The sequence below is a fragment of the Cornus florida genome, unplaced genomic scaffold, assembly GCF_030987335.1.
Source record: "Cornus florida cultivar Cherokee Brave unplaced genomic scaffold, ASM3098733v1 CherokeeBrave_3.0.0_Hap2_Chr01, whole genome shotgun sequence".
Classification (NCBI taxonomy): domain Eukaryota; kingdom Viridiplantae; phylum Streptophyta; class Magnoliopsida; order Cornales; family Cornaceae; genus Cornus; species Cornus florida.
In genome coordinates, this window is record NW_026775571.1 from 14,811,157 (window position 1) to 14,883,245 (window position 72,089).

At 37.1% G+C, this 72,089-nt stretch overlaps 1 long non-coding RNA gene across 1 annotated transcript; it reads left to right on the plus strand.

Annotated features, from left to right (window-relative positions):
* Positions 1-32,553: 32,553 nt before the first annotated feature.
* Positions 32,554-48,536, plus strand: LOC132292821 (uncharacterized). Its single transcript, XR_009477561.1, has 3 exons — positions 32,554-32,915; positions 43,492-46,234; positions 47,769-48,536. It is a non-coding gene; the product is annotated as an uncharacterized LOC132292821 (long non-coding RNA).
* Positions 48,537-72,089: the final 23,553 nt, after the last annotated feature.

Sequence of the window (72,089 nt, forward strand, 5' to 3'; positions counted from 1 at the left end):
CCCCTCCTCTATAAATCTCTCCTTTCCTCTTTGGCCTAGGAAAAGATAAGAGGATGCAAAATGTTCTCTTAGTTTCCCAATCTGTTGCTTCGACAGGCTGCCCTCCCTCGGCTGGATGATTTTTGTCACAACAGGTTTGGATCAGTAATGGAAATAAAGTAATTTGGTGTGATTTTGAACCAAATAACATATTGACAAGATTGAATTGAACACCTCCTATTAAGGCGTCAATCGGATTATGGAATCGGTTATCCATAACGAGAACAAGAATGGGTTGATTAGTTCCTTTACGGAATAACGAAGTGATTTTGATCCGAACCATTCCGATATGAATGTAACGAGCAAGAGGGTGTTGAGCTCGCCATCGATTGATTTTATCTTTATTGAGGATGTTGAAGGAAGACATGCCATTTGAGAGATAATCAATTGTGGTATTGCCGATGAATTGTTAAAGAATTCTTTGTGAAAAGATTTTGAACTTAGAAGTCTTATATAGATCATCTGTTTTTAATTTCTGAAGTTTAGCGAACTGAATGAGTTGTTCGTTCGTAAACTGGACTTCTTCTCCAATAACATTGCTGAGTTTAATGTTAGAGGATTCTTCTTCAGGATGAGAGGTGAAATTAAGCATATGGACTTCTTCATCGTCATCACTAGATTCTGATTCGCTAGATATTTCGTATAGGATATCGTCAGAATCAGAGAGATCTCTTCCATAGACAACGCAGAGGTTTTCGGCGGTGATCTTTTTAACCATTTTAGAGGCGCCTTTGCCTTTATTGGGGCAGTTAGGAGCAATATGGCTGGGTTCATTGTAGATATAGCAGTTGCAATCTTTCATTTTGGAAGATGTTGTGCCTTTTGCTTTCCCTTTGGATTTTGAAGTATTGGGCTTGATATACTTCTTTAATTCAAAGTTTGTCTCAAAAAGAGCTTTCTTTAATAAAGAAATTACAAAAGAATCAAGTTTTCATCTGGACTAAAAATGACAAAAAAGTAATTCAGCAGATCAAACGTGATCCTATCCACATCCCTGAAGTTTATTTTCCTCAAAATGGTGACAAACTTATTCTTCAAACTGATGCCTCTGAATTTTGTTAGGGTTGTGTTTTAAAAGCCATTCCACAAGAAAAATGGAATGAAACTATTTTCACAAATCACCAGATAAGAGCCCGAAAAACTCCTATCTCAAAAAAGCTTCAAAAAGAAGAATTAATTTGTGGATATAATTCTGGTAAATTTAAACCCAATGAACAGAATTATATTATTTATGAAAAAGAACTTCGGGTTATTAAATTAGCAATCAAAAGATTTCATATTTATCTTGCTCCAGAAGACTTTATTATCCGAACTGATAACCAAGCAGTAAAGGATTTCCTTATAAACAAGAAAAACTGTTTAGAAGGATGACGATTAAAATGGTATAATGTTATTGCTCAATACTCCTTTGCTATTGAACATATTAAAGGCACTAACAATTTTCTTGCAGATTTCTTAAGCAGAAATTATAGGGAAATATCTAACATAGATATTCCTTCCCCTATTTCTTCCTCCACAGATGGCTGATCAACCCCCAAAAGAAGGTTGGATTACAATAGCTAAAAAGGCTCAGCAATCTAAACCATCTCCATCGCAACCACAAAAATGGTTTGTTGTTTTTACAGGATTCCTACCCGGAATCTATTCAGACTGGCGCACCTACCAAGCCCAAATAAAACATTTTAATGGGGCATGTTTCAAAGCTTATGACACACTTGAAGAAGCCCAAACAGCTTTTTACAATGTGGGTAAAGCTTCTCAACACGCGTTTTTCTTACAACAAAAATCGGAAACAATAGAAGTAAAAACTTCTATAACCCTGGACTTCCATACCATATTTATAATGAAATCAATAATGTATGGAAAATGCATAAATTAGAATGCCTTAAGAAATTCAGGCAACATTTGAGTTCTCTCACTTCAATTATAGCTGAACAAACAGCCATGACTGAAGAGCTCAAAAAGATTTGCATTCAAATCTGTCTCACCATTGACTGGGTAAAAGATTTTTCTTTAGATCAAATAAATAGTTTTCTCAAAATTGCCCAGATTGTTGGTGAACAGAATTTTTCACAGAATACGTTTCCAAAAATCAATCGTATATGTCTTCTTGAAAAAGTAAGAAACATATTTCCAACAGAATTGTTTCGAATAGTCCTCTCCAAAACAGTGGACCATCCTATAACAATTAATTTTTTTTTTCTTGATAATCATGAAGAAGTCAACAATTTCGACATAATTTACAATGGGAAACACATCCCTAAAATGACACTTTTTATTGCTCCTGGCTTCGACTGGAGCATGGAACCCGCAGATTAGGGCGTAATCAACAAAATTACTTTCTCCCCCCATAATTGTCTATCATGGAAACATTTTCCGGCAATGATCAAACCCATGATTTAGAAAACAACATCTCACTGGAAATACAGTTGCAACATGACATTCTGGATCTCTAATTCTATTGGATGGCGTGAAAAGACAAAATTTTTCTAGCCCTACCAGATCTGGCTTCTTAATCTCACCGAGAATGAGGAATTCGAACACCATCAGCTTTTGAATTCCGAACAGATCGCAAAAGGGATAAATCCCTATGATCTCATAGTCCACAGTCTTATTCATCTACGAGACAAAGCTCATCAAGTTATGAACAATAATTCTGATGGCTCATCTGAACCTTTTTTCAAAAAAGTTTGCGATGGAAGACGAATCTTCGTCACTTCGCTTGCTATGGATTACCTATCCTATATAGTGGAACATCTTCGATACGCTAATGAAGTTCTAAAAGAAATTCAATGCAACACTTTAGATGTTCCGGAAGAAATCCATCTCGAAGCTAAACAAATCAACATTGATTGGGACATGGCCCATGCTCAAAGTCCAGTCAGCTCTTCTCCACTTGATGAATATGAACTCCATAATCTCATCAATGCAATGGAAGACTGAACAACACATACCCTTTACTAATCAACTGCACTCTATCCAGCACACGAAAAAGGCAGCGTCACATCTACTATTCATCAACAGTGAAAGTAGTCGACAAACTATTCATCAACAGTGAAAGTTGCCGACATCCACTTTTCGAAATAGTAGAAAGCAAGATTCAATCTTATCCAGATCTTCTATTTCTACTTTCTTTTTTTTTTATTTCTTTTTTTTTTATTTAAGGCAGAGCTAAACCAAGTCTAGGGGCATCTGAAGTTCTCATCTCTTTTGTATCTCTCTCTTTTCTCCCTTGTATTTCTGAATTTGTATTTCCGCATTCTATAAGATATTTCTCTGTAAGATATTTCGCTAAGTGGTATTAGAGCCTGCACACCAAGCTTGGCACCTATTGTAAGCCTTTGTGTTTACTACAGTTTTATATTGTGCTTTGTTTATTGTTATAAATCTTATACGTTTGATTACTGTTTAAAGCCCATATTTCCTGTTAGCTTACTTGTCTGTACGATTGTTTAAAAGCTTTTAAAGGAATCTCTAGTTTTAGGCACCATAACAGAAATCAAAATGTCTTAAGAACCATTAACTATTTCTCATGGCACAATCTACCTCTGTAGGATGTATAAGTAATACGGTTGGACGAGACCCTAATAATTATACTCATATTCCACACTTTTTAACTTCAGATCCACTTAGTCTTAACCAGATTGGCGCCGATAAACTTTTTAATTGATATGACTTATGAATGGAAAAATACATTCCAGATGAACCTGGAATCTACAAATTCTCAAATGGAAACCTCATTTGATGATTTGCAATAAGGAGTAATTTCCTTGAATGATAAGCTTGATACTCTCACATAGATTATCCAGCTATCTGATAATAAGGATTTGAATCAGGTCCTTAAAGAATAGATTCATCAGATGACTGTTGATTTAGAAAAACTCAAAAAAGTTAAGTTATCTGATCTTTATCCTCCTGATCCAAAACCACCAGATCCTCCTCATAAAGCAAATCAACACTCTGCCTCCACTACCAAACTAAAGGTAAAACCCCTTTATTATGGCACAGAGGAAATTAAAGTAATTCATGGTAAACCATCAATGAATTACAATAGACAGGAATTTGACAACATCGTCGACTATATAAATTGCCTACGACAGATGTATGTCAATCCTCAATTATCTATTGATGAAAGCAACCACATCGTCAATCAGATACAAGAAACTTCTTTACAAAATGAAGATCTCCTTACACATTTCGGATATCAACTAAATATCTTCGGTAGTGCCTTTGAATCAGACGAACAAATAAATGTTCTAACTGATCAATCTGATCAATTTGATGTCGAAGAATTTAACGGTTCTGACGCCTCAGAATCTCTTGATGAAGAAATTCAAGCTGATCCACAGCCAGAATCATCTTCTCAAAATCCACGAAAACGAGTATCTGACACTATTTTAGATGACTCCTTTTATGGTGAGTTCTCCATAACCGAAGAGATGCTCCAAGCAGAAGACACCAAAATTCCTGCCTCAAGTGGCACACCTGCCGAACCTTCTTCCAAAGCCGAAGGGAAACAACCCTCTACTTCTTATAATTATGATTACATGACATATCCTACTTTCGCTCGTAAGGATGATCTCAACAAGTATCCTATTTCACAAAATAGTACTCATCTTAACCTTACTGACGTCCTATATAAAGATCATTTCAAAATCATTGATGAATGGGCACAATCGCTAGCTATTCTTGTAAACAACCAGAAAGCTTCTTGGGAAAAAGATCATTTTCTCGATTACATCGCAACCACCCTGCAAGGAGACGCTCTTGACTGGCTTCGACAATCGGATCAAACCACCCAAGGCACACGCCAAAAAGGTGAGCTTCTTAATTACTTTAATCAGCTCGACGAAATCCTACGTGGATTTGTTAGGATTCTCAAGGAAGAACTCGTCGGACATACTGGCGAACAACTTCTTTCCGATGATGCAAATTTTGTTCTTTCAAAAATTGAATTATGCGATATTTTTCATTTTCTAGAATACGTCAAAATGTTTAGCAAATACTTTCGATGCCTTCCAATTGCTAGCATCAATCATTGGTTACCCCAATTCTTTGTTAAACTTCCTAGCCCTTGGGATGAATTAGCTATTAAAGGCTACCCCGACTTCCTGACAAGAATCAATCACACCGATAACCTCAGATTTTGTATCAATTATATTTATCGACTTATTAACGATAAATGTTTAGAAGCCAAAGCTAAAAAGCAGGTCAAAAAATTAGATCAGCAACACCCCCACTGGTCAATGCTGTTGTGAAAAAATTCTTCAAGAAACTTGGAAAATTGGTTGCGCTCCGGTTAGCTGTGCCACTCCTCAATGTAAACGACGCTTCAAGTGGCGTCGATGGAAAATGGTAAAAAGTTTATCCAAAAGAAAAAGAAGTATCTCAAGCCCAATACTTCAAAATCCAAAGGGAAAGCAAAAGGCATAGCATCTTCCAAAAAGAAAGATTGTAAGTGCTATATCTGCAATGAACCCGGCCATATTGCTCCTAACTGCCCCAACAAAGGCAAAGGCGCCTCTAAAATGGTTAAAAAGATCACCGCCGAAAACCTCTGCGCTGTTTATGGAAGCGATCTCTCTGATTCCGACGATATCCTATACGAAATATCTAACAAATCAAAATCCAGCGATGACGATGAAGAAGTGCATATGCTTAATTTCACCTCTCATCCTAAAGAAGAATCCTCTAACATTAAACTCAGCAATGTTATTGGAGAAAAAGTCCAGTTTACGAACGAACAACTCATTCAGTTCGCTAAACTTCAGAAATTAAAAACAGAAGATCTCTATAAGACTTTTAAGTTCAAAATCTTTTCAAAAAGAATTCTTGAACAATTTAGCGGCAATACCACAATTGATTATCTCTCAAATGGCATGTCTTCCTTCAACATCCTCAATAAGGATAAAATCAATCGATGGCGAGCTCAACACCCTCTTGCTCGTTACATTCATATCGGAATGGTTCAGATCAAAGTCACTTCATTATTTCTTAAAAGAATTGATCAACCCATTCTTGTTCTCGTTATGGATAACCGATTCCATAATCCGATTGACGCCTTAATAGGAGGTGTTCAATCCAATCTTATCAATAATGTTATTTGGTTCAAAATCACACCAAATTACTTTATTTCCATTACTGATCCAAATATAGAGAAAGTATTGAAGGTTAAAATCAAACTTTCTAATCTTAAGATGGATCAAGACTTTCTAGGTCTGGGAATCCAGTGGAAAGTCCTTTATGAACTTACTCATGAACCTGAAACCTCTACAATACCGGTTGACCCCAAAATGCTTACCCTATTTGAACCACGGCCTTTCGATTCCATAATTGAACCCAAATTATTGAAATGGACTGATCTCGAAATACCACGCAATTGGTTATTCGAAGGCATCAATGAAGAAAAAAGCTTGAGAATAGAAGAACCCACACTTACTACTATTCAAGCCTCTGGGTCAAATCTCTATATCACAAATATAGAAAAAGAATTCTCAGCTTCTACGCTCTGCCTCAGCACGACAACCTCGTGACCAGACTGGATAGGATAAACTCCTTCCACCACGACGATCAAATCCTCAATCGTCAAATCTTGTTCCTCCCAGAAAACGGTTTACTTGGGCCAAAAAAGGAAAAGATAAAATTGATGCACCATTTCTTCCCAATACACACTCAATGCAAGCCACACGATTTTTTCATTTCCAACACGGAAAAGACGAAATCCTTCTTGCACCTTCACAAGGTAAGAAACGCAAATATACCTACGTTAATGGTATCCTCAATTTTAAAGGTTATAAACCATATAGCCTTTGCGTCCTCATCGACACAGGAGCAACTACAAGTTGCTGCAGATACAACGCCATCCCAGCCGAAAAATGGCGTCCGACGAAACACCCCATTAGTGTACAAGGAATTGATGCTGAAGCTTCTCATACAGTAATTCAGTTCAAAGCCAAACACGTAGCCATTTAGCTTAATGATAAAAAAAAAATTATAATTCCAAAATTACTATGTTTTCCATTTATGCATGGATTTATTCTAGGATGTAATTTTATTTACTCCTATCTTCCTTTACAGTTAAAAGAAAAAACCATTTCTTTAACTTTAAAAGATAATACAGTAGTTGAAATTCTTATTCAAGAAAATTTAGCCTCTGTATGCAATAGTAATTTTTCTCCCCCAAAAAGAGAAAATACTGATATTTTTGTTCTAAACAAAAAACATTGGTTATACTCTATTTTAAGCCAAAACTTTTATGACAATCCTTTAAATCTCTGGAAACGAAACCCTCGTTTTTGCAGATTACAGCTGAAGGATTCTAACGTCATCATCCGGGTAAAACCTATGATATATCTCAGAAAAGATATAGATGAATTTGATGACTAACTTCAAGATCTTCTTGAGGAAAAACTCATTGAAAGAACAAAAAGCCCTCATAGTAATCTAACTTTTATGGTAAGAAACCATAGTGAGGTCAAACGCGGTAAAGCCTGCATGGTAATCAACTATAAATGGCTAAATAAACATTTAATTTTTGATGGTTATATTATTCCTCGAAAAGATGTTCTTATTAATCAAACTCGCGGAGCAAAAATCATCAGCAAGTTTGACTGTAAAGCAGGCTTTTGGTAGATAAAATTACGAAAAAATCTAAGCCATTAACTACTTTTAGCACACCACGAGGTCATTATCAGTGGACCGTAATGCCATTCGGTCTCAATACTGCACCTCAAATCTATCAACGAAGGATGGATAAAATCTTTAATGACCTTAAAGGTTTTGTTGTTGTCTACATCGATGATATACTGGTTTTCTCTAAAACAAAAGATGACCATAAACGACATCTCCAATGCCTTTCAGAAAAACTGAAACAACATGGAATTATTCTATCTCCAAAAAAGAGAGAAGTTGAACAAGAATCAATCGATTTTCTAGGCTTTGTTTTAACCCAAAAAGGGATAAAACTACAGGATCACATCATTATTAAAATTCGTGACTTTCCTGATGAAATTCAAGATAAAAAGCAACTTCAAAGTTTTCTCGGAATCCTGAATTATGGCAGCAACTTTATTCAAAGTTTATCTCAAAAAGAGCTTCCTTTAATAAAGAAATTACAAAAGAATCAAGTTTTCATCTGGACTGAAGACGACAAAAAAGTCATTCAGCAGATCAAACGTGATCTTATCCACATCCCTGAAGTTTATTTTCATCAAAATGGTGATAAACTTATTCTTGAAACTGATGCCTCCGAATTTTGTTGGGGTTGTGTTTTAAAAGCCATTTCATAAGAAAAATGGAATGAAACTGTTTTCACAAATCACCAGATAAGAGCCCGAAAAACTCCTATCTCAAAAAAGCTTTAAAAAGAAGAATTAGTTTGTGGATATAATTCGGGTAAATTTAAACCCAATGAACAGAATTATTTTATTTTATTATCCGAACTGATAACCAAGCAGTAAAGGATTTCCTTATAAACAAGAAAAACTGTTTAGAAGGACGACGATTAAAATGGTATAATGTTATTGCTCAATAATCCTTTGCTATTGAACATATTAAAGGCACTAACAATTTTCTTGCAGATTTCTTAAGCAGAAATTATAGGGAAATATCAAATATAGATATTCCTTCCCCTATTTCTTCCTCCACAGATGGCTGATCAACCCCCAAAAGAAGGTTGGATTACAATAGCGAAAAAGGCTCAGCAATCAAAACGATCTCCATCGCAACCACAAAAATGGTTTGTTGTTTTTGCAGGATTCCTACCCGGAATCTATTCAGACTGGCGCACCTGCCAAGCCCAAATAAAACATTTTAATGGGGCATGTTCCAAAGCTTATGACACACTTGAAGAAGCCTAAATAGCTTTTTACAATGTGGGTAAAGCTTCTCAACATGCGTTTTTCTTACAACAAAAACCAGAAATAATAGAAGTAAAAGACTTCTATAATCCTGGACTTCCATACCATATTTATAATGAAATCAATAATGTATGGAAAATGCATAGATTAGAATGCCATAAGAAATTCAGGCAACACCTGAGTTCTCTCACTTCAATTATAGTTGAACAAACAGCCATAACTGAAGAGCTCAAAAAACTTTGCATTCAAATCTGTCTCACCATTGACTGGGAAAAAGATTTTTCTTTAGATCAAATAAATAGTTTTCTCAAAATTGCCCAGATTGTTGGTGAACAGAATTTTCCACAGAATACGTTTGCAAAAATCAATCGTATATGTCTTCTTGAAAAAGCAAGAAACATTTTTCCAACAGAATTGTTTCGAATAGTCCTCTCCAAAACAGTGGACCATCCTATAACAATTAAAAAATTTTATCTTGATAATCATGAAGAAATGAACAATTTCGACATGATTTACAATGGGAAACACATCCCTAAAATGACACTTTTTATTGTTCCTGGCTTCAACTAGACCATGGAACCCGCAGATTGGGGAGTAATCAACAAAATTACTTTCTCCTCCCATGATTGTCTGTCATGGAAACATTTTTCGGCAATGATCAAAGCTATGATTTACAAAACAACATCTCACTGGAAATACAGTCGTAACATGGCATTCTGGATCTCCAGTTCTATTAGATGGCTTGAAAAGATAAAATTTTTTCAGCCCTACCAGATCTGGCTTCTTAATCTCACGGAGAATAAGGAATTCGAACACCATCAGCTTTTAAATTCCGAACAGATCGCAGAAGGGATAAATCCCTATGATCTCGCAGTCCACAGTCTTATTCATCTACAAGACAAAGCTCGTCAAGTTATGAACAATAATTCTGATGGCTCATCTGAACCATTTTTCAAAAAAGTTTGCGATGGAAGACGAATCTTCGTCACTTCGCTTGCTATGGATTACCCATCCTATATAGTGGAACATCTTCGATATGCTAATGAATTTCTAAAAGAAATTCAATGCAACACTTTAGATGTTCTAGAAGAAATCCGTCTCAGAGCTGAACAAATCAACATTGATTGGGACATGGCCCATGCACAAAGTCCAGTCAGCTCTCATCCACTTAATGAATATGAACTCCATAATCTCATCAATGCAATGGAAGAGTGAACAACACATGCCCTTTATTGATCGACTGCACTCTATCCAGCACACGAAAAAGGCAGCGTCACAAATACTATTCATCAACAGCGAAAGTAGTCGACAAACTATTCATCAATAGTGAAAGTTGCTGCCATCCACTTTTCGGAATAGTAGAAAGCAAGATTCAATCTTATCCAGATCTAATGTTTCTACTTTTATTTTTTATTTTTTATTTAAGGCAGAGCTGAACCAAGTCTAGGGGCATCTGAAGTTCTCATCTCTTTTGTATCCTCTCTTTTCTCCCTTGTATTTCTGAAATTTGTATTTATGCATTCTATAAGATATTTCTCTGTAAGATATTTCGCTAAGTGGTATAAGAGCTTGGCACCTATTGAAAGTCTTTGTGTTTACTACAGTTTTATATCAAGCCCAATAATTCAAAATCCAAAGGGAAAGCAAAAGGCACAGCATCTTCCAAAAAGAAAGATTACAAGTGCTATATCTGCAATGAACCCGGCCATATTGCTCATAACTGCCCCAATAAAGTCAAAGGCGCCTCTAAAATGGTGAAAAAGATCACCGCCGAAAACCTTTGTGTTGTCTATGGAAGCGATCTCTCTGATTCCGACGATATCCTATTCGAAATATCTAGCGAATCAGAATCCAGCGATGACGATGAAGAAGTGCATATGCTTAATTTCACCTCTCATCCTGAAGAAGAATCCTCTAGCATTAAACTCAGCAATGTTATTGGAGAAGAAGTCCAGTTTACGAACGAAAAACTCATTCAGTTCGCTAAGCTTCATAAATTAAAAACAGAAGATCTCTATAAGACTTCTAAGTTCAAAATCTTTTCAAAAAGAATTCTTGAACAATTTAGCGGCAATACCACAATTGATTATCTCTCAAATGGCATGTCTTCCTTCAACATCCTCAATAAGGATAAAATCAATCGATGGCGAGCTCAACACCCTTTTGCTCGTTACATTCATATCGGAATGGTTCAGATCAAAATCACTTCGTTATTTCGTAAAGGAACTAATCAACCCATTCTTGTTCTCGTTATGGATAACCGATTCCATAATCCGATTGACGCCCTAATAGGAGGTGTTTAATCCAATCTTGTCAATAATGTTATTTGGTTCAAAATCACACCAAATTACTTTATTTCCATTACTGATCCAAATATAGAGAAAGTATTGAAGGTTAAAATCAAACTTTCTAATCTTAAGATGGATCAAGACTCTCCAGGTCTGGGAATCCAGTGGATAGTCCTTTATGAACTTACTCGTGAACCCGAAACCTCTACAATACCGGTTGACCCCAAAATGGTTACCCTGTTTGAACCACAACCTTTCGATTCCATAATTGAACCAAAATTATTGAACTGGACTGATCTCGAAATACCACGCAATTGGTTATTGGAAGGCATCAATGAGGGAAAAAGCTTGACAATAGAAGAACCCACACTTACTACTATTCAAGCCTCTGGGTCAAATCTCTAAATCACAAATATAGAAAAGGAACCTCATATAAAGAGAGCATATATATTTTTTTGATAAATAAATAATTAATTAAAAAAAGCATTCAAGAGGGGAACGCATCCCTAACAAATCACAAAAACCTGGGAATCCTAAGGCCCCAAGGAAGCCAAAAACTCAATAGTCTCCTCAGCAGATAAAGAGAGCATATATTGCATTCATCGTTAATAGAATTGGTGAATGTGATTATATTTGTTGACATCTATTGTTGTATACTTAATCAAAGAGTTCAACATTACTTTCAATTCACCTTCAGAGCTATCTCCATTTTCATTTATCAAAAAAAAAAAAAAAAAAAAAATCCACCTTGAGAGATTGAGCCTGGATAATTTTTGCTGATGGAAAAACAGGTTGGGAAAGAGCAAAGTCTATTGTCGAGTAAAAGGATGACTTGAAGGCCTTTAGGAAAAAGTGTGGCGCCATCTATGTCAGGGAGTTGACTAGGGTTCCTAGGTTGTAAACTTCCTTTCTCTTATTTGATTTTGGTATTCTTAGACTAGGTCTGTAGTTTTTGCCTTGGAGTTCACATAAATATCTCCATGCCCATTGCTTTACCACTTTATTTGCCTATTGCTATATAGATTGAGTGATTTTTATTTTATGATATGAAATGAATTAAAAATTCAGGTAATCTAGTTAAGAATTCAAAAGCAATAATTTTGGTAATCTGTTTACAAGACCTATTCGCACCCCTCTTGGTCTGGATCATGAAGCCTAGCATCAAATTTTATCTTTCAAGAGGATAATGAAGCACTTTGCAGTCGTCTCTGGTCTCTCTGTAAACAAGGATAAGTCTGTGATTTTTTTGACATGATCTGTGAAAAGGAAGTCCATTATACTTCGGTCTCTAGGGTATAAATTGGGTAATCTACCTTTTACATACTTAGGGTTGCCTATCTCTGATAAGATTTTGAGGAGAGTTGGCTGTTTGTCTCTAATGGACAAGGTTGTAGCCACTACCTCTAGGTGGAATGGCTTGAATATTTCAATGTCTGGGAGGATGGAATTGGTGAGAGCTGTGATCATTTCCCTTGTTCACTACTGGACTTCGGTGTATTCCATTCCTGCTGCTGTGGTTAATTTTATTGAGAGAAGAATAAGGAACTTCATTTGGGGCCATGATAAGAACAATTTCAGAATGCATGGGTTGAGTTGGAAGAAGTTTGTTGCTACAAAAGAATAAGGGGGTTTTGGTTTCAGAAGGATTGTTGATGTCGACAGAGCCTCTAAGTGTGTTCGCGCCGGGGATTTTCTTTTATCTAAAGATAGGATTTGGGTAGCTTGGTTTCAACACGCTATTTAAAGAAGGCTTCTTTTTGGCATGTGCTGCTTAGGGATTCTTCTTCTTTAATTTGGAAAAGTATTATCTCCGCCAGAGGGATTATTAAACCAAATTTTAATTTGGAAAAGTATTATCTCTGCTACAAATTAGCTCTTAAGTTGATCCTATGGATCCAGGTCGTGACATAACGTTAACGTTGAGAATGCATTTTTTGCTAAATTTCCAAAACTACCCTTAATTACTTAAACTACCCTGGTTAAGTTTTTAGTCGACACAAATTTGTTTTATGTTTTCACCCCTTCTAGCAAAGGGGAAGTTTTCCGGCCATATGGATAAAAAAATTAATTGATTTGCAACAAAAGAAACGTGAAACACTTTTGCCCTTCCGCATGTAAAATTTCTTCTATGAATGTTGTTCTCTTAGATTGAGTTTAGGTTTTAATTTATGTTTTTAAAGATCGGTTGAATTTTCCTTTTGCCCTTCCACATGTAAACTTTTGCACCTCATAGAACTTGAAAAATGGATTCTCCATGAATTCTTAAGAAGAGCCACACCATATAAAACACGGTCTTTCATGAAAGAATGATTTTTTTTTTTTTTTTTTTCAATCCAGCTTATGAGTGAAAATTCAATTTAGGCCCAATTTACGGTGTTTTTCATAAACTTCGAATCCAATTTCTCTTTGACTCTTTATAAATATATTAACTATCAAGTTTTTTATATAACCATTTAACGGTGATATAAATATATTAACAGAGACCAATAAGCAATAAAGGTTTGTAACTCTCCTTACCAAAATAATAATAATAATAAAGGTTTTTTTTTCCCTTTCAAGTTTATTTATCAATTAAAAAAAAAAAATTTATTCATCAATTTATTTAATAACCTTTATCATCTTGCCCAGCCAAAGCAATCACTTTACGAAAACACAAAAGTTATAATTTAACTGACTTTTACCAGGGCTAGTGAAAGGAGAGTGATAATTATATTTGATCACGTCCATTGTTGTTGAACTAATAATCTAAATTTCTGAAACAAAATAAATTTAAAATGTGATGCTTCTAATTTTTTCCATTTTTCAATTTTTGGAATTTTTTTATTTTTTGAGGGCATTTGTAACGCCCCGAATTTTTGAATAAATTCCTCCATTTATTCAAATCCAAATCCAACATTATACACCTAGGATCTCAAAAAGAAATGTCATTAAATCTCTTTATTGATACATAATCAATTTCCTCAATATTAAAATACAATATTCTCTAAATAAATAAAATAAAATCCTGCAACGCCGACTCTTCGGCCTAAGCCCGAAACTAGCAATCCAAACTTATCACTAGCAATCCAAACTTATCCTCGGTACCTGAAACTGGAAAGGGGTGAGACGGGGAAAGTCCCGAAAAAACCATAGCAAGGATTTCAAAGAGTTTCATGATAAATTTACTTCACAAAAATATATATATACTTTTAAACAAAATACATATATGCAATTTTAGCAAAATAACAATCAATAAAATATTTGAAATAAAATCATCCAAGCCATTCAAGATATGAAGAACCCTACACTGTATAAAAATTCATCATTGTACTATCAACTTTCTGTCCGAGATGTGTGAGCTCTCGGCTCACTCTCTGTGTGCATCTCAGTTCTCTTAGTTACCTCTGTCTTTCCTCAATATTTCTTTCTCGGAATACAAACTTAGTGCATACCATCCCTTAATATATATAAGTGCATTCTTTTTTTCCTTTTTTTTTTTCACCAAACCAAAACAAACGATATATTAAGAAGGAACAGAAATACAATTAAGGAGTAGAGCGTCTAACAGCCACTGGGGCCATATCCTCCACTCCAAATCACCACACTTGGCTACTAGAGCCTTTTTACCAATCAAATGAGCCACCCCATTGCCTTCACGAGGCTCCCAAGCCAAAGAAGCACCCTTACAAACTTTAAGATGAGAAATTACATCATTAAAAATCACACTTAAAGCCTCAGCAAAGGGGTAAAAGACGCATCACCGGCTGACAATTCCCTTCCACCACAACATTTTGATAACCCCACACTTTGATAAGAGAAAGAGATTCACGGAGAATTAAGCCTTCGGCAAAGGACGGGCCGCTAACATGAGAGAAAAAGAAAGATGCCACTCAGATGGGCTGACTAACATCATTTCTCAAAATCATACCATCGCCACATAGCTGCCGAGAGGAGTCAAAAGCGGCATCAAAATTCAGCTTAAGACATCCTCTTGTCGGGGCACACCACATCAAAGAAGTAGGAATCACAGAAGAAGGAGGAGGAGAGAGAAGACTATCTTGGTGCAAAATCTCTTGAAATTCAATAAAGTCACGGTGCGCTTTCTGAGCCGCTTCAAATGGATCCCAGTGACGATTAGTAAAGATGAGATCATTGCGACATTTCCAAATAGTCCAGCAAATAAAAGAAGCAAGACTCGCACAATCCTGCAAATTCTCAGATCAAGACCAATGTTCGTTTAAGGCCAGCCACCTCTTAGGCCAAAAGGATGGACTTTCCCCCCGAAAATCCATACGTAGAGGGCTCAACAACCAGACCAAACTTGCAAAAAAGCAAGTAAAAAGAAGATGGTCTATTGTTTCAATAGCAGAATCACAAAAAGGACAGGAAGAAATCGTATCAATCCCACGAATTGAGAGCAAAGAATTCACAGGAAGACAATCATGCAAACTCTGCCAAAGAAAAGACTGGATCTTTCGATAAGTAGAAAGGACCAAACAGTGCGCCACAAGTCAGATTTAGCGGCCTCAAAACTGCAACTTTCAGATGGGGTCGACTTTGATTGTAAGTTAAGAACAGAGAGAGCAATCTTGTAAGCACTACGAACCGAAAATGAGCCATCCTTTAATGCACCCCATACTTTGCAATCAACCCCTCCAAGAATACTAAGAGGGATTTGAAGAATTAAATCTCTATCTCTTGGATTAAAAAACCTCTGCACCATCTCATAATTCCAGCAATGAGAAGATGGGATTATTAAGTCAGCCACAGTAGAAAAGGGCGCAGTCCATTGTTGAGAAGTAACTAAACTATTCAAAGAATCTGGAAGCTAGTTGTCATACCAACAGTTAACCATCTTGCCAGTACCAACCCGCCATTTCATCCGTTTTTTGATAATTTCCTTTGCAAAGAAAATACCCCTCCAAGCCCATGAAGCTTAAGCCTTGTATGGGGCATCAACAAAATTACAACTTTTAAAATACTTTTGCTTAAAAGATTTAAAAAGAAGAGATTTGTAATAACCCGGATTTGCACAGATAATTTTTTCCGTTGTCTTTTCCTTTTTGGGTTCGGTTTTTCATCACTTGATGTCGTCTCGAGTCCTCTGGAATGATTTCCAAGACTCTTTTCCTTAGATTGACAACTTCCTTTGGGGATTGTGTCATTTCCATATTTTATTTTACCGAACACTATTTACATTTTGTCTTTTTCTCGTTTATCCTTTTTCCTTTCACAACCTCACTTTTTGTGCTCGGATTTGATTCCGGTTTTGCATGCATTCATGATATTTGATTTCCATGATAGTGGTATTTTTACTTTTCTAGAAAAGCATGTTGATTGTTTACTTCCTTCATAAAGGGGCATTAATGCATACTTTAGTGTAATTCTTCTTAACTTGTGGGGTTTTAGTGTAATTAAATAAAGTAATTATTTTTCATCTTGGAGACCATTTTGTAATTAAATTTGAAAGATATTTACAAAAAGGACATTTTTGTAATTTTTGAAAAGTGTGACAAGTATCACACTCTCATTGGTCCACTTGTTGACATTTGTGTAGAAACACTTTGATGCATTGGATGATGACATTTGGAGAGTGAGGATTCGCCCACTTGTTGACCTACGATTGGTGCACTTGTTGGCTTGGATGGTTGACAAGTGTAGGTGTGGGATTATGCCTAGGAAGGAGCCATGGATTAGTGACAAGTGTAGGTTCACAATTTAGTCTTGCAAATATCTTTGGGCCACTTTGGGATTATGGTTTTAAAGGAGGGTTTTTGTGCAATTGACCATAGATGTGTGTGTTGACCATGGTGTAGGATCACATAGTGAGTGGAGGATTTCTATTTCCTCCACTGATACATTTTCACATTTCATCTCTTTCTTCCTCACCATAAAACCATAGCCTCTATGGATGAAGTTTGAAACTTTAGGCATTGACCTTGATCTATGAGGCCCTTCCACTTACTTTAGACCATTAAGTTTGGAATAATTTTTGTTCCCCTCATCCTTCTCTTCAAAACCCTTGAAGGTTCTAGCCTAACTCCTAGTTTTGCTTTGGTATCTAGGGATTCAATTCTCTAGTGAGGCATTGATCTATTATTTTGAAGTATTTTTATGTCACTATTGAGTGTTTTACATGCATAGCAGAGAAGGACTTGTATTCTGCCCTTAAACTATTTTAACTTGAAATAAATCTTATCAAATTAAATATATAACATGAAAATATAATCAATTAGCTTCCATTTAGTTTTGGTTTCATGTAATTTGGATTTAAAATGAATTAGTTATGAATTTTTGAAGTTGCAAGCTAGTTGCTGGAAATTTAAATCTTTTCTTATCCGATCCGGAAACGAAATTTTATATGGAGCTGTGGTGCTTCAATTACCTTGAAATTTTACTGGAACTTTCCCCATGGATTTTACACTACTCAGAATTTTTTCACGATTTTAGAGCATTTCTAATTTTTTTTAAAAATCCAAGACTATCTGCTGTCCATGTTTTTATTGCAGCTGGAAAACATATTTTTAGATGATTTATTTCACTAACCTTTTGACATTGGATCATGGCTTAAATTTTCAGTTTTACACTCTCATATGTTTACTTCTAAACTAAATTAGGTTTGCCCAATTTGGATGTCAAATGAATTTTTCATAAATTTTCAAAGTTGGAAGCTACAGGCTGAAAATGTATTTTCTGGGCAGAATTTGTTTCAAAGTTGTGAGTCAAAACTGTTTCAATTAGGAAAACATTTTGTTAAACTAAATTGATATTATCAAATTACAGTGTTTAAGCTTTCATTGGGCTTTCGATTCATTCAATTTGGATTAGAATTGAATTTTTTATGAATTTCCCAAGTTGAAGGTAACAAGCTGAAATATCTGTCTTGCGGACCAAAAATTTAGGCCGATTTCATTTCGGTGGTAATTGGGATTTTTATTCCAATTGAGGTAGGAAATGTTTTACGATTTATATGTATTGTATTGAGTGTTTCTCATGATTATACAACTTATATGTATGCCTTGTATCAAATTTAGAAAGTTGGTAAGTTTTATTTCTTTGTATAAGATTTAAAATTCATGATGATATATAACTTTGATTTGAATTGTAGCATGCTAGAAAATCATGTTTTAATATGTTTGTTAACATATATTAAATTGGTATTGATTGAATAAAAATTACATATTTTATTTAATATTTATCTTTTGTGAAAGATTAAATCACATGGCCGTACCTTACATGAAATTGACTTGTGATATGCTTTTAAATTATGTCTTAGCATGTCGTTTAACATACTTTAATTTTAGAGCATTTGGACAAGTATGAAAATCTAGAGATTTTAATTAAAATGATTATGTTCTAGCATATGTTAATTTGGAACCATTTTATGTTGTTTTAGAAGTTAGGGATTTGATTATCATGATTTAATTAAATTCTACTTTATTGTTCTTATGGCCTAATCGAGTTTTAATGTGGTGTATGTAATGACCATGTTATATTGTTTATCATGTATTAATTGAAGGCCATTTGATTGAAATTTGAAACCTAGGGAATTTTATTAGTTTATAGATTAAATTCCGTTTCTGTGGTATTATTGATTAACTCATGAATTTGACATTGATAGTATGTTTAAAGCATGACTTTTGACTCATAATGAATTTATGAGTTTATGTTTTCAATATTGGATTATATTGTTATAGCGTGTAACGAATCGCACTTTGAAGATTCGACATTGTCATCCTATAGTAGTTGTGGATTTAGAGCATGTGTTATGTGGATACAATCTACTTGTGCATAGAAGGTGACTTAGTGCATTATATAAATTATGTATAAGTTGTGAACTTATTTGATTATTTTGGAGTCTTAGGACATTGTAACTATGATATGGCTAAAGTTCGGCTTTAGTGCAGGAGGTATGAGTTCTCCCCAATTAAGATAGTGTGCATTAGGGTGGTCTTCCCAGCGAGTTAATGCCCGGAATAACCAATTTATTCTTGGTTTAGTCCAAGACGTGATGTCCAAGTCTTCCACTATTTGTTTTCGAATTCAATTCCAAGTTATCAATCATGTTTATATTGTGACTGTAGTTTTGGCTATTGGCGATTTGATGTTGTTAAGTACATCCATACTAAATTGTTTTATTTAGTTGATTTAGCATTTAGATTTCAAGTTAATAACTTTGGGAATCTATATCTAGTTGACTTGTGTAAGCATGTTTCTATCTGGTTGCTTTGTGTAAGCATGTTTCTAACTAGTTGCTTTGTGTAAGCATGTTATATCTTGTTGCTATGTGTAGCATGCTCTTGTGTTGTTGAAATTGCATAAAGGATGTGTTTTATGCTAGAAATGATCTTAGGTAGCTAGGATGCTCCCTGAGTCTCACCTTTGACATAGACGTTAGGTGGAATGAACCAAAATGATTAAATCATGTATACTTGTAAAATGTAGGTCGATGCATGGTCATTTCCTATGAGTAGCTTTATGTTACTCACCCCTACGATACTGGGACATATTTCAGGTACAGGATACAAGATTGGAGATTGCAATTGCTTGGGCGATTTGCTAAGTTGAGCTTCTTTAGAAACATTCGTGTTCACATGCAAGTGTTAGCATGTTCATGATTTATCTATGAAATGTAATTTTTCTAACTTGGAGATCTGACATGTCAAATATTGTAAATGACTTGTAATAAGGCCATGGACCATTGTAGCATATTTAAAATACCATTTTACACTTGTGTGTATGTTCACATCATCACACAATAGCATATAATGCAATTTGATCATGCCATGAGGAGTCATTTTGATGCCTTAGGGATGACGTACATCTCTAGTGGCCACTTAGTTTCCTTCGTTTCCGCATTTCGGATCCGTTATCGGGTCATTCTTTTGGTTCATCACAGGACACACTGGGTTGAAAAATCCAGGGTCGTCACAGGTGGTATCAGAGCTCCTAGGTTCGAAAACCTTAGGACGACGGGTTTTGGGTGTATATCATGCTTTTGTTGTCATACTCTATGTGTTTATATGCTTTGTGATAACATGTTTTGGTTAATAACATGTTTATGTGCTTACGTGCTACATGTTGTATGCCGTTTGTTTAGCATTGTTTTATTGTAATGTAAAGAGCATGACATGTGACGTATGCTAGATTAGAATTGTGTATGCATAATTGTGTTGCATATTTGGCATGACATGGGATTGGTCATTGAGGCACGAGTTGAGGTTGATGGTAATTGTAGTCACAGTTTCGTGGTAGTATAGGTTATTGTCGACCTAGTATTGGTTTTGAGGTAGGTGGATGGTCACCTTTTGTTTAGGCTCTTGTGAGATGAGTCATTTGGCGTTACCGTAGTGGTGGATTTGTCGGTTTTGGGCCATTATGAGGTTATGGACCTCTTAAGATCCTTGATTGTCCAGGAATATTCCTCTAGAACTTGCATTTTTCATGGGCGGGTACATTTGTGGGCAGGTGCATGGCACTGTCATGCTACCGTGCTGACTAGCTACAAGCGCAGTTCGGATGAAATCAGTATTGGTTTTGTTTTGATAGGCGTTGTCCTTTGATCGGTGATGATGATGGTTGTTTTGGAGATCATTCGTGGTGATTGATTTGGTTGTTGTTGGTATGGCTATAGTTGCCATTTTCTTTAAGTTCTCCTTGCGCGATGACGCTTTTGGGATCAAGTCGATTGATAGATGCTTCGGGTAGAGAAAGCATTGCATTGTTAGTGTCACCCTTAGATTCAGAGATGGATTGTAAGAGTCTTACCATTGTGGTAAGGGCTCACGTTTGTTTTGAGACAGGTTGTTGTTGCATTGGTTTTTGGAGTCAGTGTATAGACTGGTCCTTCCTTTTTACCTAGGCACTCTAGGACACGATGTCGATAGGGTTCATTGTTCCATCACTTTTGTTTTCTGCAGTTTCATTTACTACCATATTAGTAGTATGATTTATGATATTGTGATGCATGAGTAGGTGGAGGTCTATCCACATTTGCCTTCTTGTTTTGTGGTGATAGCATGCCGTTCTTATATGCTTCGAGATGCCATGTTGTTACTGCGCTTTAATGACATGCTTTTGTGTTTATGTGGAGACGTGTAACATGTGCTTTTGATTTTCATCTATGTGAGTAGATTTTCTTTCTGGTAGTTGCATTCCTCGTCATATGCATGACTTCTAGGTTTGGGTTTCCCATTCGTTTCCCTTGGTCGCACGTAGTCTGTATGCGAGTTTCCACAATGGTTTTGTGTTGGTTCGTGTTAGGGACTTCACAAGGAGTGAATCTCTTCCTTCCGTTGCGTTATGCTCTGTTTTGGGGTTGGTTAGTCCATGAGGATCATCGTTGTTGTCTTGAGTCCTTGGTGAGGATTTGATAGATTTTGGTCGACTTACTTCCATGTAGGGGGTGAAGTCTTTGACCTTGTTGTCTTTCATTTCAGAGATGGAGTCGTGGTGTTGTCTTTTTTAGGATTAGTGGTCCCCTTTCTTTCGTGTCTTCCCTTGGGGAGTTCCTACCCTGGTTGTTGACGGTTGTGGTGCTCAAAGTAAGTTGATTAATATGTGATTCTTTTTCAGGGACTTATGTCCATATCATTGAGGATTTGCTTGATTCGTGAGGTGAGCTCGATGCACTTTTGAGAATGTATTTTGGGGACTTGTTTTCATTTTGGAGGCCTTGATGTGGTTGACTCTTAGGAAGAGTTTTGGAGGATCACTGTTAGATATGGCTTGTTGAGGAGTTTTCTCGTCCTAGTTATGACTAGGCGTAGTTTTGAGAAATTGTTGTTCCAGTGATAGTTCTTGGATTGAAATTGGGGAATTTTGATTTAGCTTGGTGATGCTAAGCACGGTTTTGAGAGATTCATTTTATGACCTTGGTCGTTGGCATTTTGATGTGAGTGCCACTTAGTGGACTTGTATTTTGAGTATTTAGCTATCCGTGATAAGGTTGTGGATCAGATATTTGATCATGGTGCTTGGTCATGTAGTTGATCTGTTTCAGGGAGAAATGTAGGACTTTCGATGGAATGTCTTGTGGTGAGTTTCGTTTTAATTTTTGGAGGTTTTGATTCGCTTCACAGGCTTTAGATTCTCGATTGATGTTGTTGGTAGTAGCATTTTGAGACATTAGAGTAGTCGGTTTTGTTGTATTGAGGATTTGGGGCCTTAAGCATAATGGTGCCTATGACATTGTTGTCAGAGTTTGGGATTAGCCGAGATGGTCCGAACATCTTTGGACCATATTCTAACTCTCACAGATGCCTGGTTCCCATATTGCTTTTATCTATGATCGTTTTGTGACATTGATGTCATTGGTATCGAGAGGTTTCATGGGTACACCTAGTGGGGGGCAGGTTATGAATTAGTGCCTTATACTGTCATACTACCGTACGAAGTTGTGTGTTGTGGGCGAGTACTAGTTGCCGTAGATGCTACCTTACTGATGAGTAAGTGTGGACGAGCACTAAGCACTGTCATTGCTACCACACATTTGAGTACATCGTGGGCGGGTTCTGGTCGCTATTCATACTGCCATGTCGTCTTTGTTTGGTACTTTGATTTGATCTGTGATGATCTTGGAGTTCAATTGGTGGTTGTTTATGGATCAGTTTAGAGGTTCATCAGGAGGAATGCTTACGGTTGTTGTTTTCCATTCTTTTGTTTGACCTTGGGTTCTGTGTGTAAGTTCAGACTTGCCGTGTGGCCATGTGGTCACTTTTCCATTGAGAGGTCGTCTTGTCATGAGCACATGGGTGCAAATGGCACTGGTTTGTGTGTTCCTTTCAGCTTTGAGGTCACTAGTGTGGCATGTTGTGTGGGATACTCAGAGATGTACTCTGTAGTTATCCTGGTTTCGCCTTTTATTGGTTGGGGCTGGATTTCGGGAATGAAATCCCTTTATGGTGGAAAGGTTGTAATAACCCGGATTTTCACGGATAATTTTTCTTTGTTGTCTTTTCCTTTTTAGGTTCGGTTTTTCATCACTTGATGTCGTCTCGAGTGCTCTGGAATGATTTCCGAGACTCTTTTCCTTGGATTGAAAACTTCATTTAGGGATTGTGTCATTTCTATATTTTATTTTTCCGAACACTATTCACATTTTGTCTTTTACTCGTTTATCCTTTTTCCTTTCACAACCTCACTTTTTGTGCTCAGATTTGATTCCGGTTTTGAATGCATTCATGATATTTGATTTCTATGATAATGGTATTTTTACTTTTCTAGAAAGCATGTTGATTGCTTACTTCCTTCATAAAGGGGCATTAATGCATACTTTAGTGTAATTCTTCTTAACTTGTGGGATTTTAGTGTAATTAAATAAAGTAATTATTTTTCATCTTAGGGACCATTTTGCAATTAAATTTGGAAGATATTTTTAAAAAGACCTTTTTGCAATTTTTGAAAAGTGTAACAAGTGTCACACTCTCATTGGTTCACTTGCTGACATTTGTATGGAAACACTTTGATGCATTGGATGATGACATTTGGAGGGTGAGGATTCACCCACTTGTTGGCCTACGATTGGTGCACTTGTTGGCTTGGATGGTTGACAAGTGTAGGTGTGGGATTATGCCTAGGAAGGAGCCATGGATTAGTGACAAGTGTAGGTTCACAATTTAGTCTTGCAAATATCTTTGAGCCACTTTGGGATTATGGTTTTAAAGGAGGGTTTTTGTGCAATTGACCATAGATGTGTGTGTTGACCATGGTGTAGAATCACATAGTGAGTGGAGGATTTCTATTTCCTCCACTCACACATTTTCACATTTCATCTCTTTCTTCCTCACCACAAAACCTTAGCCTCCATGGATGAACCTTGAAACTTTAGGCATTGACCTTGATCTTTGAGGACCTTCCAGTTACTTTAGACCATAAAGCTTGGAATACTTTTTATTCCCCTCATCCTCTTCTTCAAAACCCTTGAAGGATCTAGCCTAACTCCTAGTTTTGCTTTGGTATCTAGGGATTCAATTCTCTAGTGAGGTATTGATCTATTATTTTGAAGTATTTTTATGTCATTATTAAGTATTTTACATGCATAGAAGAGAATAACTTGTATTTTGCCCTTAAACTGTTTTAACTTGAAATAAATCTTATCAAATTAAATATATAACATGAAAATATAATCAATTAGCTTCCATTTAGTTTTGGTTTCATGTAATTTGGATTTAAAATGAATTAGTTATTAATTTTTGAAGTTGCAAACTAGTTGCTGGAAATTTAAATCTTTTCTTATCCGGTCCGGAAACGAATTTTTATATGGAGTTATGGTAATTCAATTATCTTGAAATATTTACTGGAACTTTCCCTATGGATTTTACACTGCTCAGAATTTTTTCACGATTTTAGAGCTTTTCTATTTTTTTTTTTTTAAATCTAAGACTATCTGCTGTCCATGTTTTTATTGCAGCTGGAAAATATATTTTTAGATGATTTATTTCACTAACCTTTTGACATTGGATCATGGCTTAAATTTTCAGTTTTACACTCTCATATGTTTACTTCCAAAATAAATTAGGTTTGCCCAATTTGGATGTCAAATGAATTTTTCATGAATTTTCAAAGTTGGAAACTATAGGCTAAAAATATGTCTTCTGGGCAGAATTTGTTTCAAAGTTGTGGGTCAAACCTATTTCAATTGGGAAAATATTTTGTTAAACTAAATTGATATTATCAAATTACAGTGTTTAAAATTTCGTTGGGCTTTGGATTCATTCAATTTGGATTAGAATTGAATTTTTTATGAATTTCCCAAGTTGAAGGTAACAAGCTGAAATATTTGTCTTGCGAACCAAAAATTTAGGGCGATTTCATTTCAGTAGTAATTAGGATTTTCATTCCAATTGAGGTAGGAAATGTTTTAGGATTTATATGTGTTGTATTGAGTGATTCTCATGATTATACAACTTTATATGTATGCCTTGTATCAAATTTAGAAAGTTGGTAATTTTTATTTCTTTGTATAAGATTTAAAATTCATGATGACATATAACTTTGATTTGAATTGTGGTATGCTAGAAAATCATGTTTTAATATATTTGTTAACATATATTAAATTGGTGTTGATTGAATAAAAATTGCATATTTTATTTAATATTTATCTTTTGTGAAAGATTAAATCCCATGGCCGTACCTTGCACGAAATTGACTTGTGATATGCTTTTAAATTATGTCTTGGCATGTTGTTTAACATACTTTAATTTGAGAGCATTTGGACAAGTATGAAAATCTAGAGATTTTAATTAAAATGATTAATTAAAATCTAATTAAGGATTCCATTGGCTTAATTAAGTGTTTAACTTGATATTTGTGATAACTATGACTTATGTTCTAACATATGTTAATTTGGAACTATTTGATATTGTTTTAGAAGTTAAGGATTTGATTATCATGATTTAATTAAATTCCACTTTATTGTTCTTATGATTTAATCGAGTTTTGATGTGGTGTATGTAATGACCATGTTATATTGTTTATCATATATTAATTGGATGCCATTTGATTGAGATTTGAAACCTAGAGAATTTAATTAGTTTATAGATCAAATTCCGTTTCTATGGTATTATTGATTAACTCATGTATTTGACATTAATAGTATGTTTAAAGCATGACTTTTGACTTATAATGAATTTTTGAATTTATGTTTTCAATATTGGATTATATTGTTATAGCGTGTAACGAATCGCACTTTGAAGATTCGACATTGTCATCCTATAGTAGTTGTGGATTTAAAGCATGTGTTATGTGGATACAATCTACTTGTGCATGGAAGGTGACTTAGTGCATTATATAAATTACGTATAAGTTGTGAACTTATTTGATTATTTTGGAGTCTTGGGACAATCTTACTATGATATGGCTAAAGTTCGACTTTAGTGCAGGAGGTATGAGTTCTCCCCAATTGAGATAGTGCGCACTACGGTGGTCTTCCCAGCGGGTTAATGCCCGAAATAACCATTTTGTTCTTGGTTTAGTCCGAGACGTGATGTCCAAGTCTTCCACTATTTGTTTTCGCATTCAATTCCAAGTTATTAAGCATGTTTATATTGTGACTGTGGTTTTGGCTATTTGCGATTTGATGTTGTTAAGTACATCCATACTAAATTGTTATATTTAGTTGATTTAGCATTTAGATTTCAAGTTGATAACTTTGAGAATCTATATCTAGTTGCTTTGTGTAAGCATATTTCTATTTGGTTGCTTTGTGTAAGCATGTTTCTAACTAGTTGCTTTGTGTAAGCATGTTATATCTTTTTGCTATGTGTAGCATGCTCTTGTATTGTTGAAATTGCATAAAGGATGTGTTTTATGCTAGAAATAATCTTAGGTAGCTAGGATGCTCCCTGAGTCTCACCTTTGACATAGACGTTAGGTGGAATGAACCACAATAATTAAATCATGTACACTTGTAAAACGTAGGTCGACGCATGCTCAATTCCTACGAGTAGCTTTATGTTACTCACCCCTACGATACTGGGGCATATTTCAGATACAAGATACAACATTTGAGACTGCAATTGCTTGGGCGATTTGCTGAGTTGAGTTTCTTTAGAAACATTCTTGTTCACATGCAAGTGTTAGCATGTTCATGATTTGTCTATGAAATGTAATTTTTCTAACTTGGAAGTTTGACATGTCAAATGTTGTAAATGAGTTGTAATAAGGCCATGGGCCATTGTAGCATGTTTAAAATTTTTTTTTACACTTGCGTGTATATTCACATCATCACACAATAACATATAATGCAATTTGATCATGCCATGGGGAGTCATTTTGATGCCTTAGGGATGACGTACATCTCTAGTGGCCACTTAGTTTCATTCGTTTCCGCATTTTGGATCCGTTATCGGGTCATTCTTTTGGTTCATCACAGGACACACTGGGTTAAAAAATCTAGTGTCATCACAAGATTCATCACTAACCTCCATTCGCCACGCCACCTTTGCAAGCAATGCCAAGTTAAAAGCCTCAATATTTTAAAACCCAAACCGCTAGAGAGTTTTGATTCACAAAGAGTCGACCAACTATCCCATTTAATCTTAGATGATTTTTCCTCCCCACTCCACCAGAAATTGAGAAGCTTGCTCGTCAATCCTTATAATTCTGCTTAGGAAATTTAAGACATTGCATTGCATACGTTGGAAGAGCATTGAGCATGGCTTTCAGCAAAACTTCTCTACCCACTTTGTAATGCAGATTTCCTTTGAGAGTCCGGACTTTAGATGAAACCCGATCTGAAATGAAATTGAGAAAGGCAACCTTGGACCGTCCTAAGACTGAAGGAAGCCCAAGATATTTATTTTGCCAATCTACATTGTGAATGCATAAGATCTGTCTGCACCGAGCTTTCAAATCCAGATTAGTATTAGGAGAAAAATAAAGAGAGGATTTATCAAAATTAACCAGTTGACCCGTTAGGCCATCGTATTTGTCCAAAATGAATTTAATACCGCGGACCTCAGAAAGCTTTGCTTTATAGAAGAGAAGGACATCGTCTGCAAAAAGCAAGTGAGAAATAGGAGGACAACCTCTGGCCATTTTTAAACCATTCAACTTTTTCCTACTCTCCAACTGCCGAAATAAATGGGACAACCCTTCAGTACAGAAAAGAAAAAAGAAGGGGGAGAGAGGGTTTCCCTGACGCAAGCCTCGAAAAGGAACAAACGAATCCCCCTTTTCACCATTCAACATTACTGAAAAAGATACAAAGATACAGTACTGATACATTCCTTCATCAAATCCACCCACCGTTGGCTAAAACCCAAATGACTCATGAAATTACAAACAAAAGACCATTTAACTCGATCATAAGCCTTAGCCATATCAAGCTTAAGTGCAAGAAAACTAGAATCCTCGTCTTTTTTAGACTTTAAAACATGCAAAAGATTATGGGCCAGAAGAATATTGTCATGAATAAGGCGATGAGGGACAAAAGCACTCTGGGATTCAGAGATGATAAGGGGCAGAAAAACTTCAGTTGGCAAGAGTTTTAGAGAATAAACGATACACCACATTACAAAGGGAAATAGGACGAAAATGAGACATTTGGGTAGGATGTTTAACCTTTGGAATGAGGACAATATTAGTGGCATTCAGATTAGGAGGAAGCGAACCACCATGTAAGAAGGAATTAAAACCTTGAAGAAGATCAAACTTCAGAATATCCTAATTTGTTTTGAAGAACAGTAGGGTAAAACCATCTGGCCCCGGTGCTTTATAGGACCCCATACTTGCTAAAGCAGCCCACAACTCCTCAATAGTCCCATCTTTCAGCAACTCTTGATTCATACCTGACGAAACCTTGGAAGGGATAGAACCCCAAAAATGATAATCATCTTGATCCAGAAGGGAAGAGAAAAGGTAGTGAAAATAATCTTCCGCAACTTGCCGAATATCATCTTTAGAATCTCTCCATGTACCAGCAGAATCCTGTAACCCAATAATTTCATTTTTCCGTCGCCTGATATGAGTCTTTCTATGAAAATACATGGTATTTTTGTCCCCTTACTTCAACCAAGCAATTCAAGTTTTCTAAAGCCAGTACAGTTCTTCATCGCACCAAGCACAAGCCCAATTCCTTCTCCAATTTGAAACATTCAGCCTTGTCATAGTCATAAATCTGCTATTTCAAGAATTTCAATCTAGCTTCAAGGAAATTAATCCGAGTTCGAGCATTGGTGCATCTACCTTTACTCCATGATAAAAGTTCAGTCTTGCATTGAGCCAATTTATGAGAAATAGTGTGTAATGGAGAGCCAACCCCGTGTGAAGCCCAAGCAGACTCAACCGTGGGTTTAAAATCAGTTTCTTTTACCCACCGAGCATCGAAGTAAAAAGATGGTCTGGAGTGGGAAATAGAATCATTTAAACACAGCAGGATAGCATTATGATCCGAACCATGAACTAATAAGTGATGAAGCATACATCGAGGAAAAGAGCTGAACCACTGAGCAGCACACAAAGCCCGGTCAAGGCGAGCCAAGATGAGCTTACCCGTTGCTCTCTTATTATGCCAAGTATAAGGAAACCCTTTAAACCGAAGATCCATTAAAGCACAATCATTAAGAAACAACTTGAACTCACGAAGCATCCATCTGGTTTTAAAACGTCCTCCTCTTTTCTCATCATTGTGTAACAGAGCATTAAAGTCTCCCACCAAAAGTTATCGCGGGCCTAACTGGAACTTTAGACTGTGAATATACCGCCATTGATAAGCACGTTCCTTCTCAAGACAAGAACCATAAATCCCAGTAACAAACCAAGGATGACTACCTCGGTCACCAGTCACTTGACATGTAATCTGAAATTCTGTAAAATCAATAATGGATATTTGCCACTCATGGGAAAAAAGGAGAGCCAACTCCCCAGCCTTTCCCACATAAGGCACAATAAAAGATTCATACTGACCCAATGACACTTGGATTTTTTCAATCCGGTCTCCCACATTTTAGTTTCGGAAAGAAAAATTAAAGGGGGGAGTGGAGGGATACTAACCTCCTCAACTGGGAAATTGTCAGGGGATCCCCAGACCCTGACAATTCCACACCAAAACTCTCATTGAGGGGGTTGGGCCCAATCGGGGCTGGCTACCACCACCAAATTTGGAGAACTGGGCGACGAACTATCAGCAGTTGTCATGCTGTGAACTTCTGAAACCATCCCTTTTGATTGCTTGAAATCTGGATGGGGAACAAAATCAATAGTATCCAACTTCCTTTTAGACAATGGCAGAGAAGCCTCAGATGCAGCAGTGACGTGTTATCGAGCTTTTTTCTTCCACAAACGAGAAACAGAAGGCGACGCTGGAAAATTAGGAACCACTCCTGGGTCAAAAGGTGGGGTTGGGCCTTGGACTAAATGAAGAGATGGAGATAAAGCAAGCCCATAAACTTCAGGACCGGCCAGATGAGACTGGCTCAACAAAGAAATGGAAATGGGTTGCACGCTGGGTTGACCCCCAAAAGATTGGGCCTCAAAAGTTGGCCCAACAAAGCCTTCGGGATTAAGGGTTACACAAACCACACAGACATTAATAGGGCTCCACCTCTAAAGCAGCCACTGACTGATTGGGACTTGGAGGACACGCCACGGGATGACAGCTGGATTCAGTTAACATCGCTCCGTCTATTGAAGAACACGGACCAAGAGTGGTAATCGGATCACTGTTGCCACTATAACCATCACCGATGAAAGTCTCCAGCACCGGAGAAACTAGGTCTGTTGACGGAGAGCTAAGAGACTGGGAAGCACTGCTAGATCCGGTAGAGATATGGCATTTTTTAATTTTCCTGACCTTTCCAGACACCTTCAACCACAAACTGAACTGTCGGACATCAACAAGCTGGTCGACCTTCCATGAACAAGTGACCAATTCATGACCCACTCGGCCACAGTTATAGCAGAGTGATGGTAAGCGTTCATATTTAAATTTTGTCCACTTGCAATGATCACCATGTAAAATCTTAACCCCTTGTCGGAAAGGCTTAGAGATATCAACCCCCACCCGAATACGAAGGTACCGGCCACCTTTAAGATGCAGATCTCGGACTTCAACTGCTTCACAGGAGAGAAAAGAAGATCCAATATCTGTAGCCACATCTTCGGTGGTAAGTTGGAGAGGAACATTTGTAACTCGTACCCAAAAGGGCACACTCAGAAATGCTGCATCCGAAAAAACAAAAGTTGGTGACCAGTGTTTTACCGAAATAAGGTCGCCATCAAAGCTCCATGGGCGTGTGTTTAAAATATGCTCACAATCATCCTCTGTTGGAAGAACAAACTGGAACATAAGAGCTTTAATATGATACATCTGTAAACTTTCACAACCCCAAGCTTCACTAAGAGCTTTGCGCATCCCGAATAATTTCAGGGGTTTCTCGATAAAAAGTTTTCCGGCCAGGCTGTGAGCGCACCATGTAGACCCATCTAAGGCCGATTTCTCCGCTATAATCACTTCGCGTTGTTCCTCCTCGAAAAGCTTGCAAAATTCTAGTTGAGATGCAAGATCATCCTCTATAGATAAAATAATATGAACCAATTTACAAGAAAAACCAAAGAACACATGAAAAAGAAAGAAAATCCACAGACTTGTCAAAACAAGGGAAAGGAAAAACCAGAGTCCTCGACAACCAAGAACACTGTAGTAGAACACCTCTTGGTAATCGTAAGATTACACTAAGGAGAAACCCTCTGGCAAACCAAGGGAGCATGCGCTTCACCTATTATTAGTCATTTTTTATGTCGATGTTCTCCCCTCTCATTATATAAGTGCATTCCACCGACCCAATTCTATATACAGTTCACCAAAATAATATCACATTATCAAATATCAGTACAATGATCACAATTTGAACCAAAAAGCAACTGGGTCCTGCCACATCATCTCTTCCTTATCTCCACTCTTATTTCAATATACGGACAATACACAATATCTCTCAATTTAAACAACAAGCCCACGTGCAGCCAAAGCCAAAGGAAATTTGGCCAACAAAATCAACTCGTGGGTCCCGCCCCCACTCACTTTTCCTTTCGTTTTTTGCCCTTTTTCTTTTCTTTCATTATCTTCCTTTGTCGGTAGCCTATTTCCATCCACCAAATACCATCATACATTTATATATATATATATATACAAAATCCAACCAAACTAAATGCAAGTAAACTAAAAATCAAACCCATCATTCCGATGCAAAATACATATACACATTATATACATAATGTAGCAAAAACCAAATAAACTTCCTTAGACATTCATTTCAGTGGGACCCGCACAAGTCAAATTCAATTTTCTCTTCATTTCTTCCTCATTTCGGTTGGCAGCTTCCTTTTTCCCACCTGAAGCTTTATGTGTATATATATATTATATACACAATGAAACCAAACAAGCCTATCAAATCATTACCAGTAGGACTCGTGCAAAAAAACCATTTCAACTTTTTTCTTATTTCTTTGTTCTCCAATTCAATAATCAATGACCCAATCTCAATAAGTCTCTAATTAAAACGAAACAATCAATTTAATCCATTAATATTACAATTAGGTAAATCACTAATTTAAATAAATATAACATCTTGACAACTAAAAATTATAAGATAATTAAATTTAAAAACTTAAAAATTCGGATTGTCACAGCATTCTCGTCTTTGTCGTTTTGCGTGCTGGACACTGTGGAGTGCGCCGGTTATGTCCTAGAGTTGTTTGGGACATTTGATTGAGTTCAGGACTCTTTGAAATGTAAGGGTAATCATTCTTGTATTTTTTTCGTTTTTCGAGCCGGACGGTCCCGTATACGACCCACTACCGGAATTGTTGCTCACGGAAATTTTAGTTGGGTCCATTTGCATCGTATTTATTTTGTTTAGTGTGTTATATGAAGTTGTGGAATTATTTAATGTGTATTTATATATGTATGTGGTGTAAATTAAAAAGAAAAGAAAAAAGAAAATAAAAAGAAAATGGTGGGACCCACCAATATCAAACATAAGGCCAACAAAACACTAGTTGGTCTCTCATTTCTCTCTTCTCTCCCGCGGGCTTCTCTCACTCTCTCTCAAGCTTCTGTTTTTCTTTTCTTTTTCTTCTTCAAACTTCAATCCTAGATTTCTCTCTCAACTTTTGGTATTTTTAAGAGCCGTTTGCGGCAATTCGAAGAGCACAGTGAAATCTTCAAATCCATACCAGCAATTTCAGTTTTTGGCCACTCTAGGAAGCCCGAAAATTGAGACCCATTTTGAGGGTTTTTGCATCCTAAGAGGTAGGAGTTCTTAATCCACAACTTCTTACTCCTTCGTGAGATTTTCTATGTGTTTTGCTATATTGCACGCTCAATTATGCTGAATATTCCTTTAATTGACTTAATTGTGTATTTAAAGCATTCAATTATGTGAATTAATTGATGTGATATGTAAAAGCATGTTTAAGTGGTGAATCTCTATGCCTATTGTGTTTGATTTTTCTAAACTGTGTGAATTCCTCCTTAATTAACTTGATGATGTTTATGAAGCATGTGAGTATGTGTATTTAATTGAATTGTATGAAAGAGCATGCTTTATGTGCTAATTCTTCATGCGTATGATGCTTATTAACTTGCTAGAAACTTGTATGAAGAAGCATGTTAACTGTGAAATAATAATTTTTTTTCCATTTCTATAGTATTGAAGGCATGAGATATACATGCATGTCATTGGGCATGAAGAAAGGGAAATGTTTTGAAATGAAAAGGGGTTTTGAAAAAAAAAAAAATTTTTGAGAAAAGAAATTTGTGAAAACCTCGACGCCAAGGGAGTACCGAGGGTCCATGGCGTTAATGTAGCCTAGAGGGAATTAAGGAGATCGCCCTAGCGTGGTTGAGCTATTTGGCCCCAAATGACGTCGCGGGGGTACCAAGGGTCAGGGACAGTAGCCAATCCTTCTCTCGTCGCTGAGAGTTTACCGAAGGGAGTTACATTAACAGTTTAAAAAGTAAATAATGGAAGTGATTTTAAGTATAGGGAGTGACATACATGGCATTGTATATCATGGCACGACATTGTTTATCATGAAATTGAAATTAATGTTGTATTCCTTTCCGACATAGTATGATCCCTATTCCTTATTTCTATTCATTGTGTGGATTCACAGGGTCACAAGAGGTGTGTCTTAGGCACCACCTGCAGAGTAATTTGCTCACCCCATTTTATTTAACATTTTTTAGGGCCGGGAAAGGAAATAGTGGATATCAATCCCTCTCAAGCATGAGGAGGACTAGAGTTCTATTTTGTTACCTTTTATGTTTTAGCTAATCGTTGTAAAGTCTCAAATTATGGAAAAAAAAGTATTTATTTTTTTGTAATTACGGCCATGTAACATTACTAAGATACTTGACTATTTTTGGATGTAAATTGAGATTATGAAAATGCTTAAATTGAGTGAGAGGTTGATGTTATGTCTTTGAGAAATTAGTAATGGTTATATATGTGTAATGTGGTACATTTTGCCATGAACTCAGAAAGGTTAGATAAATTCTGAAGGTCCAAGAGAGGTCATTGTTTTTTTTTTTTTTTTTATGCATTTAAGCAAGTTGGTTTAGGACCCTTTTTAGCAGAGGTCAAGCCAAATTTTTTTTTTAAATTGGCATCAGTTTAGGATTGTTACAAATTTGGTATCAGAGCAATAGTTCGAATACTATTAGGATAACGGGTAGAAGCCTACCTAGGATTGCATGAGAAGTTGAATTGCATGTTTATATGCTTATGTGCTAAGTGTTTAATTTTTTTGAAAAGCATGCCTAATAGCTTACTTGCTTACCTGCTTAGGTGTTAATTATTTGTTGAGTTAAAGCATGCTTAAGTATTTAATGATAAGTGACAATATTTATGAGATTAATTCCATGGTTAAAATTTTAAAACATACTAAAATGACAAGGTTCCATTAGGAGTCCTTTCCCTAAAGACTGGTAACGGTGATAGGGTTGATCTTAGTTGTCTTTCGGGATGGAAGTTCTCATTTTCTTGCACGGGCGAGAGTTTGTGTTGTGTTTCCTTGGTGTAGTGAGAACTTTGGGATGATGGGTTAGTATGGTATGGTGTGTGAGTCATGGGACCCTTTCGTTAAGCAAAGTTGATTAGATGTCATAGGACATGAGGTGGTATGTAGTGTATGGCTTGTAAGGTTCAGATGTTGTACGGGTTAAACAAGTTTAGAAGTTCACTGATGTTAAGGTTGAGAGTTTGTCTCTTAGATTGCCGTTTTGGGAGTAAGAGTTAAGGTTGACTTTGAGTTGGTGATGAGATGAGTATGTTGCACCTTTTGTTTTGATTTTCAGTGAGGAAGGCAAAAGCTTAATGTGATGTTGTTTTGTGACCATAGAGTGTTGGTCACAGATTGTGTCGAGCCAAAATAAGGAGTAACCTCTTCGGCTTGGTGGCCTGTTCTATTTAATTTCTTTGTTTTGTGGCCCTGTGGGCGACTGTGTGTGAGCGTGTGCAGGTGGCACCAGAAGGCTACCACACTGGGCGAGTTGCAGACACACAACTCAGATGAAATCGATGTGGACATTCCATTGTGTTGGATGGAAATTGTAATGATTGGTTGGGAAATGATAGTGTTGGTGGTGTAAGAGTTGTATACCCTTTTGTTTGGTAGGATAGGTCAGTTATAGGTATGACTTGTGGTTGACCATTTGGTGTGATGTCTGTTATCCTTCTTAGGGATTGTTCCTGCATCGTTGCCGCGTAGAATTCTTATTTTCTTGTAACCGGTTGTTGACTATGGTGTCGGGTATCATGAGTAATGTGTGTGTTTTATGTCGGGTTGGTATCACTTTTGAATGAGCGGTTGATTAATGGAGGTTCGTTGTTTCCAGGGAATTGGAGTTGTGTAGTTATTTTGGGAAGGATGACTATGGGAGTATTAGTACTTGAGGTTCCTGTATTGGAGAGTAAGTCAGTTTTGGGGTGACCTCAGTATCTGGGAAGAAAGTGGTGATTGATTACATCGTTGATGGTTTTAAGGAGACAGTTGGGCGTTGAGCATTTTGGATTTTTATTTTGAGGATTTATCGGCATGGCATTATCGTATAAATGTTCTTTTCAAATGGTGAATAATGTTCGTTGTGGGAAGTACTGAGAGTGGTGCTCATTCTATTGTTGTGATGGTATCTTAAGGATATTGAAAGAAGAATCACTTGGTAGTGGTTAGATGGTCTGATGGGATGATAGGTTTGAACCGTTGTCTTAAATGAGTGGTAGTGAAGGTGTTATGGTGTGATGATAAGTGTTGAGGAGTAGAACGGTTTAAGGTGTGATTCGAATGCGATGTAGAGATTGTGAGTTGTTTGTTGTATGTTGTCAAGTAGGTGATGGGATTGTGTGCCAATTAAGGTGATTGTGGACAGTTTAGTCCTTAGGGCTAGTGAAAGCGGTATTGCCAAGTAGGCATCCTTTTTTCTTTTAAAGAGTCAGTGGGTTGTTGTGACGAAGGTCATGGGTTTAATGTGCATAGTGTTTGAGGTAGTGCCACCTTCAAAGGGTAGAGGTGGAACGGATGATTATGTGTCATTGTATTTCATAGAGTTTCACATTGGGAGAGTATTAGGTAGAATGGAACATAGTGTCCAACGTACAATGATTGTTCTTAGTGTTAGTACGTATGGGCGTTCGTGCCCTTATCTGATTAGTTACGGTTAGCATAGTGTTGCGGAGAAGAGTGTGCGAGGTTTCTGTGTTAATTGTGTAGAACGGTCCGTTGGTGGCGATGTCACTTACGTTGGTATTCATGGTCCCGTATGTGTTTTCAGTTAGTTCTTTCCTTGTGTGTAGGAAGTTCACTTTATCTTAGGTGAGATTGGGTGTCTATGGTTGGACAAACGATGAGTAGCGTGTGATAGGTTGTCGGGTGCATTCAGGTGTGAGTCATCAGTCTCTTGTGAGAGCAGGGTTCATTACCCTTTCCATTTGTTCTAGTTCTGGCAAGGACGTCGTTCGTCGTAAGACTTGTTCTCTATCTAAGAGTTGTGCACGTCCGTGGGCGGACAGATTTATGAGCGGTTTGTTGTGCTGCTAGAGTTGATCGATTGAGGTCCTGATGGAAGGGGTTGACTCACTCCCACGGAGGGAGGTGGAGTCTTTGGTTTTTGTAGTGTTTATTTTAAGAATGGTTTTGACTGGTAGGATGTGAGGTATGAGTTACCGAATAGGGGTTATGTTTTTGATGTTTAGTACTAGTGGTGATGACTAGGAAATGTGTCTTGAATCATAGTCTAAAGATGATTAAGTGATGGGATCTGAGTCATGTACTCGGATATTTTTATAGGCGTTTAATTCGAGTAGTGTCTTGAAGATAAGTGTCGATATTGCTTTAGAATTTTGTAATTAGAGAAAGTGAATGTGTTATTTTATTGAGGAATAATAGGAATGATTGACTTTGGTTTTGAGGTTTTCTAGGGTTATGATGAGGAAGGTGAGGCAAAGCTTTTGTATTCCAAGCTTTATAGTCAAAGGTGAGTGGAAGAGGACCAAAATGAAGCTTAAAGCTCTGAGCCAAGATTTTCCTTCAATGGTGGCTAGGTTAGGGTTTGAGAGGAAAGAGATGAAATGAAACTAAAATAAAAACCCTAAACTAATTTTGGTGAAATCCTCCATTCACTGTGTGCTCTTACACTACCTCACACACACACACTAATGTAAGACTAAATTTAGAGCATACATTTATCACTCATCCAAGCATCCATTGTAGGCTTAATCCTAAGCCTACACTTGTTAACCATCCAAGCCAACAAGTGTACCTATCCAAGGTCAACAACTGGGTGAATCTCCGCCCTCCACATGTCATCATTCAAGGCATCAAAGTGTCTCCACATAAATGTCAACAAGTGGACCAATGAGAATATGACACTTGTCACACTTTTTCAAAAATTAAAAAATGGTCCTTTTTGAAAATATCTTCCAAATTAAATTGCAAAATGGTCTCTAAGACGAAAAATAATTACTTACAGTAATTACACAAATACCTCCAAAAGAAAGAAAAATTACAAAGAAGTATGCATCCATACCCATAAGGAAGAAAGTATACTAATAACATGCATTTCTAATAAAGTAAAAATACACATTTCTAAGAAATCATATACCATGAATGCATGTAAAAGTAGACACGAATCCGGACACAAAAAGTGAGGTTGTGCCAACAAAGTGACAAATGGGAAAAAGACAAAATGTGAACAGTATCCAAAAAGTGAAAATGTGGAAATGACTTGATGTGATACCCCTCAGATCCGAGACACAAGTTGATCAGGCCCAAGCCCGAACATGAGGAAAATATCAAACAATTAATATTTAAAATGAACACAGATTACAAAACTGAATATGAAATAAATAATTAATAGCTGGAAGAAATTTAAAATAGAATCCTTTAAAATTAAATACTTAAAATCCATAACCTCCAACAGTTAAACAACTTGGGAATCCATCCATTGGACCCCTAATACGAAAATCCAAACTGAAATATAAATAACTAAAAAAACATCCATAATAAAACCATGGAGAGAAGTCCCACGTCGTCGTAAGAGTGAGTGATAGTCTCTGTTCAGCACGATCAGGTCTAAAACTGGAACTGGTGAATACCTGAAAAATAGAATTGGGTCAGGCCCACGAACAAGTTCTATCCTACTACAATCCAAGTAGAGACTCGATACGCATGTACATCCTAAACAACTCAACAATAGTTGTGTAGTCCGTACATATATATATCCACACTATGAGACTCTCACTGGACTATGAAGAGGGTCTCAACCTGAATAGAAGGCAACATGCAAAACGCACCTGAGTGGGCATGAGTACCTAAGCCTAACAGGGTATACCTCAACCAGCATAGCCAGTTACGTATCCTACTGTATATACGCTCCCTAACCGTCGACTCTGAGACTCAAGCCCATATCGCGGTACGATAAAAATATATTTAAAGTCCTATCATATCTATCCATAAGAAATCCAGTAAGCCGTTCAGCTTGTTCAGCCGCACAGACTTACATATCCATAGCAAGTAATCCAATTAGTCATTCAACTTTATTTCAGCTGATCTGACTTAAATATAAGTAGGATTTATTTCATAATCCATTCCCTTATTCTATATAGGTAGGATGTAGTATTTTGAAACTAATCCGTCCCTAGTATGCCACCGTCCCATACCGGTGCATACAATCCAAATATCCAGCAGTTGATAATACAGTTAATAAATGTAGACATCAACTAATCCATAGTAAGCATAATAGAAATGTATGAACTAACATGCTTATTTAATACTACTCCATATAATCCAATATTTGACAATACAGACAGTATATGTAAATATCAAATTTATCCACAAAATCCATATATTTGACAAAACATAAATAAACGTACCTATTAAGTAATTCCAGGGAAAGCATAATAAACATAAGCAAACTATCATGCTTAAATTACCAGTCCAACAATTGATGCAATAAAGGCTAAAATTTAATCATCAATTAATACCTAACAAGCATAATAAAAATATAAATTTTAGCATGCTCGCTTTATACCACTAATACATGATCAGAATTGTATAATCATTGCCAGAAAACTACTAAAACAAATACAAGCAATTTAAAAGCCCATAATCAAGATCAGTATGCATAGTTTGTTATGAAATTCCATATCGTTTAAATTTCTAACAACAAAAAGCTTATTACTCATTCTGGATTTTAACTTGTCCTTCTAAACCATTCAAATCCTACCCTAGCAGTTCCTAAATGAAGTCTGAAACCTCAAAATCCATTTACAGTAGCCAGAAACTCGCTCGAATGCTAAAAAAAATTAAAAATATCAAATGAGCCACCTCTATTTAAAGATTAAGCCTCCTCCATTAAAGATTGAGCCTCCATTAAAGATTGAGCCACCTCCACTCTTGTTATTCTCCATCGTTTCCGTCTCCGGCGAATTCTAATTCCTCTGTCCTCCATTCCTAAGGTTCTTAGATGTCTGAACTAGGTCCCATTGTGTTCCAGAATCAATTAAATTCTTTATTCATTAATCGACATCAATTAAAACATGAACTATGCAAGAAAATTTATAAATAAGCAATTACCAATTCATGTAAACCCATACTATTTTAACTGAACCTAACTTGCAAACCAGATTAATTTAACACTTATTTATTTATGGAGTTGTGTTAGGCATGTAAAGAACACAAGTCAAAGGGAGAGAGTTAGGAATAGAACTTGCCTTTAAGTCTCAGTCTGAAACTTACACCGTCGTCTTCCTACACTGTTGGCAATTCCTACTGCTCCAACTCCTCTGTTTCCTCCTTAGTTTAACACACGAACAACCCCTTTTAATCCTTCTTTGGTTCAGCCTTAGTCCAAGCTAAACCCTTGTTCTCCTCTCTTTGCTTCTCCTGAGTCTCACAAAACTCTCTCTATTCTCGAAACTGAATGTGTGTCTTAAAACCTTAGGTAGACACAACTTATATACTTATAGACGTCAACGAAACTGAATGTGTGTCTTAAAACCTTAGGCAGACACAACTCATATACTTATAGATGTCAATGAAAACCCTAATCCTAATTCCAAGCTAATTAAAAGTCAGCTAAAACCCTCAATGTGATTTCTTAAAAGACAAATACAAAACCCTAATTAAACACTTAATAAAACAACCAATTAAATTCCACCTAAGCATTTAATAATAAAAGAAAAATAACTCAATTAAATTACCACATAAGCATATCATTAAGTACACAAAACACAATTTAATAAAACAATTAAGCAAATAATTTAAATAAAATAAAATAATTAACCAAATAACTCACTAAAATAAAAATAATTCAACATTTAAGCAATTAATCAGAATAAAAATGCCATACAATAATAATAATAAAAAAATGCCGAGACTATCCTTTTAAAATTAGGGGTATTACATTATTCCCCCCTAACAAAAGAATTCCGTCCTCGGAATTCACTCTTACATTCTTCCAATATTTCATGAAACTGCGAGCGAATCACATTCTCCCGTTCCCAAGTAGACTCAGCCTCATTGTGATGACTCTACTAAACACGCACTAAAGGGATAACCTTATTACGAAGGATTTGATCCCAATGGTAGACAATACGACACGGTGGCTCCAAATAAGTTGCGCCCGACTGCAACTCAATCTCCCCAGTATCGATATGCTGATACCGATCCTTATCTCGCAGAAATTTCTGCAACATGGAAACATGGAACACATTGTGTATACGATCCAAATTATTCGGAAGTGCCAACCGATAAGCTACAGCTCCAACTCGATCTGTAATCATGAATGGACTGAAAAACCGCGGTGACAACTTCCCTTTTTTCCCAAAACATATTACTCCTTTCATAGGAGACACTTTGAGCAGAACCCGATCATCAACCTAAAAATCCAAAGCACAAGTGCCACGATCGGCATAACTCTTTTGCCTACTCTGGGTAGTGCGCAGGTAATCCCTAATAAAAGTGATCTTATCAGAAGTATCCTTAATAACTCAGGACCCAAGAATCTGCTCTCGCCAACCTCCATCCAACAAATAGGTGATCAACATGATCGGTCGTACAATGCCTCAAATGGTGCCATACCAATAGTCTTCTGGAAACTATTGTTATATGCAAACTCCACAAGCGGCAAATAATCCTCTCAGTGGCCTTTGAAATCAAGAATACACGACCTAAGCATATCCTCCATGATCTGATTCACCTTCTCAATCTGTCCATCAGTCTGAAAACGATAAGTAGTGCTAAGATGTAACTCTGTACCCAAAGCCCGCTAAAAACTCTTCCAAAATCCTAGCACAAAGATCAAATCCCTATCCGATATAATAGACAACGGAATTCTATGCAACTTTATAATCTCTGAAATGTAAAGTCTTAATGAGCGCTGAAAAATGCACTTTTAAACCCCTTAAGCTTGAGTGTTCTAGGACCTTTATCTATCTTATTTTTTCGTTTTAGACTAATTTTGTGTTATTTCCCTTTTTAGGTCAATAAAGTTAAAACGAGCTAAAAATGGCTTCTTAAGGCCTTTTTGGAGTCAAACTAAGTCTTTATGAGAATTTGGAGCAAAAGGAGGCTGATGCTGAAAAACTGCCAAGTTGGATAGATCTGAGAAAAGTTTGATAGATCTGAGAAAAGTGAGATCGATCAGAGTTGGATCGATCGAACCTAGATCGATCAAAGTTGGATCAATCGAAAAAACTCTAATCGATCGAACAAAAGTTGGATTAATCGAAAATGTGCTGGCAGCGAGCTGTCTTATTCCCGAGCACCCTGATTTCTACCTACCAAAAAGTTGCGAGAATAGATATTTTTAGGCTATATTTCTGACTTAGTAGCTAAGAAAAGGACTTTCTATTTAAAGGGAAGTGACCTATTTTGTAAAAGCGCTTTTCATCATTTTATTTTTACATTATAATTTTATATTCTCTCTAGAAAAGTTAGAGATTAGGGTTAGAAGAAAAGAGAGAAGTGGAGGCACATCTCAAGAACACATCTCTAGATCCATTCACACACACACTCTCTCTAGAGCTTCAAAGAAGAAGAAGAAGAAGATGGAGCCATATTTGGAGCTTGCCCTTGAGGGTTTCATGACCACATCCACCTCCTCCATGATTGGCTAGATCTACACTTAGGGCTTGGATGAGCCCTAAGTCATGTGTAATCTAAACCCTTGTATTTCTATTTTTGGGGATTTATATATATTGTTGTGATTTGTGTTCTAGCCTTATGAATTTAATAAATCTTGGTATATTTCTATGATTTCTATGGTTTAATTCTTCCTATTAATTATCTAGTTTATTTACATGTCTATGTGTGATTAAATTAGGAATTATTTCTTACATGATTCATATGGATTAATTCTTTCTATTGATTCTCTATTTGATTTCATGTTGTCTTATGTGTGATTATTTAGGAATTGATCTATACACTAGATTCTCTATGTTGGTTGCATGTCTATGTGTGATTAATTAAGGATTTAGTGATGGCTAAGCATAGATTTTCATTGAATTGGTTTGTCAATTAATTTGATGGATTATTCTTATACTTGATGAATTGTTCTACAATTTAATTTATGCTTATAGGTAGGTAGACAATCTATGCTTGCTTTGATATTCTATGGCTTATTATTGCAAATTCCATGATTCTCTAAATTGATGTGTGCTACAATTGTGACTAGTTTAATCGGTCATGCTTAGAATTGATGGGTTGTTCTACACTTAGTTTATTTGTCAGTTAGGTAGATAATTCATACATGAATTTGATGGTCCATGCTTAATATTGCAATTGGTAGTCGCATTTTGTTCACAACAATGTATTCCCCATTAATGGAAAGCAAGTGGTTAATTACATGAGCTTAGTGGTGATTCCAACACCCTAAGACTTCTCTTCATATCTCTAAAATCCATATCTCTCACTAGTTTACTTTACTTACATTTTAATTTCATTGCACCTTAGTTTAATCAACCAATCTCTCTCTTTGCAATCAATTGATATATTAGAGTCAAAATTAAATTCCAACACGTATAATCTCTTTGGATGATCCCTACTCGCTATACTTCATCAGTTGTAGTAGTGGTTTTTATAAATGTAAATTTGTCTAGAAAGGCTTCCGAAACCACATTCATATTTTGACCTTGCGAAGCGACCTCTCGCATTAAAAAGTCTGTTTTCTAAACGCATTAGAGAGGGGCTCGTCAAATTTTGGCGCCGTTGCCGAGGATTAACGGTTTTGTTGGAATTAAACAAAACAATAATGTTCATTAGATTGCTTTTATTTTTATTTTCCATTGTATATTCGTTTCTCATTCTTTATATTATTTGTCAATTAGGTACTTGACTATAAGGAAGGCGAACTTTGGAACTTGAAGCAATCATTGAAGCTTAAAGCTAACATTAAAATTTGAAGTTGCTTAAGGACCTTTATGAACAATTCTTGGAACTCATGTATTTTAATTGTGCACTTCTTTGCATGCTTGTGATAGCCCTTGTTGAGGCTAATTATATTGCTTAAATTTTTTGTCCAAGCATTGGCCCGTGTGGAGGCCATTATTTCTTGCATTTGGATTTTGAATGTGGAAACCATTGTTTAATCCAAGTTTGGGGAAAATTATTTCCCCTCACCTTATGTCCCTCCACCATATTTTGATCCTTATGAGGTTGAGTCCAATTCATTTCAACATGCATCATCTTATCATGGACTTAATCACTTTTATGATCCTCCTTATGACTACTACCCTCCCCCACCATTTTATGATGAATCAACTCCACTACCTTCTAGGTATTCACCTGGATTTGAAGAAAAAGTTTTAGCTTTACTTGATGTGCATATTTCACAAGCTCCACTTATTAATTCTCATTCTCAAATGTTAGACAAGTTAGAAGCTCAAGTTGAGCAAATTGCAAGTACTCTTTCTCATCAAGAGGAAGAGGAAGAGGCAAATGAAAAAATGGCAAGAACTTTAATGTATATAAATGAGGATGATGAGAGTGAAGAGGAATAAGTAGCAAGTGAGCTAATGCCTAGCACTCTATCTTGTATAGAGGAGGAAGTGGTAAATGAGTTAGTGGCTAATCTAATAGAGCATAATATGATTAATGAGGACTTTCCTTGTTTTGATTATGATTTTATCTCCACCATTGCTACTTTAGAAAGTGAGGAGATGTTGACCACTATAGAGGTAGGAGAGGAGGAGGAAGAACTTGCTGAAGAGGGCCTTCCTTTTATTATCTCCAATGACCCTCTTGAGACATGCCTTTTCGAAATGTATAAAAATTGTGGTTTTGACCTTGAAAGCTCCAAAAATGAAGTGAACTCTCTAATGGACTCCTTAGCTAACTTGGAAGGTGAGGAGATGGTGATTTTTAAGGAAGAGGAAAAAGATGAAGAGAAGGTGTTTCTTGATATTCCAAATGAGTCTTTGAAAGACAATGCCTCACCAATTATCAAAGTGAATGATCCTTTGAAAGTGTTTCAAGAACACAACAAAGAGGCAAGACCAACCATGATTGATTTTGTTTTCAAGACCGTGGATGAAAGGAACAATATCAACCCTTTTATTTCTTTTCAAGTCATTCTTTTGGAGGATGATTTCATTGTCATAAGTGGGACATTAAATGAGAAAAGTGAAAAGAGGATCAATAAGGATGTTTCATATCCGATTTTTGATTCTTTTGATTAGTGAGTTGACCCAACGTCTTACTAGAGGCGTTAAACACTAGTATTCGTAGAGTTTTTAACTTTATTCCTCCCTAATTGCTATTTTTAATTTCATTTCTTGCGACATCTAGATATTTGTTTTGGGTTCATACACACTACTAGGAACTGTGGTTTAGGATTGCATGCACTTTCATGTTGAAAATAGGCATTTTGTGTTTGTTCGATCGATCTCAAAAGAGGTTTAATCGATCGAACTTCCACCCTGCATCCAAATCACCTCTCTGTTTAATCGTGCGAAGATTTCTTGCATAAAACAGCTCTCTGTCCCTCGTGCGAAGTTCCTATCTGATCAATCTTAAGTTCCAAGATCGATCCAACTTGTTTTTGGATCGATCTTTAGTTCCAACACTTAGAAATTTTTTTTTTAACCCCATAAAGTAGCCCTCTGTTTGATCGTTCGAAGTTGTCTGCAGGATTCCACCTTTTCGATCGATCGAAGATTAAATCGATCTAAGTTCGATCGATCTGAAGCTTCTAAAAATAATAATAATAAAAAATTTTTGTATTCTTTATTTCTTTGCATTCCTTATTTCCTTACATTTTTATTTACTTATCTTTTTATTTTTGTTTTTGTTTGTGTACATATTTGTTTAGCACAAAATAATAATAATAATAAAATAAAATAAAATAAAATAAATAATAATAAAAAAAATAAATAAATAAAAATTAATAAAAAAAGAGACGGTTTTTCAAAGTAGCATTCTGTCTTACTAGAGACGTTAAACTTAGCAATCATTGTGCATATTTCTTGTATTTTATTTCATTGTACATACTTTCAAAAAAAATAAAAATAAAAAAAAAATTTGCATTCTTTATTTCATGGTATTTTCATTTATTGCATTTTTATTTCTTTGCATTTTATTGTGTGTGTGTACATACTTGTTTTGTCATTAAAAAAAATGAAAAAAAAGAGTTTTTATTTTTCATTTTTCCTTATTTTGTTCTTGCATTCTTTCTTACTTTTTATTTTTCATTTATTGCATTGTACATATTCTTTCATTACATTTTGCCTTATTTATTTTTCTTTTTGCATTTTGTTCATGTATTTTATTCTTTATTTTTCTTTCATTTTGTATATACTTGCTTTCATAAAGAGAAAAACATAAAAAATTTTCACCATTGTGCCCTTATGTGTAGTCATGCTTCTTTCATATTTTATATTGGGGTAGATCTCATATCTCTCTTTCATCTTATGCTATATTGCCTTAGATTGCATGATTTGGTTATCTTTATCCCATTTGATATTTGATGTGAGTTTGCTAGTGTGGTTATTCAAATAGGTTGTTGATTCCAAGTTTGGGGGAGACCCTTTTCATAGTGGATCATTGTCGAGCTTCATGTCTTTCACCACCACGGTATACTCTTTCCATCTTTTCCATTGTTCTCATTGCACATTGAGGACAATGTGCGGCTTAAGTTTTGCATTCTATTTAAGTTGATCTTTAAATATATGATTGAGATTTGAGATTGATGTTAACTATGATTTTGATCTTTAGAGGACTATATTGCTTAAATTTCAAAATTGCTTGACTTGAGAGTCTAATACTCCTTGTATGCCTTGTGAATGCCATTTAGGAGTAAATTTTTTGATTGATATCTTGCTTGCATTTGTGGTCCACATCATCCTGATTTTGTGATTGTTTTGAGATTCACTCTAGAATTCTACACTAGCACAGACGCACACTATTCATTTGTGGGGTACATGCATTGTTGATTATTGAATTGGTTATATCCCAATTGGGCTACTAGTGCATTGAAAACTTTCATTTTGACAAAAATGAATAACAATCCATTTTCATTGAGTAGCCGGGATTCTAGCCTCATCAAACATTGAATTTCTCGCGCCGAATGGTGGAGAGCCCAAACTCTAGGTTAATAATTGAACTTGCTAAAAAAAAAAAAAAAAAAAAAAAAAAAAGGTTGCAAAAGCAATAAAAAAGTGAGGACTTCTCCGAAAAGGTGAGAAGTGGGAAATGATTAGATAGAGGTTGTTTTGATTTGTAGCCTAGTTGATTTGAGCTTGTAAGTCCTTAGGGGTGTTTGAACACCTAGTGCCCTAAAGCCGTTTGGTTTGGGAGTCATTGACCTAACGCTCGACCTCATGGATCGCTAGAAAGCTTAATAGATTAACACATTGCACCATGCTTCCATCTTTGATCCTTAGGATAGTATTTAAAAAAAATAAAATTAAAAATTAAAAATCGAATGAAAAGAATAAGCGCACCTAGAACAATAATACTTTAATAAAAGGTCCACTCTTTGTCTTGATAATCGGTACTAGATTTATGTGCTAGTTTGAAGGTAATGATGTGATCATTTCTTTAGTTGGCTAAGATAACAACATATTTGATGCCGGTCCACTTAAAAAGGATTCTAGTGTTGTTTTGATTTGCATGATCATTTTCTTGATGTGTGGAGGACCATACTTGCTTGCTTGGTGTTGAGAGTTTAGGGGATTACTGTGAAATGTTTGAAAAATTGCATACTTGAGGTAGTTTTCTCCCAATACTTGTTTGCAATATTGGTGGCTCTTTTGAAAGAATGAGCTTAATGTTTGTGGGTATCATTTCTGGAAACCCTCATGAGACTTCACTCGCCCACTAGGGGTAACCTAGGGGTTTAAAAGGCTTGTTGCATGTGCTAAATGTAATCGTGTTCCCTACGAAAGTGGCATTATCCATTTATTGCTTTCTAGATTCATAGTTGTATAGTTATTTATTTCATTCCTTTACCTTGTAGTTCATTGCTATGGACTAGCAATATTTAAGTTTGGGGGTGTAATGAGTGCTGAAAAGTGCACTTTTAAACCCCTTAAGCTTAAGTGTTTTAGGACTTTTATCTATCTTATTTTTCCGTTTTAGACTAACTTCGTGTTATTTTCCTTTTTAGGTCAATAAAGTTAAAACGAGCTAAAAATGGCTTCTTAAGGCCTTTTTGGAGTCAAACTAAGTCTTTGTGAGAATTTGGAGCAAAAGGATGCTGATTTGGAGCAAAAGGATGCTGATTTGGAGCAAAAGGAGGCTGATGCTGAAAAACTGCCAAGTTAGATAGATCTGAGAAAAGTCTGATAGATCTGAGAAAAGTGAGATCGATCAGAGTTGGATCGATCAAACCCAGATCGATCAAAAGTTGGATCGATCGAAAAAACTCTGATCGATCGAAGAAAAGTTGGATCGATCGAAAATGTGCTGGCAGCAAGCTGTCTTATTCCCGAGCGCCGATTTCTACCTACCAAAAAGTTGCCGGAATAGATATTTTTGGGCTATATTTCTGACTTAGTGGTTAAAAAAATGACCTTCTATTTAAAGGGAAGTGACCTATTTTGTTAAAGAGTTTTTCATCATTTTATTTTTACATTGTAATTTTATATTCTCTCTAGAAAAGTTAGAGATTAGGGTTAGAAGAAAAGAGGGAAGTGGAGGCACATCTTAAGACCACATCTCTAGATCCATTCACTCTCTCTCTCTCCAGAGCTTTAAAGAAGAAGAAGAAGCCATGTTTGGAACTTGCCCTTGAGGGTTTCATGACCACATTCACCTCCTCCATGATTGGCTATATCTACACTTAGGGCTTGGATGAGCCTTAAGTCTTGTGTAATCTAAACCCTTGTATTTCTATTTTTGGGGATTTATATATATTGTTGTGATTTGTGTTCTAGCCTTGTGAATTTAATGAATCTTGGTATATTTCTATGATTTCTATGGTTTAATTCTTCATATTAATTGTATAGTTTATTTATATGTCTATGTGTGATTAAATTAGGAATTATTTCTTACATGATTCATATGGATTAATTCTTTCTATCGATTCTCTATTTAATTACATGTTGTCTTATGTGTGATTATTTGGGAATTGATCTCTACACTAGATTCTTTATATTGGTTGCATGTCTATGTGTGATTAATTAAGGATTTAGTGATGGCTAAGCATGGGTTTTCATTGAATGGGTTTGTCAATTAATTTGATGGATTATTCTTATGCTTGGTGGGTTGTTCTACAATTTAATTCATACTTGTAGGTAGATAGACAATCTATGCTTGCTTTGATATTCTATGGCTTATTATTGCAAATTCCATGATTCTCTAGATTGATGTGTGCTACAATTGTGACTAGTTTGATGGGTTATGCTTAGAATTGATGGGTTGTTCTACACTTAGTTTATTTGTCGGTTAGGTAGACAATTTATACATGAATTTGATGGTCCATGCTTAATATTGCAATTGGTAGTCACATTTTGTTCACAACAATGTATTCCCCGTTAATGGAAAGCAAGTGGTTAATTACATGAGCTTAGTGGTGATTCCAACACCCTAAGACTTCTCTTCATATCTCTTAAATCCCTATCTCTCACTAGTGTACTTTACTTGCATTTTAATTTCATTGCATTATAGTTTAATCAACCAATCTCTCTCTTTGCAATCAATTGATACATTATTGTCAAAGTTAAATTCCAATACGTATAATCTCTGTGGACGATCCCTACTCGCTATACTTCACTAGTTGTAGTAGTGGTTTTTATAAATGTAAATTTGATTAGAAAGGCTTCCGAAACCACATTCATATTTTGACCTTGCGAAGTGACCTCTCGCATTTAAAAGTCCATTTTCTAAACACATTAGAAATGGGTTCGTCAAGTCTCACACTGCTCCGAAGTGAAGTCAATGCGAATAGGCAAGAAATGAGCTGATTTAGTCAATCTGTCCACGATTACCCAAATAAAATTGTGATCCTTGAAAGAAATAGGCAATCCCTCCACAAAATCCATAAAAATGCTCTCTCATTTCCACTCCGGTATCGGTAGTGGCTGTAGAGCTCTTGGCAGCCTCTGATTATCAATCTTGACCATCTGACAAGTACTACACTGAGAAACAAAAAGAGCAATGTCGCTCTTCATACCTGCCCACCAAAACTGCCGCTTCATATCCTGATACATCTTGTCGCCTCCTAGATCAACAGAAAACTCAGAATGATGAGTCTCAGTCATCATATCCTTCCTCAAATCGTCAGTAGAAGGTACCACTAACCGTCCCTTGTACCTCAAACCTCCATTAACCCCAATATAGTAAAATGGGACCTGCCCAGAAGTTATCTCTGCAATTTTTGTCAATGCACTGCTGATCCGTAAGTTGTGACTTCAAAACCTTGTGAATAATAAAAGGCGTAACTACCATGCAAGCCATGAAAGCATCCGACAACTCATCCACCATCCTCAAAGCATTCCACTCAGTAATGAATAGAGTAGAAAGACTAACAACGAGTCTGCGACTGAGTGCATTCGCCACCACATTCCCTTTCCCTCGATGGTACTATATAGAGAAGTGATAGTCTTTCACAAACTCTAACTATATGTGCTGTCTCATATTCAGCTCCCACTGAGTGAACAAATACTGCAGTCTTTTGTGATCGCTAAATAATCTGAAGGACTCACCCAACAGATAATGCCTCCCAATATGTAAGGCAAAGACCACAGCTGCTAACTTCAAATCATGTGTTGGATAATTAAGCTTGTGAGGCTTAAACTTACGAGATCCATACAAAATCGGTCGCTCCTCTTGCATCAAAATACATCCAAGACCTTGCAAAGAAGCATCTATGTAGACAAGATACTCTATCTCGCTCTATGGGGTAGACAAAACCGGTGCAGAAGTTAACTTAGTCTTCAGCTCATCAAAAACTTTCTGACAATGCTCATCCGACACGAACTATACACCCTTTTTAGTCAAATAAGTGAGTGGTCTGGCTATCTCGGAGAACCCCTAGATGAACCTCCGATAATATCCTGCCAATCCAAGGAAACTCTGAATCTCGGTGAGTGAAGTAGGCTGTCCCCACTCAACCACTGCTGAAACCTTGGCTGGATCTACAGCTATTCCCCTTTCTGGCACTACATGACTCAGAAACTTCACTTCCCGCTGCCAAAATTCACATTTCTCGAATTTGGCATATAACTAAAGTTCCTGAAGCATCTGCAAGACTATACGAAGATGTCTAGCATAATCATCCTTTGACTTTGAGTAAATCAAAATGTCATCTATAAAGATAATGACAAACTGATCTAAATAAGCCCTGAAGACTCTGTTCATTAAGTCCATAAAAACTGCAAGTGCGTTAGTCAACCCAAACGTCATGACATGAAACTCATAAGAACCATATCTAGTGAGAAACGCTGTCCTTGGAACATCCTGCTCCCTAACCCAAAGTTGATGATATTCAGACTGTAGATTAATCTTAGAGAAATATGTAGCTCCTTTCAACTGATAAAAAAGATCATCAATCCTAGGTAACGGATACTTGTTACAAATAGTAACCTTGTTCAACTCCCTGTAATCTATACACAGCCGAAGCGAACCATCCTTCTTCTTTACAAACAGAACTGGTGCTCCCCAAGGTGATGTACTCCTATGAATAAAACCCTGGCTGAGTAATTGCTGAATTTGATCCCTCAACTCTCTCATCTCCACTGGTACCATTCTGTATGGTGCCCTAGCAATAGGCGTAGTGCCTGGAGCTAAGTTAATCACAAAGTCTATCTCCCGACTAGGTGGCAACCCTGGAATCTCTTGAAAAACATCCGGAAAGTCCTATACAATTGGTATATGATCCAATGACGCAGTAACCTCCTCCTCCATATGAAACAAATAAGTGCTACTGCCCCCCTTAATATGTGGCATAGCGACGACGTACATATCCTGACGAGGTATGGTAAAAACCACAGACCTACCGTAACAAATAACTTGGCATGGTACTGAAATAACCAATCCATCCCAAGTAACACAGTACAAATGTGTATGTCCAGGACCACTAGATTGGCTAGAAATCTGAGCCTACCCTGAGGTCTATTGCATACCCACGTCGTCATCCCAAAACTATATCCCAAATGTTCCCAAATACTCCGTAGAGCAAAAACACATAAGGTAAAACAAAATGCTCCGTAATCTTTTCATTTTTTAGATTATCATTCTATCTTGGGAATTCTTCCTTCTAAACCAAACCTACCATACTAATTTACACAAGTTTTTTTATAAACTCCTTGGTAATCATCCTGTCTCAACATAATGTACTTACACGCAAATATTTGTTTGCTTGTTCCAAACCCAATCACTCCACTGTGATAATCATTTATTATCGCAACATACACATCCCAATATAGTGTAATAAAACCATATGTGTACATATCACAAAAATGCTATCACAAAACACAATAAAGATAGCCAAAACTGCTAGTTCACTTTATTAAGAACTTTTCCAAACTATGAACTATCAAATGAATAATCATAAGATATTCTTTAACAAAATACTAGTGTACGTGATTAAATCCGTACTACGTTTTTAGTAATATCTCCACTACAACTAGTAATTAAAATTACTCCTAGAAGGGCATTCATCCTTAAACACTGGTGCCCTCCATCTTGGATGCTCTGGTATCTCCTTCATCTGAATCTTCTTCGGGGTCTTTCTCTCCACTTGGCTTAGCTTCGAGCACCACTGAAGTTGTGTTAGGTCCACAGTATGGTGGCCAATCTCACACACCAGAAAACTTCCTTGACTTATACTCCGAAGCAATACCTATTGGAACCAATTCCTTGGCCTCCAATTCCGCCTTCTTGGTCGGCCTTCGAAGGGGAATCGTTGGAGTAACTTTCTTCTTCCTTGGGTCCTTTTTTGTTTTCATCGCGGACCACATCCTTTTCCTAGTGGCAAACATTCTGAAATTACAGAATAAGATTGACATCAGTACTTTCTAAACGAACCGTAAAGGAATACAATGAGTCCTAAACTTAAGCTCTAATCATGAGAAAACACTATGCGGAAGTCTTAATACAAAACACCCTAGCGACACTAAAACCTGGAGTTTTCTGATATCAACTGTGATACCCCTCGGATCCGAGACACGGGTTGATCAGGCCCAAGCCTGAACCCGAGGGAAATATCAAACAATAAATATTTTAAATGAACACAGATTACAAAACTGAATATAAAATAAATAATTAACAGCTGGAAGAAATCTAAAATAGAATCCTTTAAAATTAAATACTTAAAATTCATAACCTCCAACAGTTAAACAACTCGGGAATCCATCCGTTGGACCCCTAATACGAAAATCCAAACTGAAATATAAATAACTAAAAGAACATCTATAATTAAACCATGGAGAGAAGTCCTACGTCGTTGTAAGAGTGAGTGATAGTCTTTGCTCAGCACGATCAGGTTTAAAACTGGAACTGGCGAATACCTAAAAAATAGAAGTGGGTCAGGCCCACGAACAAGTTTTATCCTACTACAATCCAAGTAGAGACTCGATACGCATGTACATCCTAAACAACTCAACAATAGCTATGGAGTCCGTATATATATATATCCACACTACGAGACTCTCACTAGACTATGAAGAGGGTCTCAACCTGAATAGAATGCAATATGCAAAAAACACCTGAGTGGGCATGAGTACCTAAGCAATGTATGAACTAACATGCTTATTTAATACAATTCCACAGAATCCAATATTTGACAATACAGACAGTATATGTAAATATCAAATTTATCCAAAGAATCCATATATTTGACAAAACATAAATAAACGTACCTATCAATTTATTCCAAGGAAAGCATAATAAACATAGGCAAACTATCCTGTTTAAATTATCAGTTCAACAATTGATGCAATAAAGGCTAAAATTTAATCATCAATTAATCCTTAACAAGCACAATAAAAATATAGATTTTAGCATGCTCGATTTATACCACTGATACATGATTAGAATCGTATAATCATTGCCAGAAAACTACTAAAATAAATACAAGCAATTTAAAAGTCCATAATCAAGATTAGTATGCATAGTTTGTTATGAAATTCCATATCGTTTAAATTTCTAACAATGAAAAGCTTACTACTCATTCTGGATTTTAATGTCATTCTAAACCATTCAAATCTTACCGTAGTAGTTCCTAAGTGAAGTCTAAAACCTCAAAATCCATTCATAGTAGCCAGAAACTCACTGGAACGCTAAAAAAAAAAATTAAAAATATCAAAGGAGCCACCTCCATTTAAAGATTGAGCCTCCTCCATTAAAGATTGAGCCGCCTCCACTCCTTTTATTCTCCATTGTTTCCATCTCCAGCGAGTTCTAATTCCTCTGTCCTCCATTCCTAAGGTTCCTAGATGTCTGAACTAGGTCCCAATGTGTTCTAGAATCAATTAAATTCTTTATTCATTAATCGACATCAATTAAAACATGAATTATGTAAGAAAATTTACAAACAAGCAATTACCAATTCATGTAAACCCATACTGTTTTAAATGAACCTAACTTGCAAACCAGATTAATTTAACACTTATTTATTCCTGGAATTGTGTTAGGCATATAAAGAACACAAGTCAAAGGGAGAGAGTTAGGAATAGAACTGATCGGTTGATCAACTAAACATCAACCTTCGCAATAGCACGAATCATTGTAAAATAGGGCTATTGGTCGGGTAAGTCGAACCACTGGGACTGCGCTAGTCTATGGCAACCTAAGTGTCTAGAATTGTTCTTAGAATGATAATGGGTTTATAGAGGGTTTTGGTTGTTTGTCACTTAAACTTAGAACTTAGAATGCATAAAATAGTAGTGCTAGTAAATGAGAGTTAGAGATAATAAAAGGGGAAACTAGAGAAGTGAATCCACCTACGCCCTAAATACATGCTAAATCAAGACTAAATTGGGGATAAACACTATATAAGCAATGATCAAGAATTATGTAGCAACACATAGTTGCTTCATAACCAATAAAAAGTTCATGAGATTAAAACAAGAATGGTCTATCAAAAGACAACACATTTGGACTACCTAGACTAGGGTGTAGTATCAAATACATTAACTTAAGCAAAAGACCATCAAGCATTCAATCAAATGATGAAGCACATGAAAGTAAGAATCAAGCATAGTCCATCAAAGGAGGTACCTAAGCAATGGAATATCAAGTTTCAAAATTAACATGCCTTGAAAACCATTCATAGTTAATATCTTCATTGTCACTATGAAAATAAAAGCAATAAGACTAATGTAAGAATCATCAAGACAAGCTAAATAACTCACATCAATCATTTAAACATGAATGTTCATTACAAGAAGTAATAAGCTCTTAAACTATGAAAAGACCAAAGTTTATACATTATAATCCCCAAAATAGAACCTAATCTAGAACATGAACAAAAGGGGAGGCTTCATCACCTCCCTAGATGAGGTTTAGTTACCCATGAGTGAGCTAGGAGAAGGAAGAAGCTTGCCCTTTTCCTCCATTTTCGAGCTCCCTTCCTTTTGCTCCAAGAACCCTCTTCTTCTTACTCTCTTCTCTCTCCTCTATCTTGCTAAAGATCAAAGATTCCTAATGTGTGGCCCTTGGGTAGCTTTTTATGCTCCAACAACACCCTCTCTCCTCCAAGGAACACCTCCAACCACTTCATAAAGAAGGAAGATGGCATTGAGGAAACCAATGTGCAAGTGGGCTGCAATGAGCCATTTCCGAAGGGCATTCTGCCTGATTTTCGAGCACTCGCTTGGTGATCTCGAGCACTCTAACTTAGTGCAATGTGCAACATGCTCCTCTTGCTCAACGCTGACCTATTTTGGGAAAACTGCTATAAATTTGTACCCCAAACTCCGAATGATGATCTGTTTGAAGATTTGGAGAGCTGATTCAGTGCTTTAAAAACTTCATGTTTTGATGAAGACCCAATTCTCAAGTCTGGTTAGTCGAAAATGGGGAGAAAGGCAGTACATCAGTGTTGCCAGGCAGTTCTGCGCACCTCTGTTATGAAGATCATAACTCTCTGCTCCGAACTCCGAATGATGAACCACTTGAAGATTTGGAAAGCTGATTCAGAGATCTAAATCTTTCATGTTATGATGGAAGTCTAGTTCTTGAGTTTACTAGGTCGAAAATGGCGACAAAAGTCAGGATCACTGCTGCCAGAAATTCAGAAATGGCATCCTTTTTGTTCAAAATTCCACAAGGCCTCATTTTTGCTTCCTTTTTGCACTTCAACCTGAAAATGCATAAAAACATGCAAATGGAGTTAATCTACATAAAATAATTAATAACTGGACTTTGTTAATGTAATTTAGGGCGCTTGAATATACAATATTCGGCGCTTATCACACCCCCAAACTTACATTTTGCTAGTCCCTTAGCAAAACTACAATGAAAAACATAATGAAAAGACAACCATGGGCATGCTACTACAAAAATATCATCCATGGTAAAATGAGATAGATACATAGCTCAAATACAACTTGAAACAGACAAAAACTGGAGATGGGGTCATTGGGAAAACTACCTTGCATATATGAAGCATTGATACAAAAAATGGGAAAAAAAAAAACATTTCAACATGCATGCATCAACATCATAGTCCATATAAATAATTCAATTGTCATCTCTTAAATGGAAATAACTCAAACTCCAGTGAAAGTGAATTGGATTCTCAACATGCGGCTTTTACTTTCTTGTCCAATTCCAAGGCACAAGTTTTCAAATCAATGAATTCCCTTTTACATGAAGTCCCTAAGGCATGATTTTATTTTCAAGACAACTTTTGTTGCTTGTTAACAATTTATTTCAACACATAAGCGAAACATAGAATGGTTGTGCAATGCTAAAGTCCCTTAAGCTTTCTAACCAACCTATGTAGCAAGCGTTAGGCCAACAACTCCCAAACCAGACGGCTTTAGGGTGTTAAGTGTAGAGACACTCCAAAGGACTTAATAGCTCAAGTTAGAAAGGCTACGAACTTCAGCTAACCATGTTTATTACAATTTTTTTTGAATGACCGTGCAATGTTTAAGTCCTTTAAGCTTTCTAACCAACCCTTGTAGCAAGCGTTAGGCCAACAACTCCCGAACCAGATGGCTTTAGGGTGTTAAGTGTAGAGACACTCCAAAGGGCTTAATAGCTCGAGTTGGAAAGGCTACGAACGTCAACTGGTCATTTTTCATTTTTTATTTTTATTTTTTTCTAATGACATAAATCATGCCAAAGATATTCATCTATCAGGTCCATCAAATCAGATTAACTAGGCCAAGGTCAAGGTTAATCAGCTGCATGCCTCACAGTTAAGTTTCCAATGTGCATTTGTGCATTGTGAAGCTTATAAGAGTGTAAATCCAGCAAGAATCTAATTGAAACATTTATACAGACTAGTTTGAATCTACATGATCATTTCAACTCAAATTTTTCTTTATTTTCAAAAATTTCAATTGCTTCTATACACAAGGTATTAAACATATGTTTCATCTCCGACAAGTGTCAAGTTATACTATCATTGCTTAGCAAAAATTATGGAACCAAAAATATGCCAAGAATGCTTTGATGCACCCCCAAACTTAAACTACACAGTGTCCTCAATGTGGGACATGGATGCAAGTTAGAGACAAAAAGGACAAAGAGTATAAAAGGAACAACAATACCCAGGGGGAGGGAACGGCATTGTGAGACAAAAACCCCCAAACTTGAATTGGACTGCGCAACCTGGAGAGCAACATGAAGAACAAAAAAAAAACAACCACAAACAGCATTAATAGCACAAGCATAAATATAGAAAAAGAATGTAGCGAAAGTTAACAGAACATAAAGAATTTGCATTGCAAAAAGAGTTTACATGATGACAAAAAGAGCTGTACAGGGATTATATCGACCAGAGCAACCTATACATAGCAAATTCTTACAGTTTAAAAAGGAAAACAAAAGATACAAGAGAAATAGTTACAGATGAAACAAAAAGAGAAGGTCCACACTCGCAACAAGCTACTGTCCAAAAGGTAAACGGGCGAGGATGGAATGGAGGAGAGATTGAGTCTTACGCCGTTCAGCGGAAGCCAAACGACGGTCCTCAGTAGCGACACGGCGGTCTTCAGCAGCAAGATGACGATCTTCTTCAGCACGTGAAGAAGTCTCACACAGAGTCTGAGTGCACGCGGACAAAGAATTCTCAAAACGATCTAGTCGCTCATGAATACCGGCAATGGAAGCCCGGATGAAAGCCTGGTCCTGGTGAGAGTCGACCGGAGGCTCTACCCTTGCAGCGGCTGCGGCGGTGGAAACCGCCTCAGAAGGAGGAGGAGGTGGAGCGTGGATGAACAGGGGGGCAGGAGGCGGAGGGGTACTAGAATAGCTCAGAACATTGATCCACCGGCGCTGGGTAAAAATTTCAATTTTGTCGCCTTTTGGTTCATGGGGAGGAACAACGAAACCCTTGTGCTGAAGGAGCCGAGTGATGAAAAACGGCAAAGGCAATTTCCGATTTTCAACTCGCAGAGCCCGTGTATTATGAGCATCATGCCAAAACTTCATAAATGTGGTCTAAATGAGCTCTGAGATGGAGAACCATTTGCCTTGGTCCATGGCATATAAGGCTTGCAGAAGGAGGCCCCGACGCTCGGTGCTATGCACCAAAGGGCAGACATTGTGCTTGAAGACAGTGTCAATGAACCATAGGCGTTCCGAAAGATTGGTTTTGCGGATAAAAGACCGGGGCCGAGTAGGATCGTCAATAGTGCAAATGGCAGCGGCAATCTGCGCCACAGTTAATGTATCCGGCTCCTCATATAAAGGGAGATTCTCACGATTGACAATGTCATCGGGGCACTCAATGGGGCAACCAGAAACCTGAATGATGTCGGTCATAGTGAAAGCATAGGCGGTGCCATCAATGGATGTAGTGAGAGAAATGGGTGGCTCTTCAGGGCATTGGAGATTCTGGTAGAAGAGGCGCACTACACGGGGGTAGGCAACCCTGGCAAGGGGCGCACAAATGTGCTGCAGACGCCTGTTAGTCAATTCGACTACAGCCTACGAAGTAGTGGGTAGAATGTCAAAGGCATCCGTGAGCGGAAAAGAAAGCTCGTAGTTGAGTTGTTTGCCAACCCAAGGATCACGTGGTCGCTCATGATTGACAGCACGGGCACCCGCAGAGGGTCTAGGAGGGCGAGAAGGACCGGCACGAGACATTTAGAGATGTGGACTTGGTTCAGGAATTTCAGCGAACACCTGGCGTGCACCACAAAAAGGAGAAGGTGAAAGTGAGTGGGATGGAGGAGCAAACCCAAAAATTTTGGCAAGAAAAGGCTCTAGCATAGAGAAACATCAACAACAAGCAACACAAGCATCAACAAAATCACCGACATGCAATCCCATCCTCCTTATGATGAAATAAAGACAAGGAAATGAGAATAATAGGAAGCTCACATACCTTGGGAAAGAATGGGAAATGGGAAATGCAGTTATGCAGGGGTGGTGGCAATGTTGGTGGGCTGGTGGTGGATGAGAGTTGGATTGGTTGTTTTGGGTAGAGAGAGAAAGTGGGTTGCATGCATGTGGTTCATGGATGGGTTGGTTGGAGGGTGCCGAGAGAAAGGTGGTGTGATGGTGTGAGGGTGTGGTGTATTTTTGGGTTGAGAGGGAGATGGAGTGGGGAGGTTGGTTGGTTGGTTTGGGGAAGGTGATGAGCCGAGAGAGAGTGAGTTGGTTGTGAGGTGGGAGATGGGTTGGTGGGTTTAAAAGAAAGAGAGGGAGGGAGCTTCGAGTGAGAGAGGGGGTTTTAAAAGAGAGAGGAAGTGGGTGTTTGGTCGAGTGCTCGAAGCTTTACTTCGAGCACTCGAAGTGGAGGCAGTAGGCTCGGGTGGTTTGGGCTGAAGGTGGAATGCAGGTGCGAGCACTCGAAGCTTGGCTTCGAGTGCTCGAAAAACAAACAGAGAGGTGGGCATGAGTGTGGGATGAGAGAGAGAGAAGGAAGGGTTGGGGTTGCATGGATGTGCATGGGTTTACATGGTTTATAGGCGGATGCCGAGAGTGAGAGGTGTTCATGGTTGCATGGGGTGAGAGGTTTGTGAGGTATGGTGGTGAAGTGGGTTTAAGATGAGGTTGAAGGTTGTTTTTTTTTTTTTTTTTTTTTTTTTTTTTTTTTTTTTTTTGGGATGGTGCCGATGGAGAGTGAAGGTGCATGGTGTGTGGTGGGTTGTGGGTGTATGTCGGTTGTTGGGTTGGAGGTTGACTTGAGCAAGGAGGAAGGTGAGTTGGAGAGGGGTTGATGCATGCTGGGGTTGACAGAGAGAGAACCGAAAGGGGGAGATGTGGGATGTGAGAAATTGAGAGATGGTGAGGGTGGATGATTGTGGGTTTATGGGTTGATGAGAGAGAGGCCGAGAAAGTTGGGTGGGGTGGTGAAGTTGCTGGAGAGAGAAGGTGAGGGTTGGTTTGGTGAGAAGTTGGTTAGGCTCGAGCACTCTAAATGGGAGCTGGAGTGCTCGAGCTCTGGGCAGTGAGATTGGCCAAGATGTGGTAGGAATGTCGAGCACTCGAAATGCCAATTCGAGTGCTCGAAATTGGATCAGTAAGCTCGGGGAAATGAGGAGGATTGTGGGATGAAATGTTGAGCACTCGGAATGGGTGCTAGAACTTTCGAGCACTCTAAATGGGTGCTAGAGCTCTCAAACTGGAGGCAGTGAGCAGGCTATTGACGCATTGAAATGGACTTATGCAACATTGAGATGGAAGTTGTAAAGTGAGGAACATTATGCAACATAGCAACATTATTCAAATTGGATGGAAATCTCAAAAATGAAATTTTCAAGCTTCAAAACATTGCAACCTTATGCAATCTGGATTGAATTTGCAAAAATGAAATTTTCATGCATAGAGAATTTTTGAAAATTTGTATGTCAGTCCTAAATTCAAGCCATGCATGGAAAATTTGAAACTTTGCACATTATTCCAATCCAATGCATGGATGGATTTTTAGAAAAATTTTGAAAACTTTTCAACTTCTTTCCAATGCATGGGAAATTCTCAAACTTTTGAACTTCAATCCATTCTAATGCAAGGAGGGAAAAATTGAAATTGCATATCATCTTAAATGCATGGAAATTATTTTTTATTTTTTATTTTTTTTAAAAAAAAAACTTTGCAATATCTAATGCATGGAAAAAAAAATGCCAACTTTCAGAACATCGCACAAAGCATGGGTGGATGTAAGAAAATTTTCAAACCTTTGCAACATCACACAATGCATGAATGAAATTTCTGGAGAAAAATTTTTAAACTTGCAAATTCATTCCATTCCAATGCATGGGAAATTGTGAAAGTTTTGTTTTGAAACCTTGCAATTTTTCAACTTTTTAAACATCTCAAATGCATGAATAATTTTGAGAAAATTTTCAAACTTTTTAGTAAAAATGAGAAAATATGCACATGAGTCGCATTTGAAAAATCAAATGAAATTGCTAGAAAGCGATGGAGACTTCCGGGAATGAAAATTAGAGTTGAGAAGGTCTAAGAAAAATCAAACTTTTGGCTTTTCTAAACCGTTTCCCAGAAATTTTTTTTTTTTTTTTTTAAGGCACGAGCAATTTCAAAGAGAAGGAAGCTTGGAACATCGAAAGAATTTATTCCCTTGCTTTGCTAAATTTAATGTCGATAGCTAGACCAAGCTAGAGCAGGCACTAATCCTCATAAATTGGATCCGTCAAGAGGACTTCCTCAACTTTTCGGGTTAGAATTGTGCCGTCAATGCAAGGCTTAAGCCTTTGGCCATTTACCTTGAAGAGTGATCCACTTGTAGGATCATGAAGTTCGATTGCTCCATGAGGAAAGACGGTGTGACAATGTATGGACCATCCCATCTTGACCGGAGTTTACCGGGAAAGAGTTTCAAGCGGGAATTGAAAAGCTAGACCTTTTGTCCCGGGGCAAAAGACTTTTTGACGATGTGTTTGTCATGAAAAGCTTTAGTCTTTGCCTTGTAAATTTTTGCGTTTTCATACGCGTCATTACGCAATTCCTCAAGTTCATTTAATTGCAACGCACGATTAGAGCCGGCTTGTTTGAGATCAAAATTGAACCTTTTTATGGCCCAATAAGCACGGTGCTCTAATTCTACCGGGAGATGACATGCTTTGCCAAAGACAAGTCGATATGGTGACATGCCAATGGGTGTCTTATAAGCTGTCCGGTAAGCCCAAAGTGCATCGTTTAGCCTTAATGACCAATCTTTGCGGTCCGGTCTAACCGTTTTTTCTAAAATGTGCTTAATCTCCCGGTTAGAAATCTCTACTTGACCACTCGTTTGAGGGTGGTAAGGTGTAGCAACCTTATGAATGACTGAATACTTAGCAAGGACGGATTTGAGATAACGATTTCGGAAATGAGATCCGCCATCACTAATGATTGCTCGGGGCGTACCAAAACGACTAAAGATGTGAGATTGAATGAAATGGATCACGACTTTATGATCATCGGTGTTGGTAGCCGCGGCTTCAACCCATTTAGACACATAATCCACCGCTACAAGGATGTACTCATAGCCATAAGAAGATGGAAATGGTCCCATGAAGTCAATCCCCCACACATCAAAAATTTCAACAATTAAAATGTTGGTGAGGGGCATCATGTCTCTTCGGGACATGGATCCAAGTTTTTGACATCGTTCACACGATTTGCAAAAATTGTATGCATCCCGGAACAAGGTAGGCCAAAAGAATCCGCTTTGAAGGATTTTGTTAGCGGTCTTTTTGGCACTGAAATGGCCTCCACAAGCAAGAGTATGGCAAAAATTTAAAATGCTTGTGGCCTCGGTTTCAGGAATACATCGCCGGATGATTTGGTCCGGGCAATACTTGAATAGTTCCGGATCTTCCCAAAAGAAATGCTTGACTTGGGAGAAAAATCGGTCCCTCTCTTGTTTGGACCAATGAGCTGGAATTTTGCCAACCGCAAGATAATTGACAATATCCGCAAACCATGGAAGAGTAGAATGTGAAACTTGAAGAAGTTGCTCATCCGGAAAGGAATCACGGATGGCTGCAAATTCTGAAGATTTCTCAATAAGTAAGCGAGAGAGATGATCGGCGACAACATTGTCGGTCCCTTTTTTGTCCCGGATGTCAATGTCAAACTCTTGAAGTAAGAGGATCCATCGAATTAAGCGGGGTTTTGTCTCTTTTTTCGCTAACAAATGCCTAAGAGCGGCATGATCTGAAAAGACGATGACCTTGGAGCCAAGAAGATAGGAGCGAAATTTATCCAAGGCGTACACCACAGCTAGCAATTCTTTTTCAGTGGTGGTGTAGTTCAATTGGGCATCGCAGAGAGTTTTGCTAGCATAATAAATGACATGCGGAAGTTTATCCACACGTTGGCCCAAAACCGCCCCTAATGCATAGTCGGATGCATCACACATGATCTCAAAGGGAAGAGACCAATTAGGGGGTTTCATGATCGGGGCAGAGGAGAGGAGAATGCAAAGTTTGATGAAAGCTTCCATGCAAGCGTCATCAAAATAGAACGGAACATCCTTGGCTAAGAGATTACACAAGGGCCGTGAGATGTTGCTAAAATCTTTGATGAAGCGACGATAGAATCCGGCATGGCCAAGAAAAGAACGGATTTGACGGACGGAATTCGGAGGAGGAAGATTAGAGATTAACTCAACTTTGGCCTTGTCTACCTCGATTCCCCGCTTAGAAATGACATGTCCTAAAACAATGCCTTCTTGGACCATAAAGTGGCTTTTCTCCCAACTTAGAATGAGATTCGTCTCTTTACATCTTTGTAGCACAAGAGATAAATTTTTGAGACACGAGTCAAAGGAGGAGCCAAATACGGAAAAATCATCCATGAAAACTTCCAAGAACCTTTCAACCATATCGGAGAATATGGACATCATGCACCTTTGGAACGTTGCCGGTGCATTGCATAGACCAAAAGGCATGCGTCGATAGGCAAAAGTACCAAAGGGACATGTGAATGTTGTTTTCTCTTGATCTTGGGGGGCGATGGCCACTTGGTTATAGCCGGAATAACCATCAAGAAAACAATAGAAGCTTTGGCCGGCTAACCTTTCTAGGATTTGATCAATAAATGGGAGTGGGAAATGATCCTTCCTAGTTGATGAGTTGAGTTTACGATAGTCAATGCATACACGCCACCCGGTGGTGGTTCGTTGTGGCACGAGCTCGCCCGCTGAATTTTCAACAACGGTGAGCCCGGATTTCTTGGGGACAACTTGTGTGGGGCTCACCCACTTGCTATCAGAGATAGGATAGATGATTCCCGCATCTAGCAATTTGATCACCTCTTTCATGACCACTTCCTTCATGTTTGGATTTAACCGGCGCTGGACCTCTCTAGTAGGCTTTGCGTCATCCTCCATATGAATGCGGTGCATACAAATGGAGGGGTCAATTCCTTTCAAATCCGCCACTGTCCAACCAATAGCTTCTTTATGCTCTTGGAGCACCGCTAAAAGGTTGGTCTCTTGGTCTTTTTGAAGGTCCGAGGCAATAATGACCGGAAGGGTTTGCTTTGGACCAAGGAACACATACTTGAGATGGGCCGGGAGCGGCTTAAGCTCAAGTTGTGGCGGAGATAACAATGATGGGACCGGAGGAGTGGTGGAAAGTTGGGGAAGTGGTTCTTTTGGAATTTTCCAAGGAGGTACATCCATGATAGCATTAATATCAAGCAAGGAATTGACTTCTTGAATGGCTTGATCAACATCAAAGTTTGAGAAGTCAAAATGGGATATGCAAGTTTCAAGGGGATCTTTGCTTAGGATGAAGGGGAGAGATTCTTCGACCACTTCATCAATGACATCCACAAGAAAACAATCATCCTCATTGGAGGGATGTTGAGTTGCATGAAAGATGTGGAGTTTGACTTGCATGTTTCCAAAAGCAATGTCCATCACCCCGGTTCGGCAATTAATTGATGCATTAGCCGTGGCTAAAAATGGCCTACCAAGGATCACGGGAATGTGCTTTTTTGGGTCATGGACTGGTTCCGTATCAAGAACCACAAAATCTACCGGGAAGTAGAATTTGTCCACTTTGATGATAACGTCCTCAAGAATACCTCGTGGATGCTTGACCGATCTATCGGCAAGTTGCAAAACCACGGAAGTCGGCTTAAGATGTCCCAAACCAAGTTGTAGGTAGACCGAGTATGGAATTAAATTCACACTAGCTCCTAAGTCAAGGAGGGCCCTCTCGATTTTTCTGTCACCAATGACGCACGAGATTGTGGGGGCACCCGGATCCTTATACTTCGGGGGAGTGCTGTGCTGAATGATAGCACTAACATTTTCAGTCAACCTCACTTTTTTTGGCAAATGATTTTTAGAAGTGCGTTTTTGAGTGCACAAATCTTTGAGAAATTTTGCATAGGGAGGGATTTGCTTGATAGCATCCAACAGGAGCAAGTGAATCTTCACGTGCTTGAAAACTTCCCACATGTCTTGAATTTTACAATTCTTGTTCCCAAAATGTGTCGACTCTTGAAGACGTTGAGGAAACGTAGCTTTTGGCTCATAAGTAGTTTCCACATTTGGGGAGACATGTGTGGGATTTCCGTGAATGGTATTGGGACAAGAATTTGGATTAGAAGAGCTTGAATTTGGATTTTTCAACGGAGAAACTTCCTCACTTTTGTCTCCATCGACCTTGTTGTCAACCACTCTACCACTCCGAAGGGTGGTGATAGCTTGAACTTGTTCATGAGTCGGCCCACTCGGAGGAGGGGTTTCGTCAATCACATGCATTCCTCTAGGATTTTCAAAAGGTTGAGAGGGAAGCTTGCCCTTGTCCTTTTGAAGCAATTGATTCACCGAGTTAGCTATTTGGCCCACTTGATTTTCGAGATTAGCTATGGATTGAGTATGAGAGTGAACCATTTGGAGAGTAGGCTGCAAGGATGTCAAGAGTTGCTTGTTGGCATCCATTATTTGCTTATTTAATGATTCCATCATTTGCTTGTTTGCAGCTACTATCTCGTCAGTTGGACACACAGGAGGTTGATTGGAGACATTTGGATTGTAAGGAGGACGGTAGCTTGAAGAGGCTTGGAAAGGTCTACCTTGATATTGAGAAGAGGGCTGATTTTGCCGCCCTTGGTTTTGGAATTGGGAATTCTGTGGGGCTTGTTGCCGCCACGAGAAATTCGGATGATCTCGCCAATCCGGATTGTAGGTGTTGGAATATGGATTGTTCCCGGGCCGCGAGAACATGGCATTAGCTTGCTCTTGGTTGGGACTAGGAAATTGCTCCGGTGTGGGGCAATCTTCCGAGAGATGGAATGGACTAGTACAGGAAGCACAAACTGAACTTGCCGAATTTTGAGACAATGAAGGAGGAAGATGTGGTGCCATCAATTGGTAGAATTTATGAGCGATGGCATCCACTTGAGATGATTCCTCCCGTATTGACTTTGGTTGACAAGGGTTGGTGTTGTTTGGAGTGGTTGCGGTCGGAGCCCTACGAGAATTGTGTTGAAGTGAATTTTCACTCAAATTCTCAAGTAAGGTCCAAGCCTCATCCGCATTCTTGGACATGAACATCCCACCACAAGAAGAATCAACCATGAATCTATGGGTTTCGGTCAAGCCAGCATAGAAAGCTTGCACTAATTGCCATTTTGGGATCAAATGATGAGGACATTTTCGAAGAAGATCTTGTAGCCTTTCCCAAGTCTCGTGGAGTTGTTCTCCATCAACTTGAGAAAAGCTTAGAATGGAACGCCTCATTTGGTTGGTTTTACTCGCCGGATAGTACTTCTTAAGAAATTCTTGTTGCAATTGAGCCCAAGAAGTAATAGAGTTGGGAGCGAGGGAGTTCAACCAATATTTTGCCCTATCCTTTAGGGAGAATGGGAAAAGATGGAGATGAAGTGCATTGTCCGGAAAACCTCTCAACCGGATGGTCGAACAGATTTCAAGGAACTCATCAAGATGCTTATATGGATCTTCATTATCAAAGCCATGAAATGATGGAAGCATTTGAATGGTACTAGACTTGATCTCATATTGAGCTGCATTAATGTTTGGCATCACTATACAAGAAGGAGAAGCATAGGTGGTAGGAATGAAATGATCTCTAAGAGTCATTGGTTCTACATTAGGAATTTCAACGCGTTCATTCCCCGGATTTCCTACGTTATCCCCCATTATATTGAATTCAGTTTCAAGGTCCCTTGTAAGAGTGGGTTCCCTAAGGTTCCGTCTAAGAGTTCTTTCAAGTGAATTTATATCAATAGGCGAGTCAAGTGTGGGAAGAAAGAGTGACCTACGGCCAAACATCAACAATTCACAACAACAGCATCACAACAAATCTTTATCATCAACTCCACATACGATGTTCCCTTTCTCCTCAATTATCAAGACAGAAAATAAATGGCCACGACAAGGACCGATGCTTGAACACAAAATTAAAACAATAATATAGCCTTAACAAGGGCTTGCAAATAAATTAACTACTTCTAAGCTTAACACATGCACAAAATATAACCATGCGAAACTAAAAGGGTCAAGAAGCTTACCTAGGGTCCTCTAGACTTACACTTTGCTAGCGTTCCCACGGCGAGAGTCAAGTCCCTAGAATCTTACAACATAAAAATGGTTAAACCACACGAGAAATATGCACAAAACACAATATTAACAATCACACTAAGTTTAACCCTAGAACTTTGGTCGCTAAACCGTTTGCAGTCCCCGGCAACGGCGCCAAAAATTGATCGGTTGATCAACTAAACATCAACCTTCGCAATAGCACGAATCATTGTAAAATAGGGCTATTGGTCGGGTAAGTCGAACCACTGGGACTACGCTAGTCTATGGCAACCTAAGTGTCTAGAATTGTTCTTAGAATGATAATGGGTTTATAGAGGGTTTTGGTTGTTTGTCACTTAAACTTAGAACTTAGAATGCATAAAATAGTAGTGCTAGTAAATGAGAGTTAGAGATAATAAAAGGGGAAACTAGAGAAGTGAATCCACCTACGCCCTAAATACATGCTAAATCAAGACTAAATTGGGGATAAACACTATATAAGCAATGATCAAGAATTATGTAGCAACACATAGTTGCTTCATAACCAATAAAAAGTTCATGAGATTAAAACAAGAATGGTCTATCAAAAGACAACACATTTGGACTACCTAGACTAGGGTGTAGTATCAAATACATTAACTTAAGCAAAAGACCATCAAGCATTCAATCAAATGATGAAGCACATGAAAGTAAGAATCAAGCATAGTCCATCAAAGGAGGTACCTAAGCAATGGAATATCAAGTTTCAAAATTAACATGCCTTGAAAACCATTCATAGTTAATATCTTCATTGTCACTATGAAAATAAAAGCAATAAGACTAATGTAAGAATCATCAAGACAAGCTAAATAACTCACATCAATCATTTAAACATGAATGTTCATTACAAGAAGTAATAAGCTCTTAAACTATGAAAAGACCAAAGTTTATACATTATAATCCCCAAAATATAACCTAATCTAGAACATGAACAAAAGGGGAGGCTTCATCACCTCCCTAGATGAGGTTTAGTTACCCATGAGTGAGCTAGGAGAAGGAAGAAGCTTGCCCTTTTCCTCCATTTTCGAGCTCCCTTCCTTTTGCTCCAAGAACCCTCTTCTTCTTGCTCTCTTCTCTCTCCTCTATCTTGCTAAAGATCAAAGATTCCTAATGTGTGGCCCTTGGGTAGCTTTTTATGCTCCAACAACACCCTCTCTCCTCCAAGGAACACCTCCAACCACTTCATAAAGAAGGAAGATGGCATTGAGGAAACCAATGTGCAAGTGGGCTGAAATGAGCCATTTCCGAAGGGCATTCTGCCTGATTTTCGAGCACTCGCTTGGTGATCTCGAGCACTCTAACTTAGTGCAATGTGCAACATGCTCCTCTTGCTCAGCGCTGACCTATTTTTGGAAAACTATTATAACTTTGTGCCCCGAACTCCGAATGATGATCTGTTTGAATATTTGGAGAGCTGATTCAGTGCTTTAAAAACTTCATGTTTTGATGAATACCCAATTCTCAAGTCTGGTTGGTCGAAAATGGGGAGAAAGGCAGTACATCAGTGCTGCCAGGCAGTTCTGCGCACCTCTGTTATGAAGATCATAACTCTCTGCTCCGAACTCCGAATGATGAACCACTTGAAGATTTGGAAAGCTGATTCAGAGATCTAAATCTTTCATGTTATGATAGAAGTCTAGTTCTTGAGTTTGTTAGGTCGAAAATGGCGACAAAAGTCAGGATCACTGCTGCCAGAAATTCAGAAATGGCATCCTTTTTGTTCAAAATTCCACAAGGCCTCATTTTTGCTTCCTTTTTGCACTTCAACCTGAAAATGCATAAAAACATACAAATGGAGTTAATCTACATAAAATAATTAATAACTGGACTTTGTTAATGTAATTTAGGGCGCTTGAATATACAATATTCGGCGCTTATCAAGAACTTGCCTTTAAGTCTCAGTCTGAAACTTACACCGTCGTCTTCCTACACTGTTGGCAATTCCTACTGTTCCAACTCCTCTGTTTCCTCCTTAGTTCAACACATGAAGAACCCCTTTTATTCCTTCCTTGGTTCAGCCTTAGTCCAAGCTAAACCCTTGTTCTCCTCTCTTTGCTTCTCTCGAGTCTCACAAAACTCTGTCTGTTCTCGAAATTGAATGTGTGTCTTAAAACCCTAGGTAGATACAACTCATATACTTATAGACGTCAACGAAACTGAACGTGTCTTAAAACCCTAGGCAGACACAACTCATATACTTATAAACGTCAATAAAAACCCTAATCCTAATTCCAAGCTAATTAAAAGTTGGCTAAAACCCTCAACGTGATTTCTTAAAAGACTACAAAACCCTAATTAGACACTTAATAAAACAACCAATTAAATTCTACCTAAGCAGTTAATAATAAAAGAAAAATAGCTCAATTAAATTATCACGTAAGCATATCATTAAGTACACAAAAACACAATTCAGTAAACGAATTAAGCAAAGAATTTAAATAAAATAAAACAATTAACCAAACAACTCACTAAATAAAAACAATTAAACATTTAATCAATTAATCAGAATAAAAATGCCATAAAAGAATAATAAAAAAATGCCGAGACTATCATTTTAAAATTAGGGGTATTACACTTAGTCCTTAAGGGAAGTTCTCAATCCAAAAAGAAGAGTCTCAGAAACTATTTTCTAGTACTCAAGACGACACTAAGTGATGAGAAACTGCACTCGGAAAAGAAAATTCAATGGAAAAAAATTAGCCTTAAAATTTGAGGAAAGAAGAAAGGAAGGAAAATGACTGGATCATTACAAAATTAGTGTTTTTATCAATCAAATGTTTATTGTGATCAACTCAAAAATAATCAAATGTACCAAAATAAATATATTAATTTAGTAGTCGGATTGATGGTTTTATTTATCCGATAACTAATTATGCATAGAGGGGTCAAAATGCAATATTAACTTAGATGTTATTTACTATTTAATTGGAGTTCAATTAATTTCTTTTAGTAGAGTAGAAATTGATTTATGAATTAATTGAATTGGGTCCATGGTATAATGGATCGGCCAATTATTAATTCATTGTAACCAAGAAAAAAGTAAGCCCAATGGATTCTCACCCATAGCCCAACTTGATATTGGAGTCCCATTAGATTTGAGATATCACTTGAATTTTAGAAATTGAAAAATATATTATCTTCACATCTTTATTTTGACTACATATACATGGACTCCATGTATTTTGTAGGTTAAGGCTTTTGTGCATAATTTGGAAGACAAGAAAAATATTTTTCTTTTTAGATTTTAAGGGTTAGTATTCTCATCTAAAGGAGGCTCCCACATGCTTTGTCTCCAAGGTTATTCATCAATGGCGTATCGAAGGGAGGGTTGGGCTAGGCTCTAACCTACCTAAAAATATATATATATATATATATTTTTTTTTATTACTATGGGTAATTTTAACGTAGCCCAAAAATAATAATAACCCACCCAAAAATAATAATAATAATATTATTATTATTAACCCACCCAAAAAAGCTAAAGTCAGTTAAGCCACAATACTAAAACAAAGGTCCAAGCCAAACAAGCCCTAATAAAAAAATTTGCTTAAGAATTTTTGGATCCGCCCTTGTTATTCATGGAGATATATAGGTGATTTCTAAAGGCAAGATTATTACTAAGAAGATGGAGATCTAAGGAAAAGGCATCTAACTAAGGGATCTACAATAAGTGAGAACATTTACTTTAGATGAGAGATTTAAGGTTTACTCAAACCTTTGATGTAAGTTTACTAACTCTAAATGATTAGACCATCATCTTCTTCATGCATAAAACTTGTCTCTATGCATGAATCAAGATCTTTATTTGAAAATCCCTCTAAAAGTTTTTTAAAACTTCTATTTCCCTAATAATGGTATCAGAGCTTGGTTTGATTCATGTCTAGAGATCATGTTTTTTTTTAAGAAAATCATCATTCATGGATCCAATTTATATATACATATGTATATATTGATGTATGTTGATGTATGGTTTAATATGTTGATATATATTGATATATGATGATGATGTATGTATATTTATGAATGGATGATGATGATGTATATTTGGATGATGGATGAAGCTTAGAGGTTAATTAAACATAATTTTATTAATCGATGAATGTAATTAAAGCTTTGATTTAGCCGTTTAAAAGTTCAATGATGTAATTTATATTTTTCCATTGTATTTTAAATGTAAAATTAACTTAAAGCCATGTAATCTTCATCATTGGGTACTATGAAGCTTCAAGAAGGTCCAAGAGTGTTAAGTTTGGCTTCTGGAATTTTTTAGAATTTTTCTAGAATTTATTTTTTTAGAATTTTTTGGGCCATTTTTTATGCTACTAGAAATTCCAGCGAAGATCCGGTGACGAGTTCATTGTGCGCACATTGGAACTAACAACCTTAACTCTTTGCTTTTTCTTCAGGTCAACCCACAAATCTTTGTTTTTTTCTTAAGTTCCTTGAACTGCTCGTACACTTTTGGAACTAACAACCCTGTTTGAGCTTCTATGTACTCTCTTCTCTCTTCATACCTTTTCATCCACATCATTCTAATCATTTCAAACATGCGGATTATTAGCTCCTCCCTTACAGTTTTGATATGTTCATTCCATGACTCACACATGTTATTGGTGCATAAATCACACTTTGACGTTTGTATGAACTTATGCTTAGACCATATCCTAGTATCAATTTTTTTCAACCATGTATGTGCTTCTAGGTTTAGACTATTGATGATGCTCATTTCCTTCTAAAAATCACCAACATGGAATGCACTTGCTGCTTTCCACACTTTTGTCCTTAGCATTGCACCAGGTGTTTTTTTTTTTTTTTTTT